This window comes from Schistocerca gregaria, chromosome 10 (assembly GCF_023897955.1).
Source record: "Schistocerca gregaria isolate iqSchGreg1 chromosome 10, iqSchGreg1.2, whole genome shotgun sequence".
Lineage (NCBI taxonomy): Eukaryota > Metazoa > Arthropoda > Insecta > Orthoptera > Acrididae > Schistocerca > Schistocerca gregaria.
The window spans coordinates 83,547,759-83,619,847 of record NC_064929.1 but is presented as its reverse complement, the minus strand read 5'-3'; the positions used below and the strand labels follow the sequence as shown (position 1 = coordinate 83,619,847).

The 72,089-nt window shown below is 45.5% G+C and overlaps 1 protein-coding gene across 1 annotated transcript; it reads left to right on the top strand.

The window, feature by feature from the left end:
• The first annotated feature begins 20,498 nt into the window (after window positions 1–20,498).
• LOC126293744 (venom allergen 5.02-like) lies at window positions 20,499–70,969 on the top strand. The gene is made up of 8 exons (XM_049987097.1): window positions 20,499–20,689; window positions 38,719–38,867; window positions 43,051–43,172; window positions 49,209–49,290; window positions 56,603–56,766; window positions 59,746–59,846; window positions 62,628–62,722; window positions 70,082–70,969. Exons 2-8 carry the CDS (start codon window positions 38,738–38,740, stop codon window positions 70,156–70,158), a joined length of 771 nt encoding a protein of 256 aa, XP_049843054.1. The 5' UTR covers window positions 20,499–20,689; window positions 38,719–38,737; the 3' UTR covers window positions 70,159–70,969.
• The last annotated feature ends 1,120 nt before the right edge of the window (window positions 70,970–72,089 follow it).

The window sequence follows — 72,089 nt, the reverse complement described above, 5'->3', positions numbered from 1 at the left end:
TCTCACTAGGGGTAAGATAGATACTGCCTACAGTAAAATTAAAGAGACCTTTGGAGAAAAGAGAACCACTTGTATCAATATCAAGATCTCAGATGGAAACCCAGTTCTAAGCAAAGAAGGGAAAGCAGAAAGTTGGAAGGAGTATATAGAGGGTCTATACAAGGGCGATGTGCTTCAGGGCAATATTATGGAAATGGAAGAGGATGTAGATGAAGATGAAATGGGAGATAAGATACTGCGTGAAACGTTTGACAGAGCACTGAAAGACTTGAGTCGAAACAAGACCCACAGAGTAGACAACATTCCATTAGAACTACTGACGGCCTTGGGAGAGCCAGTCCTGACAAAACTCTACCATCTGGTGAGAAAGATGTATGAAACAGGCGAAATACCCTCAGACTTCAAGAAGAATACAATAATTCCAATCCCAAAGAAAGAAGATGTTGACAGATGTGAAAATTACCGAACTATCAGTTTAATAAGTCACAGCTGCAAAATACTAACGCGAATTCCTTAGAGAGTCAGTGGTAATTTCGCTTCTGGTTGTAAATGCTGAACATTAATAGTTGGATGTAATTTCGTTGTTATTGAGACATTATCTACCACTATGCTATACAGCGCCCATTTTGTATTGACAACACGAAAAAAAGGGTAAAAATCGTAGAGGGAGACCAAGAGATGAATACACTAAGCAGATTCAGAAGGATGTAGGTTGCAGTAGGTACTGGGAGATGAAGAAGCTTGCACAGGATAGAATAGCATGGAGAGCTGCATCAAACCAGTCTCAGGACTGAAGACAACAACAACAACAACAACAACAACACGAAACACGTCGGTTGTTTGGTCAATTTGCTTTACTGTGATCGTCGTTCTGCATCTCTATCGGGTTCTATCTTTTTGGCAACTGGCGTCTTAAAACAATTACTTCTACACTGGTTGTATGTGCGCCTTCAACGCTGCCGATATTTGTGTGTCTGTCTTGCCATGGTGTATGCAGAATCGTCCAGATCGCTGGTGATAATGTTTCAGCTTTTTAAGGTGCTGTCTGGAACATATGTAGGATTCAGATCGATAAAGTAGTGTGGAATCTAGTACTGAGCTGTAGATGGGGACCTTTCCAGCAACATGGCATCATGAAACACTCCGCTGCAGAGTGATAATCTCATTCTGGGAACATGGCATCATGTCTGCCAAAGTCTCTTAGTCTGGCAAAGAATGCTCCAGTATGGTATGCGAGGGTCGTTCAATAAGTAATGCCAAGAATTTTTTTAAAAGATCCATTGATAAACATAGACACATTTGATGTTTGTTCTGTGCGCCGGTCAGGTTTCGAACCGTTCTGGCAGATGGCAGAGACGAAGTACAGTGTCAAAAAGGCGTCTACATACGACTCACGTTACAACCAGCGTACTGCTATTGAAATGTGTGCAGAAAAAGAAACCGTGGTGAACATCCATAAACGTATGGGTGCAGTGTAAGGCGATACTGCAGCTGATAGGAGCATAGTTGGGCAATGAATAAAGAAAGTTACAGCCTCATGAAATGTGGAAACAGAGCTCGATAACCAGACACCCTCGGAAGTCCAGTCACAGCCACTGGACATCATTGCCTCGTCCACTCTACAGTTCAGACTTGGCACCCTCGGACTTCCATCTCTTTGGGCCGCTTAAAGATTCTCTACGGGGAACACGCTTTGAAGATGACGGGAGTGTCAATCGTGCTGTGAAAACATCGCTACACCTACAGGACAGGAGCTTTTACTATCAGAGAATATATGTTCTTCCTCAACGTTGGCGTACGGCCATAGAACGTGACGAGGACTAATAGAAAAACAGGACGTGGACAAGACATGTTGATGTATGTTATCACTTAATTCTGACTCTTAACAATAAACATGTTCCGAGAAAAAATATGTGGGCATTACTTGTTGAACGACCCTCGTATTTTTATATGAATCGATGTTTGCTCTTGATGAGAAGATGCTGGCTATCTAAGGGAAAGTGTTTAATTTCGTTTAGTTTGAGACTAATCTTTTTGCACAGTGTGGTGAAGACATTCAGGATTACGTCTAGTTGTTGTTATGACTGAGCTAGAACTGCATTATCATCAGCGCACTGTAGCTCGACAAATGCTCCAGAGTGTAGTATTAATGCACACTTTGCCATGCGTAGTTTAATTTAACCGTACAACTGAAACTATGTCCTACAAATTACGGAAAAAAAACGTTTACCTGAACTTTATTACTCTCAACTCATCTCGTAGGCGAGCTTCAGTAAACAACAAGCTTGCAGTACGAAGTAGCAGTCCAAAGTACGTCAGAGCACGTGGAAGCCATAATCTAATTGACGTCACCGACATAATACGACGAACCGCGAAGCGCGTCCCAACAAATTCTGCGGCCAGAGGTGCGAAAAGCATCTGGCTGTTACGTAGGTAGCAGACAGGTAGCGCAGTAGCATTTCCCGTTGCGTCAAATAAGAAACACACACAAACACACACACACACACACACACACACACACACACACAGAGTGAGGAGTGAGAGAGAGAGGAATAGAGAGAGAGAGAGAGAGAGAGAGGAATTGGAAAGGGAAGGGTAAACAGCATGGTGAATGAGAGACGTACAATTAAATTAGAATTGTAAAAGATACTAGACAATGATAAATAAAAAATTTCTCACTAATACTTTGTTAATTCAACCTGCTACGTTCTTCTCTCATCTCCTCTTTGAACATTTATACTATCTGATCAAAAGTAGCTGGACACTTAGTTAACACTAGTATGGAATGTGTCCACCTTGCGCCTTTACGACGGGTTGATCTGTTCTGAGGACATGAAACTTCGTGACAGATTAAAACTGTGTTCCGGATCGAGACTCGAATTCGGGATCTTTGCAAAGGTCTCGAGTTCGAATCTCAGTGACCACACAGTTTTAATCTGTCAGGAAGTTTCATACCAACGCACACTCCGCTGCAGAGTGAAAAATCTCATTCTGTTCTGAGGACATATTCAGTGAGTTATCTGAATGTTTGTGGAGCAGTGGCAGGATATTGTTCCTCAAGAGCCTAAACCAGAGAAGGTATTGATGCTGGACGCTGGGGCCTCTGCGAACTTTACGTTGCGACTCATGGCAGAGCTGAACCACTGGGTTCAGACCAGGACTCTGCACACGTCACTCCGTTTAAGGAATGTTACAGTTCAGAAACCGTTGCCTCGCAGGAGCTGCTTTATGTCACGGTGCTATGTCATGTTGATATAAGCAAATATCGTCTCCGAACTCTCATCTACTGTACGCAGCACGCAATGCTATAAAATGTGCTGATTTCCTTCCGCATTTGGCACTGTGCCGGCCGCGGTGGCCGAGCGGTTCTAGGCGCTTCAGTCTGGACCCGCGCGACCGCTACGGTTAGGTTAGTTAGGTTTAATTAGTTCTAAGTTCTAGGGGACTGATGACCTCAGCAGTTAAGTCCCATAGTGCTCAGAGCCATTTGAACCATTTAGCACTGTCTTAAGCGCAATAAAGGGCCCGCTGCCTAACCACCAAAAACACCCCAGAAACACACCACAACCTTCGTACTTCACTGTTGTCACTGCCCATGACGACAGGCAATGTTCTCTAGGAATTCGTCAAACCCAAACTCTCCATCGGATTGCCACAGTGTACAACGTGGTTCATCACTCTGAATCGCTCATGTCCAGTCACCCCTTGTCCAGTGTTGGCGCCTGTCACTGACTGTAGAAACACGTGGCTTGTGAGGAGCTACTACACCACTGTACCCCATCCTGTCTGACTTCCAACGCACAGTCATTGCACTAGCAGGACGGCTGGTACCGCTCCAGAACTCAGAGTGATTCCTTCCAATGATCTCATCCGATTTTTTAGAACCACCATCCGCAGTTCTCGACAGTCCCTATCCGGCAGTACATGAGGTGTACTTGGTCTTTTTTAGTTGTGGTTGGCCCTTCACATTTGTCAACGGCCTTGCCGTAGTGATAACACCGTTCCCCGTCAGATCACCGAAGTTAAGCGCTGTCGGGCTGGGCTAGTGCTTGGATGGGTGACCAGATGGTCTGACGAGCGCTGCTGGCAAGTGGGGTGCACACAGCCCTTATGAGGCAAAACTGCGGAGCTACTTGAAACTTCCTCGCAGATTAAAACTGTGTGCCGGAGCGAGACTCGAACTTGGGACCTTTGCCTTTCGCGGGCAAATGCTACCCAAGCACGACCTACGCCCCGTCCTCACAACTTTATTTATGGCAGCAGAAAAGCTGTGAGGGCTGGGCGTGAGTCGTGCTTGGGTAGCTCAGTGATAGAGCACTTGCCCGCGAACTGCAAAGGTCCCGAGTTCGAGTCTCGGTCCGGCACACAGTTTTAATCTGCCAGGAAGCTTCACATCAGCGCACACTCCGCTGCAGAGTGAAAATCTCATTCTGCGGAGCTACTTGATTGAGAAGTAGCGACTCCTGTCTGGCAAAACGGGCGGGAGAGCGGTGTGCTGATCAGCCCCTTCCTATCCGCATCCAGTGACTCCTGTGGTCTGAGGATGGCACGGCGGCCGGTCGGTACCGTTGGGCCTTCAAGGCCTGTTCGGGCGGAGCTCAGCTTTTTAGTTTCTTCACATTTCCACTTCACCAACAATCGACAGCGGAATCTTTAGAAGGGCTGACATTTTCCTTACTCAGCTCACATCCAGCTACTAGCCCACGTTCGAAATCGCTGATCTGACCGACCCATTACTGCAGCTCTGCTGCCTCCCTTTGTCATGACGGTTCCGCTTCTCGCGACGTCTAGTGGTCAACGCTGTATTACGTAGGGGTGTTCGGACACATTTGAGCACATAGTGTACGAGTATCCATGTCAATTATGTTCGTCTAACATTAAAGTTGGTCAGTCCTTATACACGCCCCAGTTACAATAGTGTGACCACCGCCTATGTTGAATGTCAACCTCACAGACGGCATATAGCAGCACTAGCAGTGCAGTGTATATAAGCGCCTCGTCGGGACGCAAATATAGTGCAGTTGTTTTCGTACTACGGAAACACAGCGATTTACCTCACGTGCAAACGACCATCAGGAATGGCTTTCGGGGCAAGGGTGGAAGCATTTCTAAAACGTTTTGTATGTCCATAGTGGTGGTGGTAAGTCTGCATGGGACTGATGTCATCGGTCCTTAGGCTTACACACTACTTAATCTAACCTTAACTAACTTACGCTAAGGATAACATACACATCCATGCCCGAGGGAGGACTCGAAATTCCGAGGGGGGCAGCCGCGGGAACCGTGTCAAGACGCCATAGACCTAGCGGTTACCCCGCGCGCCTATATGTCCATTCTCGTGACTGGAGGTCTGATGGGGAATAGGCCGTTCACTAGATATATATTAAAAAAAAAACCTACAGCCGTCCTTAAGATGTCATTTACAGCTACCTGTTTCGGCGTTTCAATGCACTATCTTCAGGCCTCAGTTGATCCTGAAGGGGTTATCACGATATATGCATACGATGCATCAGTGGCCAACAGAGCTGGTTTACGCACACTACCTCTAACTGTAATGTCGTCTCTTCAACCGACAACTGTCATTTGTGCTGAGATGACTCATGTGGAACGGTTTCCGACGTGATTATGGACGCATGACGGGAATTAACAGACTTTGAACGCGGAATGTTAGTTGGTGCCAGAGGCCTGAGACTTCCGATTGCGGAAATCATTGGGGAATTCAATATTCCGTGGTAGATAGTGTAAAAAGAGTGCCGGGGATGTCAAATTTGAGGCATTACCTCTGACCACGGACAACGCTGTGGTCGAGAGCAGCGGCGTTTGCGTAGAGTTTTCAGTGCTAATAGACAAGAAACTGCGTGAAATAACCGTAGAATTCAATGTGGTACGTACGACGAAGGGATCCGCTCAGACGAATCCCGATTTCAGTTGGTAAGAGCTGACGGTAGGATTCGACTGCGGCGCAGACCCCACGAATCCGTGAACCCAAGTTGTTAACAAGGCACTGCGTAAGGCTCCATTGACGTGTAGGCCGTGTTTACATGAAACGGACTGGGTCCTGTATCCAACTGAAGGGATCGTTGACGTGAAGTAGTTCTGTTCGGCAACTTGCAGACCATCTGCAAGTCGCCAAACACAGCCATTTCCAATAGGAACTTGATTTTCCGAAACAGGGAGAGAATTGTTATGGGTGACAATGCGAATGTCAACCGGCCATAATTTTTCGCGATTGGTTTGAAGGACTTTTTGACAATTCGACCTAATGATTTCGCCACGCAGATCACACGACACGAATGCCATCGAACATTTATGGGACATAACCAAGAGGTCAGTTCATGCACAAAATACTGCACGGGCAACAATTTCATCTACATCTACATCTACATGATTACTCTGCAATTCACATACTATCTCTCTACAATTCCACTCCCGAACAGCGCGCGGGAAAAACGAACACCTAAACCTTTCTGTTCGAGCTCTGATATTTCTTATTTTATTATGGTGATCATTCCTGCCTATGTATGTTGGGCTCAACAAAATACTTTCGCATTTGGAAGAGAAAGTTGGTGACTGAAATTTCGTAAAAAGATCTCGCCGCGACGAAAAACGTCTTTCCTTTAATGACTTCCATCCCAACTCGCTTATCGTATCTGCCACACTCTCTCACCTATGACGTGATAATACAATACGAGCTGCCCTTTTTGGCACCCTTTCGATGTCCTCCGTCAACCCCACCTGGTAAGGATCCCACACCGCGCAGCATTATTCTAACAGAGGACGAACGAGTGTAGTGTAAGCTGTCTCTTTAGTGGACTTGTTGCATCTTCTAAGTGTCCTGCCAATAAACGCAACCTTTGGCTCGCCTTCCCCACAATATTATCTATGTGGTCTTTCCAACTGAAGTTGTTCGTAATTTTAACGCACAGGTACTTAGTTGAATTTTTTGAGAATTTTACTATTTATCGAGTAATCGAATTTCAACGGATTTCTTTTGGAACTCGTGTGGATCACCTCACACTTTTCGTTATTTAGCGTCAACTGCCACCTGCCACACCATACAGCAATCTTTTCTAAATCGCTTTGCAACTGATACTGGTTTTCGGATGACCTTACTAGACGAGAAATTACAGCACCATCTGCGAACTACCTAAGAGAACTCCTCAGATTGTCACCTAGGTCATTTATATAGATCAGGAACAGCAGAGATCCCTGGACGCTTCCCAGGGGAACACCTGATATCACTTCAGTTTTACTCGATGATTTGCCGTCTATTACTACGAACTGCGACCTTCCTGATAGGAAGTCACGAATCCAGTCGCACAACTGACACGATACCCCATAGGCCCGCAGCTTGATTAGAAGTCGCTTGTGAGGAATGGTGTCAAAAGCTTTCCGGAAATCTAGAATACGGAATCAACTTTAGATCCCCTGTCGATAGCGGCCATTACTTCGTGTGAATAAAGAGCTAGCTGCGTTGCACAATAACGATGTTTTCTGAAACCATGCTGATTGCGTATCAATAGATTGTTACCTTCGAGGTGATTCATAATGTTTGAATACAGTATATGCTCCAAAACCCTACTGCAAACCGACGTCAATGATATAGGTCTGTAGCTCGATGGATTACTCCTACTACCCTTCTTAAACACTGGTGCGACCTGCGCAATTTTCCAGTCTGTAGGTACAGATCTATCGGTGAGCGAGCGGTTATATATGATTGCTAAGTAGGGAGCTATTGTATCAGCGTAATCTGAAAGGAACCTAATCGGTATACAATCGGGAGCTGAAGACTTGCCCGTATCCAGCTATTTGACTTGCTTCACAACCCCTAAGGTATCTACTTCTAAGAAACTCATGTTAGCAGCTGTTCGTGTTTCAAATTCTGGAATATTCCATTCGTCTTCCCTGGTGAAGGAATTTCGGAAAACAGCGTTCAATAACTCCGCTTTAGTGGCACAGTCTTCGGTAACAGTACCATCGGCACTGCGCAGCGTAGTTTGTGCATACTGTCACTATGATATTGATTGCAATCTGGATTTTTTGTGAAATAATTTGATCAGGACGTTGCTAGATATTTTTAGAAAACATACTATCACTTGAGGAGCATTTTCTCGAACTTCACTTTATTCATCACTTTCCAAAACAGTTTATTTTTAGTAATGATATAAATTGTGTACCAGTTTTGTAAGGTCAGTCTTAAAATCCTCGCTAAATTTTTTTAAACTTTATGTGTATCACATACAGTAGTTTTTATTTGAAAAAAATTAAATAGATTTGACAGTAACGCAATTTCAAAAATTTCGTACCACTAGACGTTGCATTGTGGTATGTACAAAATCTGTAGCAAATTTAACCTTTTTATCTGCATTTGTTCAGTAGAAGATGTTCCTTACAGACTGAAAAATGAAAGTTAAAAAGAAGGAGAGAGAGATTTTAATAGCATTTATGACAGAAAAAAGGATCTGTTTTTACCATTACCATACACTTGATCTTTCTGGTCTTCATCATGTAGTTCTTTTCTTCTGGTCAGATTTTTCTGGCGTGCGTTTTTAGCAACATCGTTCGCCGACACTTCAGAACAAGGAAGATGCGTATCTTCTGTCTTCTTCAGTAGGTTTTGAGTGAAGCAACCTGCATCAAACTGTAGTGTCATAAGAGTCCTGATTCTTCCAGTGTTGCCATCATTGAAAACCAGACAAGCATTATACGAGGAAATGTTAATGATAGTACACGAGAAACACATTCCCTTTGGGCGTCTCTTGCACATTACGTTATTAAAGCATCCGTTGGTTTTGTGTGTTCCACCACGTGTATACTTCTTTAACAAATCGTCATTAATCCCATCTTAAACGACTAACAACCTTCTACACTTTAAAGCTGTCTCGTGTGATGGCAGGAAATAACAAAATATCGGCAAAAGAACAGAGTCGTGTACAAAAAGGGGGCGTAGCACGGCACATTCGTAGAAACAACTTGGCTTTTACATGGTTTGTTGCACAAATTGAAGTATCAAAATTGGAGACAGAATTTCTAACATGCTACAGAATTATCACGTGGGGAAAAAATTAAATAAAATTTGATGTAAAAAATAACCTTTCTTCACGAATTTTACGTACATCCGCTCTTAATCTCAGTAAAAAAATTAACTATTTATTCAAGAACTCTGTACTTTACGGAATGTGTTCAATCCAGCGATCACCACATTCGGTACTGACATTAACACCTACGTAGAAAATTCTGGATCTTTCCACCACCTACACCAGGTATCGCACAAACGTCATCAGACGCTGCAAGCATCTTTGCGGGAAGCGTTTCTTCTTCGCGAACCAGTGTCACGTGGAAGAGGCTTTCGACAAGCCCCCACAAAAAATAAAATAAAATATTAGGTCAGGGGAACGAGGAACCCACGCGAATCGACCTCTCCTTGCGATCCAAATTGTATGATAGACCACCTTGAAAACGTCCCGATACTGCACAGAAAAGTGTGCAGGTTCTTTGTCTAGTTGCAACCACATCTGACGACGTATGTTAAATGGTACATCCTCTAACAGATCTGGAAGAACATGTTCGTTGAAGACCATGCACTGCTGGACCTTATTGAAGTTTCGAGCTCTTACTGCTTCAGGACTTCTTCCAGGACCACAACTTATCTTCCAAAGATGTCATGTTTCAACGCCTCTATCAGTTTGTGTGCAACCCTCTGTAGAGTTCTGTAGACGCAGTTAATGATCCTCTTTTGTCTGCATAGTTGTAAAACGATGATAATGCAATGTAGTCGAGTTAACTCGAGTGATGCTCGGGGAATTGGATTAGGAAATTAGACACCTAAAGTAGTAAAGAAGTTTTACTATTCGGGGAGCAAAATACACTCCTGGAAATGGAAAAAAGACCCACCATACTTGCTCCGGACACTGCGAGAGGGCTGTACAAGCAATGATCACACGCACGGTACAGCGGACACACCAGGAACCGCGGTGTTGGCCGTCGAATAGCGCTAACTGCGCAGCATTTGTGCACCGCCGCCGTCAGTGTCAGCCAGTTTGCCGTGGCATACGGAGCTCCATCGCAGTCTTTAACACTGGTAACATGCCGCGACAGCGTGGACGTGAACCGTATGTGCAGTTGACGGACTTTCAGCGAGGGCGTATAGTGGGCATGCGGGAGGCCGGGTGGACGTGCCGCCGAATTGCTCAACCCGTGGGGCGTGAGGTCTCCACAGTACATCGATGTTGTCGCCAGTGGTCGGCGGAAGGTGCACGTGCCCGTCGACCTGGGACCGGACCGCAGCGACGCACGGATGCACGCCAAGACCGTAGGATCCTACGCAGTGCCGTAGGGGACCGCACCGCCACTTCCCAGCAAATTGGGGACACTGTTGCTCCTGGGGTATCGGTGAGGACCATTCGCAACCGTCTCCATGAAGCTGGGCTACGGTCCCGCACACCGTTAGGCCGTCTTCCGCTCACGCCCCAACATCGTGCAGCCCGCCTCCAGTGGTGTCGTGACAGGCGTGAATGGAGGGACGAATGGAGACGTGTCGTCTTCAGCGATAAGAGTCGCTTCCGCCTTGGTGCCAATGATGGTCGTATGCGTGTTTGGCGCCGTGCAAGTGAGCGCCACAATCAGGACTGCATACGACCGAGGCACACAGGGCCAACACCCGGCATCATGGTGTTGGGAGCGATCTCCTACACTGACCGTACACCTCTGGTGATCGTCGAGGGGACACTGAATAGTGCACGGTACATCCAAACCGTCATCGAACCCATCGTTCTACCATTCCTAGACCGGCAAGGGAACTTGCTGTTCCAACAGGACAATGCACGTCCGCATGTATCCCGTGCCACCCAACGTGCTCTAGAAGGTGTAAGTCAACTACCCTGGCCAGCAAGATCTCCGGATCTGTCCCCCATTGAGAATGTTTGGGACTGGATGAAGCGTCGTCTCACGCGGTCTGCACGTCCAGCACGAACGCTGGTCCAACTGAGGCGCCAGGTGGAAATGGCATGGCAAGCCGTTTCACAGGACTACATCCAGCATCTCTACGACCGTCTCTATGGGAGAATAGCAGCCTGCATTGCTGCGAAAGGTGGATATACACTGTACTAGTGCCGACATTGTGCATGCTCTGTTGCCTGTGTCTATGTGCCTGTGGTTCTGTCAGTGTGATCATGTGATGTATCTGACCCCAGGAATGTGTCAATAAAGTTTCCCCTTCCTGGGACAATGAATTCACGGTGTTCTTATTTCAATTTCCAGGAGTGTAACTGATGATGGTCGAAGTAGAGAGGATATCAAATGTAGACTGGCAATGGCTAGGAAAGCGTTTTTCAAGAAGAGAAATTTGTTAACATCGAGTATTGATTTAAGTGTCACGAAGTCGTTTCTGAAAGTATTTGTATGGAGTTTAGCCCTGTATGGGAGTGAAACATGTAGGATAAATAGCTTGGACAAGAAGAGACTAGAAGCTTTCGAAATGTGGTGCTACAGAAGAATGCTAAAGATTAGATGGGTAGATGACATAACTAATGAGCAGGTATTGAATAGAACTGGGGAGAAGAGGAGTTTGTGGCACAACTTGACTAGAAGAAGGGATTGGTTGGTAGGACATGTTCTGAGGCATCAAGGGATCACCAATTTAGTATTTGATGGCAGTGTGGAGGGTAAAAATCGTAGAGGGAGACCAAGAGATGAATACACTAAACAGATTCAGAAGGATGTAGGCTGCCGTAGGTACTGGGAGATGAAGCAGCTTGCACAGGATAGAGTAGCATGGAGAGTTGCATCAAACCAGCCTCGGGACTGAGGACCACAACAACTACTTTTGTTAATGATAGTCTACAGTAGTACCGTCCGAAAAAATCTCGCTAAGCGTCCTTCACTCTGCATCACATTTACAGATATGACCACCGATGTGTTCGACGTAAACGTGTAATATCAACTCATAAACGGCAAGTGGCAGCATTTGTCGTAATGCAAAAACTAAGACTCTTGTCTGACGTCCAAAAGGGCGTAATCACTGGTTTTTGGGCCGAGCATGGAATCATTTCTGAGATTGTTAAGCTTGTAAACTGTTTATGTCCCACTATGGTTAAAATATACACCACAGCAAAATGGCACTATCCAAAACCGATCCCGAGGCAACAGCGGTGCACCACAGGCCACAGATGACAGGAGGCGTACGAGCAACTGACTGTCCAGGCGAACCAGCGGGTTACCAACAATGTCTCCTCAACAAGCGTTTAGCTGTCGCTGAACAAGGCCCCTGGTTCATGAACACATCCTCACTGCTGTTGACCGGCAGTAGAGTCTGGAATTTGCAAGCCAGGACAGCCACGGGACGTCCACTGACTGTGACAGACGGCCTTTTAAGATGAATCACTCTTTGTGCTCCATCGGACAGACGGCCTTTTTCACGTCCAAAAATTTCTGAAAGCAAACGCCGTACAGCAATCGTCCGTTGGGTCCAGGTCGAAGTAGGAAGCGTTCTGGCCTACAAAATGTTTTCGTGGCTTTCCCCGGGCGATCTCGTCATTCTGGAAGCCACAGTGGATCAACAGAAATATGCATCTTGAAATCTGGGTTCGCAGGACAGAGCGGATCAGGTAATGGTTGCGGAAAGGGGCCAAGATCAGTTACTGTTTAATTATATTAAAAAACTAAAAACCCGCCTCGATTGAGAAAAAAGCACCTAGTGTTCACCCAGGTTTCGGCGTAAATAACTACACCTTCTTCAGAACAACAATAAAACCCACAAGTGCCTAAGAAGACCTTTGTCAATGATTAAAAGAGCACCATAGCTATACATTTATAAACGAGAAAGAAAAGGAAAACACAAACAGTACATATGCACAAATTCAAAACCACTACTCAATAGTGTACGCTCCACCTCAAACCGACCTATGTTCGGTGGGCCATGACTCGCCATAAACTGCAGCTACAAACGGTCCATGGCGGATCATGGCCCTTAGAACATAGGCCGGTGTGAGGTGGAGTGTACACTATTAAGTTAAGTAGTGGTTTTGAATTTGTACATATCTACTATTTGTGTTTTCCTTTTCTTTCTCGTTTCTAAATGTATAGCTATGGTGCTCTTTTAATCATTGACAAAGGTCTTCTTAGGCACTTGTCGGTTTTATTATTGTTCTGAAGAAGGTGTAATTATCTACGCCGAAATCTGGGTTAACATTACGTTCTGTTTTCGCAATCGAGGCGGGTTTCTAGTTTTTTAATATATTAACCAACGATTGCTGACGCGCTGCGATCTTGAAGGTTCTTCTTCAGTTACTGTTACTTGCACAAAACACACAAACTTTAATTTCCTAAAAACACTTAGACACACATGCCCTTAAAAGGATTCAAAAACAATACGGCTGAAAGCCCGAACACAAGTTATTAAAATTGCTTTAAGGAATACAGGTGGCCGAAGGCCTTACTTTAAAAGAATTACGTAAATACTCGGCTGAAGGCCACACACTAGACATCGAAGAACTGAAGGTTACGCCTTTCAGGTAAAGAAAAATATTTTCAAAGTGATTTTTCAAATTTTATTTTAAGCGGCTGAAAGCCTTATCTTAAAATATTGCTCGTAAAATTCGGTTGAAGGCCACATACTGAACATAGAACAACTCAAGTCTTAAGACCTGCATAATAATAATAATAATAATAATTTCCAGTGTCCAAATCTCCCCTTTAAAAAAAAATAGTCTAAACAAAAATCTTCAAAGTTTTAAGACGGCCGAAGGCCTTATCTTAACCTTAAAAAAACTAAATTAATAGACGGCTGAAGGCTTTGCATATTACTTGAGACTAGAAAAAATCACAATCTAAAACAAGAGAGCAGTGGTGCTCAGAAGTACTCCAAGGGCCGGCCTGAGGAGATGACTTTAACATAAGTTCAGGTGAGACAGGCAGCCAAGCATAATAGTAAATAATCGGATGGCAACCCGACCCAGGGAGGGCAGAAGAACCGACCAAAAACCAAATCAATTGCCTTCTGCCCGACCAATAGCACGACAACGGAAAAATCAACGAAGGCGAAGATACCAGCAGCACCACGTCTTGAAAATGGGCGTCTTAAATACAGCCAAGGCACAATAACCACTCAAAAATATAAACAAACACCAAATGCTGTCGAACTACACGCCGTGCCGGACAGCATCAACACGGCGAGGAAACACACACTCGGTGCTCTGTCCCAGCCTACCGACTGCCTACTGCAGTACGCAGACAGCATCCGTAACTGCTCAGTCGAAATTACGCAAGCTGGACATAGTTCCACGTAAACGCTTGCACCAAGAACTTGCGCAACTGTAAAAGCAATCACTGTGGAACACCCAGGACGACTGCCAGGTCGACAAACATAGAGTTTCCGTAAGCGGTCGGCGTCCAAACACACAGACGCAACACTTGCCCATTGGCCACACGACATCTCTGCTCAAGGAAGGAACCGACCCAAGTCCGGCAAGATGACCAACTGACGAGGCCCAGAAACGGTCAAAAGACCAAATACACGTCGCCCGATGAGACGACCGACCGAACGACAAACCAGCGGTCGTTTCCGCTCCAGTCTCCTTCCGTCGGACAGTGCACGTGTGTCGCCAGCGGTTGGCGAGTCCTGGCTGCCCAGACCTCACTGGAGCTGCGTACCCGACTGAACCGCCGACAGGCCACGACGCAGAAATACTCGAGGTGGCTCCAGAGATAGCACGACAGTGCACATATCGATAAGCGCTGCTGCTGCCACTGACAAGCAAGCAGGCCATCAAGTGTAGCGCTTGACACAGTCACGTCGATTAAACATCTGGGCGTAACATTGCAGAGCGATATGAAGTGGGACAAGCGTGTAATGGCAGTTGTGGGGAAGGCGGATAGTCGCCTTCGGTTCATTGGTAGAATTTTGGGAAGATGTGGTTCATCTGTGAAGGAGACCGCTTATAAAACACTAATACGACCTATTCTTGAGTACTGCTCGAGCGTTTGGGATCCCTATCAGGTCGGATTGAGGGAGGTCATAGAAGCAATTCAGAGGCGGGCTGGTACGTTTGATCATAACGCGAGTGTTACGGAAATGCTTCAGGAACTCTGGTGGGAGTCTCTAGAGGAAAGGAGGCGTTCTTTTCGTGAATCGCTACTGAGTACATTTAGAGAACCACCATTTGAGACTGACTGCAGTACAATTTTACTGCCGCCGACTTACATTTCGCGGAAAGACCACAAAGGTGAGATAAGAGAGATTAGGGCTCGTACAGAGGTATATAGGCAGTCATTTTTCCCTCGTTCTGTTTGGGAGTGGAACAGGGAGAGAAGATGCTAGTTCTGGTACGAGGTACCCTCCGCCACGCACCGTATGGTGGAATGCGGAATATGGATGTAGATGTAGATAAATAACAAAACCATCAGATGCAGGCCTTTGTATTGTGACTACTGTATTGTTATCAACTACCCATCAGTCCTGTTCCGACAGCACAATCTCTGCAAATTCAGAGAGTGTATTTTCTTTTTAAACCAGCCGCGCACCGCTCACATCCATCGTCGGGAACCGTATGCATCCCTACATACAGTTTGTGTTTCCTCGGTACGATGGCATCTACGAGCAAGACAATGCAGCTTGTCATACAGCTCGCACAGTATGTGCGTGGTTCGAAGAACACCAGGAGCAGTTAACCAAACTCCCCGGATTCAAACCCAATAGAGAATCTACGGAACCACTTCGTTCGAGCCGTATGTGCTTGGATCCTCAACCGGTAAACCTATCGGCATGACTCTACATCCCCGTCGGTACCTTCCAGAACCTCACTGTCACTCTTCTTGCGCCGGCCGCTGTGGCCGAGCGGTTCTAGGTGCTTCAGTCTGGAACCGCGCGACCGCTACGGTCGCAGGTTCGAATCCTGCCTCGGGCATGGGTGTGTGTGCTGTCCTTAGGTTAGTTAGGTTTAAGTAGTTCTAAGTTCTAGGGGACTGATGACCTCAGATGTTAAGTCTCATAGTGCTTAAAGCCATTTGAACCATTTGAATTCTTCTTGAACGTCTCACAGCGGTCCGCCCTCCAAAAGTCGGTCATTCGCCTTTTGACAGACGCCAACATTAATGTGTCTGGATTGTCGTGACTGGAAGGGTGATTTACTTTCCTCATCTTCGTGTCCATAGCGTCATCGTGTTTCCTTCGGATCAAAATCAATCTCTCCGCCATGGGCTGTACACTTTAGCGAAACAACCTGAACTTTTACTTTGATTCACTATTAATACGAGGGCTACTCCAAAAGAAATGCACACTATTTTTTTAATCCATTTTTATTCTACATGTTTCAAAGTTTTACAGTGTGTAGATACATCCTTTAGAAACAATATTTTCCTTTCTCCACATAATTTCCATCCCTCTCAACTGCCTTACGCCATCTTGGAACCAGCGCCTGTATACCCGCGCGGTAAAATTCTGGACGAACCTGTTGGAGCCACTGTTTGGCAGTGTGCACTAGGGAGTCACCATCTTCAAACCTTGTTCCACGAAGAGAGTCTTTCAGTTTCCCAAAGAGATGATAGTCACATGGAGCCAGGTCAGGACTGTAAGGCAGGTGTTTCAGTTTTGTCCATCCGAGTTTTGTGATCGTTTCCATGGTTCTTTGACTGACATGTGGTAGTGCATTGTCGTGCAACAGCAAAACGTCCTGCTTTGGCCGATGTTGGAACACGACTCAGTCGAGCTTGAAGTTTCTTCAGTGTCGTCACAAATGCATCAAAATTTATTCTGGTTCCACTTGGCATGATGCCCACAAGCAAGAGTCCTTCGGAATCGAAAACACTGTAGCCGTAACTTTTCCAGCAGAGGGTGTGGTTTTGAATTTTTTTTCTTGGGTGAATTTGCATGATGCCACTCCATTGATTGCCTCTTCGTCTCTGGTGAAAAAATGATGGAGCCATCTTTCATCACCTGTCACAATTCTTCCAAGAAATTCATCTCCACCATTCTCGTACTGTTCCAAAAGTTCGCTGCATACCGTTTTTCGTGTTTCTTTGTGAGCCACTGTCAACATCCTGGGAACCCACCTGGCACGAACCTTTTTTAACGCCAAACACTTCCTTCGCCTATCCAAACGTAGCGTGACAATTTGTTCACTGTGATGCGTCTGTCAGCAGCCAACAGTTCGTTAACTCTCTGCACATTGCCTGGAGTGTGTGCAGTACGAGGCCTGCCGCTGCGAGGACAATGCTCAATATTGCCGTCCCCGCTTTCATCACGTAACCTGCTTGCCCCCCCCCCCCCCTCTCCCCCGACTATCTGTACTGCGATCGACAGCGGAATCTCCATACACCTTTTGCAACCTCTTGTGTATGTTTCCCACTGTCTCGTTTTCACAGCACAGGAATTCTATGACAGCACGTTGCTTCTGACGAACGTCACGTGTAGCAGCCATCTTGAAGACGTGCTGTGACGGCGCCACTCACGGGAACGGGTTGAGCTAAGTTTGAAAACAATCGGGAAGGATGTATCTACACACTGTAAAACTTTCACACGTGCAGAATGAAAACTGTATTTTACAAAAATAGTGTGCATTTCTTTTGGAGTGACCCTCGTACAACATAAATGCTGAAGTGAAAGATTTAGCTTCACACAGAATATTCGGTTGTGAACTAGTGAGAAAACCTCGAAATGTACAAAACCTACTCTACAAATTTACATTATTTGCACAAAGAAGCGAAGGACCCAGTAGGAACGGGTCCACGTTAACGTAACATCGGCGAGCATGTAAAGTCTGTGTAACAGGTACATCAGCCGTCAGTGTCGTATGTGTACGACTTTTGTGTTCCCGCCAGCCCTGAAAGGGGCGTGGACTACTGTCAGATGTTGCATGGTCATTGTGGATGGCTCGGAGATTCCGCGTACTCGTGTGGGTGAGCGTCATCAGCGCCTGACAGAGCTTGATAGGGGCCTCATTGTGGGTCTACATTTGGCCAGCTGGTCGAATCCGGATTTGTGAGCCATTCGGATGGGTCTCGATATTGGACTGCGTGGGAACGTGAGTGCAGGGGTATTCGTCGTGAAGATTCCGGTCGCCCGTATCTGACCACTAGCCCCGTATCATCGTAGTTCCTTCACATCCGTGGGGTGCCATACCAGAACAAGTAACGGACTCCGTGCAACGGTCTGTATCATCCCGGTCCATTGGTCCTAGGCTAGCAGCAGCCGGACTAGGGAATTACCGCCCCATGCACGGGCTTCCATTAACACCGCAACACAAACTGCTGCGTCTGAAGTCGAGACGATGATGAATGGCATCGAACTGTGTGCAGAGACGAATCGTAGTACTGTACTACGCCGGATGGCGATCGTCGGCTAGTCTAACGGCGACCTGGAGAGGTTCCAGTCTTCCAGCGTTTTGGAGAGGCACAGCAGTGTTATTCCTGTCGTCATGGTACGACGTCAGGTCACTGATGGAGGCTGTTGAGAGAACTGTGATGGCACAACGAAACGTCACGGACTAGCTCATGTGTTACTTCTCATGCGACAGTGTCGGGCTGCCATTTTTCAGCAGAACAATGCTCGCTCTACACGCCATATGTATCTCTCTGCACTGACTGCGCGATGCTGATGAGCTCCTGTGGCCAGCAAGATTTCCAGATCTGTCTCCGACAGAAGATCTAAGGGACCAGCTAGGATGCCAATTTCGTCGCAGTACCAGTATCCGGAACATCGTGGTCCAATTACAACAGCTGAGGGTCAGGCGACTCCGGAAGGATACAGCGGCTTTATGCCACCATTCCCAACCGTATCAGCGCCAGGTACAATGTCAACTGACAAGTGGCTTCATACTGTCAAGTTCTTTGCAAATGTGACTCGATGTTAATATCAGAATTAGATTTAAGTCACAAAGGAACTGCAGATATTGGCTACGAGTGGACAAAATCAATGGGGAAACTTGGGAAATTGTGTCGGACCACTATCCCAACCCAAGTCTCCTACTTGCTAGACAGACTTTCTGATCACTCAGCCCTCGGGACACAGTGGTCACCGCAAATGCACGGACCACCCTAGCACGCCTCTCGTCAGACGCAAATTCTTAGTTTACCCACACATCAGTAACATACTGCCCCTTGCCCATTATCCTCATTACTCGCAGCATTTCGCCTATTCCAGTTCGAGCCTGGTGTGAAGCCGTACTGAAGAGGTCATTGGCTGTCTTCGCCATGACTATATACACACATGTGGTCTCCAAAGGAACAGACACCACATGTATATAGATTTCAGTGTTAGGAAGTAATTTCTAGACGTATTTGTCTAGAACAGTGGTTCCCAACAGGGGGTTAGCGAGCGATGCCAGAGGGGTCCGCAAGATGCTATCAGAATTATTAGAATAAAAAATATATTAAATATATTTCGTATGATAACGGATTTTTTTTGTTCTGGCCGCTCTATATTTTTCAATAATGAATGTGTCAATGTTTTTTTTTCTAAGTACCAAAAATAGAAAACGTATAAAAAAACTATTATTTTGGCTCTTTTAGGTACTTGATACTGTGATATGACAAGGTATCAATCAAGCTCTATGAGGGGGTCCTCGAGAAAATTTTGTTGGGAACCCCTGGTGTAGAGTATAACCTTGTATGAAAGTGAAAAGTGGACGATTAAAGGTTCAGGCAATGTGGTGCTACAAAAGAATGCTGAAGATTAGATGGGGAGATCACATAACTAATATGGAGGTACTGAATAGAATCGGGGAGACAAGAAATTTGTGACACAGCGTGACTAGAAGAAAGGATCGGTTGATGGGACACATTGTGAGACATCAAGGGATCACCAATTTAGTGTTGGAGGGAAGTGTGAGGGGTAAGAGTCGTAGAGGGAAGCCACGAGTAAATACACTAAGCAGATTCAGAAGGAAGTTGGTGCTGCAGTTGGGCGGGGATAAAGATTATCGCACAGGAGAGCTGCATCAAACCAACTTTCGGACTCAAGACCGCAACAGCAGACAAGAGAACATTAGTCCCTAATGTTGCAAGAAAACGCCCTCTGCTATGCGCTGGACACTCGATTGTGCAGTGGAAGCGTAGGTTTAGACAATCTCTACGTCGACGACGTGTTGATGTTCGAAACTAGGTCAAAGAACGGTTCTCGCGAGATGTTGACAATGCTACCGCGCAGTCGCGGCCGTAAACAGGAGTAACGATCAAACAGTGATTAGCTGATTCGTCAGTGTGGTTGCGCTGCGTCCTGTTCCGAAATATTCCCGCCGGCCCTGCGCGCCGATTTCTCGACCATTACTGCGCCCGCGGCAGTGTACAAAGTTACGGCGTTTGTGTTTGCGCCGGTCGGGTCGTGTGGTTTGCGCCCGCGGCGAATCGCCCAGCCAGTACACGGCGGCGAAATCGCCACACCGACGCGCCGGATCACGTGACCCGAGGGTCCAGTCCTGCGATCGTGTGTGTGTGAGTGTGTGCGTGTCTGAGAGAGAGGGAGACAGCCGGTGGCAGTATATAAGTGGATGCGGCGCTCAGCAGTCGTCAGCTAAGAGGTTAGCGTCCACTTCCCGACATCCGCCGCCGCCGCCGCTGACATTCCGAACAGTGCCGGAGAAAGCCGATCGCGCCCGATATACGACGGTGTCCCGCGGGAAAGCGCTCCAGCCGGCAATTGACGGCCACAGCGATTCTCGAAAGCAGTGCAGCAGTTCAGAACGCTTCCGTACACCAGGTATGGATTTTATTTAGTTTCTAGCATCCACAAGATACAGGCAGAGTCGTTACTCTGATCGCCACTGAACATCAAGCTTTTATGCTTATTCGGAATAAAATTAGTATCGATATTTTCGCTATCTCCCGCCCTCGTTACCATATCAATATAACATTGAAGGAAGTACCAGATTAAAATGTTTCGAAAGTATCTAAAAATCTCGAAATGATGCAATCAAGCTGTACATATGTACCGATTATAAATATTGACAGTGATCGTAGTGATATAGTCGTTGACTTTTCGGTATTTTCTTCAGATACTTGGTTGAAAAACAATGACTAGAATAACAATTAGTCTAAGACTACAATTAGTCTAAGACTACAATTAGTCTAAGACTACAATTAGTCTGAATTGTGTCAATTGTTGCGGTTGGGCTGGCCCGGGTGGCCCAGCGGTTCTAGGCGCTACAGTCTGGAACTGCGCGACTGCTACGGTCGCAGGTTCGAATCCTGCCTCGGGCATGGATGTGTGTGACGTCCTTAGGTTAGTTAGGTTTAAGTGCTTCCAAGTTCTAGGGGATTGATGACCTCAGCAGTTAAGTCCCATAGTGCTCAGAGCCATTTGAACCATTTTTTTGTTGCGGTTGATCTAAATTGTTATATTATTCTTAAGAACCAGGTTCGTCGAGATCGCTTGTAAATCTTTTTATTGATTTCCAATTTCCACAGATCTCTGCTGTCCTCATCGGATCTTGTGAGCTATTAACTGAAGTTTATGATCTTTACAAACTTTCAGGCCACATACTGGGGTAGCGTCATTTTACAATAACATGGTTTGCATGTTTGTAACGATCATGTGTTGCAAAACCCGATGAAATGATGACAGCACACATCTGTCGTAACCGGTGATCAATAGAAAGAATTACATGCGGTTTTGGCGAATCTGATTTTTAAGAATAATGTAGTCTCTGAAGACACAGAACATTACTTCATATGTTCGCGAAACGTACAAAATACCGTGTCTGGTGGGAATCTCTCTATGCGCAAATTTACGATCGCAGCTATTCTCAACAGAGTTTTTACAGTTCAGAAGGCTTCGATATGCGACGTAAGAGTTTTGTTTTACGTCTAGTATCTGCAGTATGCGGTTAAATTCGTTATAAATTCTGATCACTGTTGGACACTATGCTTCAATGGTTATTCTCATTAAAAAGAAGTCTTACTGGTTTGGTTGTATCTCGCCCTTGATAACAATATTGATGATAGTTCTTGGAAAGATTTTTAATGGAGATATCTGAATAAAGTCTTCGGCGTTAAGTCATATGGACAGAGAAATGAATCTTTCAGATTGTATATTTGTACCGAACACAAACACTGGCAGTGATTCTAAGGATTTACTTATTTTTCGTAATTTCGAGCTCAGCTTTAGAACGAGATAGGACCGGAAATCTGCCCTCCCTTTTAGAAGGAACCATCATGATATTTGCCTGAAGCGATTTAGGGAAATCATCCGAAATCAGTGTTTATATGTACAGCGAAGTTTCGCTTGACTGCATTGTACATTCCAACAAAGTATCAAAATATCTGACTGGAAGTCTATGCGGGACACTATTAAATATCAAAGAGAATCTTAGCAGAAGTTCCACAACTTGGAATACTTCCTTACATACAATAACATTCTTCTTTACCTTTTAGCATATGCATACAAATCCAAAGTCGTTAATAACCCTGGAGACATTCGAATACCAAGTTTATTTGCGCTACAGATCTCACGTCCTTGTTAACAAATCGGCGTTTGTGCTTACAAGTACTTTAATATAAGTGTCTGTTAAAGTCTTTGACGACGATTTCAGAAAATAGCAAAATGATCTCAATATGTCCATACCGTAAGGAACGTAAATATTGTCAGAAATCGTAAGGACTGATTAGCTGCCTTGTCTTACGTGTTTCGTTATGACAATCGCTTAAACTGGGGTGAACAACACCACACAATAATTGAATCTGGCGTTAGTGTTTATTAGTGATATTTTTCCTGACTCTATAGTAGAATCCGGCAATATATCTAATGAGACAGACAGTGGTCCCCAAATCTTTGGTTCAGGATACCAATGAAAACACGAAATGAAGAAAGCTTAGTAATATCTAAAAATTTTAGTAGCCGTCTGACTCACAGACTAAATGATCCACCTTTAGAGCCTTCGTTTCTCAGAAATAAACTGGAAGTCATCCTTGTTTTTACAAAGCAAATATTTGAATTTAGTATTCACATTTATACACTCAAACGAATACTTTTTTTGTGATTTATTGTTATTGTTTTCTCACTTTAACCGAATCATGTGGCTTTTTTTTCACGACTATTTTTTTCCCGATACAATATTCTATTCTGCATGTATAATACGATTTTGTTACGACTCTGCAAACTTTCAAGGGCGACGGAGAAGGGCAATTGTATCACTTTGAGGAAACTGACCTCGGTCTAGAAACGACCTAGTCGAATGTTATAGCTAAAATCCTTGTGGTACCCCTACCAGTAGAATACATGTACCGGTACTGTTGCTGCTGAGTTTGTACAGCAGTTAATTTCCACGTGGTACTGTCGACCAAAACATAAAAGAAGTCCAGTAAATACAGGCTCTAAAATGCGTACCTTAAGAACCGTGAACATTCGTTCAACTGCGCTGTTGTGAAACACATCTTTTCTAGTGAACAAGTGCCGACAGCTTTTAAGGAAGGCAGTGTAGGGCCTATGTTTACTGGACATTTTTGTCTTGTTTTGATCCGAAAGTTGCGTACCATACAATCTTAACAATAACAGTACCGGGTCATATATATTCCACTATCAGGTGGTTCAAAAATGGCTCTGAGCACTATGGGACTCAACTGCTGTGGTCATTAGTCCCCTAGAACTTAGAACTACTTAAACCTAACTAACCTAAGGACATCACACACATCCATGCCCGAGGCAGGATTCGAACCTGCGACCGTAGCAGTCGCACGGTTCCGGACTGCGCGCCTAGAACCGCGAGACCACCGCTGCCGGCCACTATCAGATGTGTGAGAACGATTTTCACTCGTAACTGTTAACTCCGTCGTTTCCGGACCAGGGTCCATTCTAACTGAAACATTTACCCTTCTCCAACGTTCCTGAAAGTTTGTAACAACATGGAATGACCCTTAATATCCACACCCTACAAACAACAGTCCATGGCAGAGAGTGTGTCCCATGTACCGGTTAGTAGAGTTTCTTCCTCCTCCATTCAGGTACGGGGCGCGGGAAGAACGATTTTTTGAAAGCCTCCGTGCGTGCCGCAATTATTCTTTCTTATCTTCACGACCCTTATGTGAGCGACGCGTAGGGGGTTGTAGTATATTCCTCGAGTGAAACATTGTAAGGTCGAATATTCACTATTAAAAACAGTCTTGATCACAATTCATTTATTACGGTGACGGGTTTCGGCCACTACTCTGGTCATCTACAGACCAATGAGAAAGAACCTGCTTCTGCTAGAGTAGTGATTCTCCAGCAGAAGGAGGTTCTTACTCAATGGTCTGAAGATGACCACGGTAGTGGCCGAAACCCGTCACCGTAATAAGTAACTTGTGATAATGACTGTTTTTAATAGTACATATTTGGAACACATTGACCACTGTCACACCCATAATGTATTCAAGAATTGTAAGGTCGGCTTCTCGGTCAGTTTGCGTCCTTCTTCAAGGGTCTGCCAGTACAATTCTTTCAGCATCTCTGTGACATTATTCCGTGGGGCAAAGAGACCTGCGACTATTAGCGCTGTCTATACGTTCAGTACCTGCCGATAGTACTATTTGGCGCGAGTCAGACACACTTGAGCAATATTCGAGGACAGGTCGCACGACTATTTTGTAAGCAGTCTGATATGCAAACGGATCTCAGCAAGGAACCGAAGTAGACCACCTGCTTTGCCCATGACTTAGCCTGTGTGATCCGTGCATAAGTGGTACACGCAGGTATTGGTATGAGTTGACCGATCCGAATTGTGACTGATGTTTTAGCCATATGATGCTTCGTTGGATCGTTTCGTGAAAGGCACAGTTTTCTATTTTTAAACATTAAAAACAAACTGCCAATCCTGACACGACCTTATCAGTACGTAACAGAATATTTCTGCAGCTTTTTTTCAGGCAGCAGTCCGATGTAGATACGCTAGCTACAATACACGCGAAAAGTCTGACGTTACAATGAAATCAGTCTATAAAACATTATTGTACAACACGCCGGTCAGGGTGGCCGAGCGGTTCTAGGCGCTACAGTCTGGAACCGCACGACCGCTACGGTCGCAGGTTCGAATCCAGCCTCGGGGATGGATGTGTGTGATGTCCTTAGGTTAGTTAGGTTTAAGTAGTTCTAGGGGACTGATGGCCTCAGAAGTTAAGTTCCGTAGTCCTCAGAGCCATTTGAACCATTAATGTACAACATAAACAGCGAGGTACCGAACACGCGACCGTGGGGAACACGTACAGTCACATTTACATCTGTCCAGGACCCATGACTCACTACTCGTATCAAACCTGCCTCGCTGCGTCTTCTCTGCGCTTGGGACAAAATACATAGACGCAACAAGTGGAACACCTTACGTTTACTAGAAGTATATCACATCCACCATCTTTGTGAACTGTGAACGTCATGAACAAACATAGCCTGATTGCTTTTGAAGTGGTCTGGTCTCCTGTCTTCGACGCGTGAGGTGGTACATCTCATTAGCGACAGTAGGTTATTTGCCAGTGCCGTTGCTGTTGTCCTGTTGCAGGCTCTTACTCTTACTCTTCCCTACCTCTTTTGCTCCCCTCCCTCCTCCTTATTCTTACTCTTCCCTTCCTCTTTTGCTCCCCTCCCTCCTCCTTATTCTTACTCTTCCCTACCTCTTTTGCTCCCCTCCCTCCTGCTTATTCTTACTCTTCCCTTCCTCTTTTGCTCCCCTCCCTCCTCCTTATTCTTACTCTTCCCTACCTCTTTTGCTCCCCTCCCTCCTCCTTATTCTTACTCTTCCCTACCTCTTTTGCTCCCTCCTTATTCTTACTCTTGCCTACCTCTTTTGCTCCCCTCCCTCCTCCTTATTCTTGCTCTTCCCTACCTCTTTCGCTCCCCTCCCTCCTGCTTATTCTTACTCTTCCCTTCCTCTTTTGCTCCCCTCCCTCCTCCTTATTCTTACTCTTCCCTACCTCTTTCGCTCCCCTCCCTCCTCCTCCTCCTCCTCCTCCTCCTCCACGTCCCGTTAGACCGTTTGTTGCCCGCCTTGACGCCCATGGTTCTTTGGTCTGTCACCAGTTCTTTTCACTTCTGACGTGAGATGTTTTAACTCAACCTCTGCAGTCGTTTACTCCTTTCGTACCGTTTTCTCCTTGCTTTTCTTGTGCAATACCTGTCTAAGGTTCTGTACCAATGCATCCACTTTGATACTCTCAGTCCTTTAATATCCTCCAGTAGCTCTTATAATCTTCATTTTAGCTCTTTGAATATATATTTCGTGTTTCATATTTAAAGCTCATGGATCTGTCAATAACCATCTTATAGTATTTCTCTATAAGTATTTCGTTGTGCTGAAGCTCCTTTAAAGTTCCTGTTAATCCTTACAGATGCAATGTTTAACTTGTTCACTTTATTACTCATATCGTATTCATGAGCATTAAAAAATTTTCGAGCAATGTAACTGAAATGGTTTACCTGGGTTCGTAGCTGTCCAGTCATAGTAGGACAGGGGTCATAATTGCCCGCCAGAAGCCGATACGAGTTGTAATCTCGACCTGAAACATAGTTTCGTTTATCAGAAAATTTCTTTGTGCAAGGGTTTAAGGTTGGAAGTGTTCTGAAAAACCTCCAGCAAAGTCCGAAAAGCAAAGCTTAGAGGGGAAAATGCTGCGAAACAGCCTCTGTAGCGAATAAGAAACAGCGAGTATCCGAAAAATGTTGTAACACCAGTAAAGGAAAGCCTCTAACGAAGTCCGACGAAATTTCAAGGCCGTTTATCTGTAAGAAAGATAATTAAAAGAACGTAGCGTCGAAAAGAACTTGCACATGGATCCATCCAAATTTACTGTTGTGCGTGAGCTACAGCGCCCAGATGAACATCCGTTTTCTGACTTCTGCCCATGGCATGTGTGTTAAATGCGATCAGGACCTCTGCGTCCTACTTCAGTCTCTCATCGTACGTGAACTGACGCACCATGTTTCACTACCCAACAGAAAATCCCCATCAGTAGTTTCAATGTCCTTTAAACAGTCTCAATGTTGATGTTTGGTGCGCTGTGTCTAATGTCTGCATCGTAACAGGATTCTTTCACCAAACTGTTGACGCTAAAAAAAAATTTAAGTGGATCAGTAAACAGCAGTTGAATGGCTACACGGATATTTTCAGTAAGACGAAGCAACAGCACACACAACCTCGTCAGCAGTGTGTGAGAACTTCCTGGACACCTCGATCGACTGACGTGTCTCCCTGGGGGACAAACTGAAGAGCCAGGTATGCTCACACAATCCTCACACACTCGAACAGCTACAGTAAAACAATAAAAACGCTACCGCTGCTATCCGACGGGCAGAGCTGCTACGCGTGTCTCACACTTTGACAAATCGAGCATAGTGTTTTATCGATGTCAACGATGGCCATTTCCACTTTCATTAGCAACAGTAAATCCCGAGTCACTCTAACGGTAAATATTTTCTGGGGCACGTGAAGAGGAATAAATAAAATTCTAATAAAATTCTCCACCCCCCCCCCCCACCCCCCACAATTCGTCTAATATATCTCGTACACTTGGAAGGGTGACCATCTGGTTAGCTGTGCCCTTTTTCCAGGCGGGATGCACTCAACTCTTGAGAGGCAAACTGAGGAGCTGCTTGACTGAGAAGTAGCGGCTCCGGTCTCGTAAACTGACATACGGCAGGGAGAGCGGTGTGCTGACCACATACGCCTCCATGTCCGCATCCGACGACGCCTATGCGCCGAGGATGACACGGCGGCCGGTCGGTACCTTGGGCCTTCATGGCCTGTTCGGGAAGAGTTAAGTTTTAGTCACATTAACGTCACCACCTTTCAATAGCCTAAATAGCCACTTTTTTCAGGGCGAGACGTGTAAGAAGAGTGTCAATGAGGTTTTGGGAAGTATCGACAGGTATGTGGAGCCACACCGACTCCAGCTGCGCTAGGCTCTGAGGACTATGGGACTTAACATCTCAGGTCATCATTCGCCTAGAACTTACTTAAACCTAAGTAACCTAAGGACATCACACACATCCATGCCCGAGGTCGTTAGGTTTCTCGGTTGAGGGTCCTAATCGAGGTGATCCCACATACTCTGGATTTCGTCCAAATCCGGGGAGTTTGGTGTTCACGGGTGTACGAGAAAAACTCATCCGGTACTCTTCGAACCACGCACTTATGCTGCGAGCTGTGTGACACGTTGCATTGTTCTGCTGGTAGATGCCATTGTGGAGAGGAAACACAAGCTGTATGTATGGGCGTACATCGTGCTAAGAACGGATGCACATTTTGACGATCCATTCTGCTTTCCTGGATAATGAGATGACTTAGGGAATGCCACAAACAGATTCTCCGGAGCATAACCCTCCCTCCTCCGGCCTATGCCTTTCCGACAATTGTTGCAGAGTGTTTGCTTTCAGACAGGGCATGAAACATGATTCACCTTAAATGGCCACCTGTGGACATTCAGCGGACGTCCAGCTGGCGTCCGAATTCACGCCTAGGTCGCCGATGAACACCACACGGCAAGCGCGCATGAACCAAGCGTCTTTTGCGGAGGCACATACGCAACAGCTTTGGATGAGCAGTCGTCCAGAAGACACTGTTGTTAGCCACTTGCTTCATCTTGGTGATCAGTTGCTCAACAGCTGCACATTAATTCGCCCGTACACATCTCCGTAGCCGTCGTTCACGTCATCTATGGCCTGTGATACGCCACAGTTTCCTCGGCGCTTGTTTTGGATACCGTCATTTTGCGATCCACAACACACTTCAACCACTCTGGCACGCGAAATGTTTACAAACGCCTGCCTGTGTGGCCGAGCGGTCCTAGGCAGTTCAGTCCAGAACCGTGCGACTGCTACGGTCGCAGGTTCGAATCCTGCCTCGGGCATGGCTGTGTGTGATGTCCTTAGGTTAGTTAGGTTTAAGTAAGTCTAAGTTCTATGGGACCGATGACCTCAGATGTTAAGTCCCATAGTGCTCAGAGCTATTTGAGCCATTTGTTTACAAACGAAGCCGTTTCGGAAATGCTTCCAGCTTTGGCCCAAAGCCAATGATCACGCCCTTTTGGACGTCAGATAACACGCCTCCGTATCACTACAAAAACTTGACTGTCGTCCGCACTCTCGCAGCACGAGATATATACTCTCCACTGCGTGGGTGGTGTACATGTTGACGTGAAACGTGGGCGACGGTCACGTTAATGTTACTGTTTGAGTACAAAGAGCAGCAGTTGATTTTAATTCCTTTTATTCTGCAAAAGTAACACTTTTTTCTGTGTACGCCTTTTGGTTTTATTATGAGTAGATGTGGGAGTTACACGAGCGAGTGGTCTGTTTATATCAGGCATTACAAAAACATCAGCAGTGTACTGATTTTCTCTCTGTTGTTGATGTTTTCCTAGCTGAGCGGTCTGAGACGTATTTTCGAACAATTTTTTACTCTTCAGCCAAGGCAGAATCACTAACGACTAGGTCTTTATGCCCCGCAGCAAGAGCCCCATTGTCAGCATATCCGCCGGCCGGGGTGGCCGACCGGTTCTAGGCGCTACAGTCTGGAACCGCGCGACCGCTACGGTCGCAGGTTCCAATCCTGCCTCGCGCATGGATGTGTGTGTGATGTGCTTAGGTTAGTTAGGTTTAAGTAGTTCTAAGTTCTAGGGGACTGATGACCTCAGAAGTTAAGTCCCATAGTGCTCAGAGCCATTTGAACCATTTAGTCAGTATATCCAATTTTTTTTTATGTTGTACATATCTGAAATACACAGGGAAATATTTTGCTTTCTGGTGTCATGCGAACTTGGTAAGGACTCCAAATATGCAGACCGAGCGAGGTGGCGCAGTGGTTAGCACACTGGACTCGCATTCGGGAGGACGACGGTTCAATCCCGTCTCCGGCCATCCTGATTTAGGTTTTCCGTGATTTCCCTAAATCATTTCAGGCAAATGCCGGGATGGTTCCTTTGAAAGGGCACGGCCGATTTCCTTCCCCATCCTTCCCTAACCCGAGCTTGCGCTCCGTCTCGTTGTCGACGGGACGTTAAACAACACTAACCCTAACACAGGGAAAACAGAAGAGGGTCTACCACTGATCTTTGTGGTATGGTAGGCCATTTTTAAACTTCAGTAAAGGACTCATCTTAATAGTCTACGTATATTAGAGCTACAAGTTCCTGTTTATAGACTTCCGTGCCCTCTTTTTTTTAGTGTCCCTCACATATTACGCCGCGTACTGGAGGTGAGCTCCCGACGAAGTTGTGAGTAGGGAGTCCTCGCAGAATACTAATGCACTCGCCATATTTGCGTCGCATCGCAGGTCCTTCGGAGCGGCTCTCTCGAATCACGACAGCACACACTACCCGTCCGCTACAAGGCCGCACTCCGCTTCTCGCAAACGAGACACGCACTCCGCAGTCACTTGTGGCGCACGTGTCGCGGCTACTTTTACACAGAGGAGATGCAGCGTGTTCGAGACCCAGCAACTAGTCAAACATACTCCATTACCGCCACGACAACTTTCAGCAGACGACATGCCGTACACACTCTCAGTTGAGTAAATGAACAGCAAAGGCATCGAGCGAGCAAAACCACAAGGAATACAGCGGTGACTACAGCAGCAGTTGGCTGTGTAGGAATAGAAAATGTGGGGAAACGAATGACGCAATGGTCTCTGTGCTATCTATGTCACGCAACAGATGAAAAAACTTTGCAGGATGCCTATCGAATAGTCCGCAGCTCGTGATCGTGCGGTAGCGTTCTCGCTTCCCGCGCCCGGGATCCCGGGTTCGATTCCCGGGGGTCAGGGATTTTCTCTGCCTCGTGATGACTGGGTGTTGTGTGATGTCCTTAGGTTACTTAGGTTTAAGTAGTTCTACGTTCTGGTGACCATAGATGTTAAGTCCCATAGTGCTCAGAGCCATTTGAACCATTTTTTGAACCTATCGAACAGCTTCTAGGGGCAACGAAAATGTGATTTTCATTATTTCATACAATTATTGACAGAATTTAAAAATTTAAAATACTGGAATATCCTATTCTTTAACAGGTACAATCGTACGTTAAACGTCTAACACAAAAAGTCACTAATTAAAATTCGGGACTGTTTATGTGGTGCCACCGCCAGACACCACACTTGTTAGGTGGTAACCTTTAAATCGGCCGCGGTCCGTTAGTATACGTCGGACCCGCGTGTCGCCACTATCAGTGATTGCAGACCGAGCGCCGCCACACGGCAGGTCTAGTCTAGAGAGACTCCCTAGCACTCGCCCCAGTTGTACAGCCGACTTTGCTAGCGATGGTTCACTGTGTGCATACGCTCTCATTTGCACAGACGACAGTTTAGCATAGCCTTCAGCGACGTCATTTGCTACGACCTAGCAAGGCGCCATATTCAGTTACTAACAGATAATATTGTGAATCATGTACCGTCAAGAGCGACGTTCATCATTAATGGATTAAAGTTAAGTATCAAACTAATTACGTCCGCGTTCTGAATTCTCATTCCTTGTCATGTTCCAGACCTCACGTCAGTATCGTTCTTCCCCCCTCACGCCAGCCTGCGTGAGCTAAAACGCGTGCATTTCGGTCTCCTCTAGTAACACGGTGTTGGCTCTTCAGCCAACACAACAGTTTATATGCCTTGAGGCGCCGTAATCATACGGCGTGCAAAGTATTCAGAACATATTCATCGAGTATCTGAGAATGGCAGCAGTTAGTGACTAGCAAAAACTTTACACACAGCTTCAAACATTCTCAAGACTTACTCTCATTGACACCGTACCACAAAGTAACAAAAGAAAAAAATTTCATCGGTACTATATTTTCACGGTTCATGTTCAGAATCGCTCTGAGCACTATGGGACTTAACATCTAAGGTCATCAGCCCCTAGAAGTCAGAACTACTTAAACCTAACTAACCTAAGGACATCACACACATGCATGCCCAAGACAGGATTCGAACCTGCGACCGTAGCGGTTGCAAGGTTCCAGACTGCAGCGCCTAGAACCGATCGGCCACCCCGGCCGGCACGGTACTTGTAGTAATACTATGGTATCTGGTATGACGTTTTAATATATCACTTTTATGTTTCGAACCCTATTTGCGACACATTTTGCAGAGGGTATTCACATAAATGACTAATGCACCTCCAAAATTGTATGACATGCAGTTCAGGAGATATGATGTCATACATACTGAGTAGCTTTTTCCTAAAATGGAACACCAATTTCCCAAAGTATAATGAGAAAATTTAGAGACTTCCATCAAATCTTAATCACGCTGTTTGGTGCATGGGAGTTTGAATCTTTAAAAAATCTTGTGTCTGAGGCTGACTTCCACGCATAAACAATCGGTTGCGTATGTGACATGCCGGCCTTTGTGGCCGAGCGGTTCTAGGCGCTACAGTCTGGAACCGCGCGACCGCTACGGTCGCAGGTTCGAATCCTGCCTCGGGCATGGATGTGTGTGATGCCCTTACGTTAGTTAGGTTTAAGTAGTTCTAAGTTCTAGGGGACTGATGACTTCAGGAGTTAAGTTCCATGGCGCTCAGAGCCATTTGAACCAATTCCCCAAAAGACATTTACTGATTGTTAAACAGTTTGTAAGTTATAACACTTTTAAGCACGTCTGCTGGTGACAAAGCTTCTGAAATGGTGAAACGGAGCATGGAAAATTTTTACGTGCTTGTTAATTAATTTGCATTCAGCCATGCAACGTTAGATTCACATCAAACCGACCAGAAAGTTGACCGACGGCATTGTCAGTGACCGATCTCAAAATTACGCAGTTTGTGTAACTACGTTGCGCGGATATAGAAAAGATCGGTAAAAGAGATCTCAGGGACACTGAAAGAAAGGTTTTATGAATTATATGCCGGTTAAACACTAGTAGCGTACGCCTGTAGCCACCAAATAATTCGTCGGCAACTTTGGTGCAGCCTGAAAAAGATCTAAAATGCAACATAATAAACTGAGATGTGGTATTAATGAAAGAGGGCAGTAGGTTTCTTGATTCAAACACGGCTGTTACCGATAACGTAATTGTTTAACCAAAAGTTTCAGATATGAGAGCGACACATCTTATGAGACAACAACCAACAACAAACGAGAGAGAGAGAGAGAGAGAGAGAGAGAGAGAGAGAGAGAGAACAAGATCGCAAAAAAAAATGGTTCAAATGGCTGTGAACACTATGGGACTTAACTTCCTAGGTCATCAGTCCCCTAGACTTAGAACCAGTTAAACCTAACCAACCTAAGGACGTCACATCACACACATCCATGCCAGAGGCAGGAGTCTAACCTGCGACCGTAGCGGTCGCGCGGATCCAGGCTAAGGCGCCTAGAACCGCTCGGCCACCAGAGGCCGGCAACAGGAATGCAGCTCCTGCTTTTATACAGTCAAAACAAATTACGGCGACTGCCTTGAAGTTGCCTTACAGAATGACTGTTACCAAGTTTTGGTATATAAACATTTATCTGCAACGTTCTTTGTATGAACAGTAAAAAATACATTTTTATATTAAATTATGACCTTTTCTTCATAATTTACAGATTTATTTACACAGAGGAACTTTATTCTTGATGTCTTTTAACACTGATTAAATGTTTGGAGCATATTTTATTAATTATTCAAAATGTAACATTTCACACGGTTCATTTCCTGTTTCTGTTTTTAAGAAAATTGGCAAGATGAATACCCGGGCAATGCCGGGTTTGTAAGACAGTATGTTTATATAGTGCAGCATCATGTGTTACGAGTTGCGTCATCATTATGCTGGGCAGTCATCGTGCACGAAGCAGAAAACTCTGCAGCAAAACGGCTGTGGCGCGGTACCGCGGTGGACAGCCGAAAATGATGATGTCCTGTCGGCGCCACAATCGCACGATAGTGAACCAATCAGTTGTAGCCGATAGAGGCGCAGTCGGAAGCGTCAGTGGTTTAAGTTGAACATAGTGGCCAGAAAGTTACTGTAGTAACCACCGACAGACTACCATGGTGATGCAGGTACGCTTGGTAATATGGCTGCGTAATATCTTCCCTCTTGTTGGTACGACAGGCGCCATTTACTGTTCCTGCAAGGTCCTGATGTGCCACGGCTGGTCTTGAAGGAGGTCCGCGCGTAAGGAACACGTGCGCCTCTCTGTTCCATGGTGAGAACATCGAGAGTTTCATCCCCCCTGTGAGCACGGTTCTTCCCGTTAATCAAAGCTCTGTGATTTTCTTGTTAGGGCGCTGCAGTTCATCCATCCGGTCTGTTATCTGGTATTATTGACAACATGATTCTGTGTAAGCAGCAATACCGATTGCGGGTTTTTCAGAGTACAGGCACTTCGGTTACTATTAGTTCTTTAAAGGTAAAGGCACCAGAGAGGCAATTCTGACATTGCGGTTTACAATGGGAGAGAGACTTAAGAAAAACCAAGACACGTTACAGGATTTGTCGACGTGGAAAAAGCGTTCGACAATGTAAAATGGTGCAAGATGTTCTAAATTCTGACAAAATAGGTCACACTTCAGGGAAAAACGGGTAATGTCCAATATGTACATGAACCAAGAGGGAAAAATAAGACTGGGACACGAAGGATTAAAAAAGGCATAAGAAAGGGATATAGTCTTTCGTTCCTACTGTTCAGTCTGTGCATCGAAGAAGTAATGAAGCAAATAAATAAAAGTTTCAACAGTGGAATTAGAATTTAAAGTTAAAGGATATCAATCATAAAATTCATTGATGACATTTGCTGCCCTCAGTGATAGGAAGAATTACAGGATCTACTGAGTGAAATGAGAAGTCTAAGGCGGGCAAAATATGGATTGAGAAAAGATCGAAGGAAGACGAAAATAATGAGAAGTAGCAGAAATGAGAACGGCGAGAAACTTAAAATCGGGATTGGTAATCACGAAGTAAACGAAGTTATGGGATTCTCCTACCTAGGCAGCAAAATAATCCATTACGGTCGGAGCAAGGGGGATATATAAAAACAGACTAACAATGGCAGAAAGGGAATTCCTTGTCGAGAGGAGTGCACTAGAATCAAACATAGACCTTAATAATTTGAGCAAGAAATTTCTGATAATGTCCGTTTGGAGTACAGCATTGCGTGATAGTGAAACACGAACTGTGGGAAAACCGCAACAGAAGAGAATCGAACCATTTGACATGTGGTGCTACAGAAGAACGTTGAAAATTATGTGGACTGATAAGGGAAGCAATGAGCTGGTTCTTCGTAGAATTAGTGACGAAAGAATTGGTGAGGGAAGAACTATACGAAAACCACTGAGAAGAAGAAGGGACGTTATGACTGAATATGTGTTGAGACATCTTGGAATTACTTCCTTGGTACTAGACTGTAGAGGGAACTCAGCACGACCAACCATACCTCTGAGGATGTCCAATACTGGACGAAACGTTAGGAACAGAAGAATTCCATGGACCACGGCCATATAATCCGGAAGAATTATCAACAACAGAGGTTGGAATAAATCCAGCAAATAATTGAGGACGTAGGTTGCAAGTGCAACTCTGAAATGAAGAGGTTGGCACAGGAATTCGTGGCGGGCCGCATCAAACCAGTCAAAAAAACTTTCTAAGTTCGCTCTCGTAGCACGTGGGCAACTATCTTCAGTGGTCTGCCAGTTCAATTTCTTCAGCGTCTCTATGACCCTCTCCCACTAGTGAAACGAACCTTTCACCATTCCTGCTTCCCCTCTCTGTGTTCGGCCAGAGCCACCTGTTGGTTCTATTTGCTACAGATCCCATACACACCTGAAGAGTATTGTAGCACGGGACTCAGGAGTGATTCGTGGGCAGTCTCTTTTGTAGACTGACTGCATTCTCCCAGTATTCTGATCATGAATCGAAGTCTAGAACTTGCCTTGCTTACGACTCAGCCTATGTGACCATTCCACTCCATATTTACACAAATACTTGCGCCCAGGTGTTTGTATGACTTGCGTGATTCCAACTGTCACTCATTGACATCCTACTCATAATCTTAAGTGTTAACTGTTATTTCTTAGGTAACTACGTCATAGAAAAATATGCTTTTTGTGTCAGGTCCCGGTCTGCTGTAAGAGAGGGCCTGGTGCCCATAATCAGATCAGGTTAAATAAACAAATAAAGTAAATTTACGCATTATTCCTATTAAATTTCGACTGCTCGCAACATACAGTTCTCAAGACGCCTTACCTCTGCGTAATTTTCTGATTTCCTTGACACTATGAGTGAATCGAATTCTGTGTTTTCTGTACACAATAAATTAGACAGACATTTATTGGAAAACAGAAGTGCACGTAGTTAATAATGACACAATAGAATCTTTAGTGTACTGTTTGATTCAGCTTATGTGTAGTGATTCACATAGGCCGTATTACATCAGTTTGATTAAATGTCGTAGGAGAGCTATTGTGCTACTAAAGACTACATAGGGCGTGAATATATCTCGGTACAGGCAATAGAATACATATAAAAAATAAAATTTTAACTGTAGCCGCAGACAAACATTGTCATTGTTTATTAATTCTTAAGTATTTCATGTTGTTGTTGTGGTCTTCAGTCCTGAGACTGGTCTGATGCAGTTCTCCATGCTACTCTATCCTGTGCAAGCTTCTTCATCTCCCAGTACCTGCTGCAACCTACATCCTTCTGAATCTGCTTAGTGTATTCATCTCTTGGTCTCCCTCTACGATTTTTACCCTCCACGCTGCCCTCCAATGCTAAATTGGTGATCCCTTGATGCCTCAGAACAAGTCCTACCAACCGATCCCTGCTTCTCGTCGAGTTGTGCCACAAACTCCTCTTCTCCCCAATTCTATTCAATACCTCCTCATTAGTTATGTGATCTACCCATCTAATCTTCAGCATTCTTCTGTAGCACCACATTTCGAAAGCTTCTATTCTCTTCTTGTCTAAACCATTTATCGTCCATGTTTTGCTTCCATACATGGCTACACTCCAAACAAATACTTTCAGAAACGACTTCCAGACCCCTAAGTATTTCATGAGCAGTGATATTGTTGGTGTCTGTGAACACATTTTGAGAGTCTTTCAACGCGCAAACCAGAAAACTGTATGGAAATATCTGTCGTACTGTAAATGTCAGACAGGTACCTCTGTAACACTACGTGCCGAGAAAGAAAAGCTCCTCACTGGTAACTCCGTGCTGCATTGTTTGGAAACTTCATCATCCAAGAGAAACGGATGGCTTCGTGTTCTCAACTGGACTTTGTTCCTTTCGGGAAACAATGCTTGCTTCGAAGTACGCGAGTGAGAACGGTAAGTTTATTACCCCATCAGACGCCTGTGGAGAGGCCGCTCGCAGTCCACACATCAAGATTGTACTGCGGGGCTGCCGACCATTCAGGGGCATCAGCGCTCGCCGTACACTTCTCGATCTTTATTCTTTCTCATTTACAATCAGTTTTTCAGCGCTATCCCTTCCTACTGTCCCCACCACAACCTCCAAGAGATAATATTAACAACATGTTATCAAGATGTCAGTCTGAACGTAATGAACGTTTTAGACAGATTGGTGTCCCAGTTGGAGAAACACAGTGACCATCTCTTAAACGACTTTTTAAAATTATTTTAATTGTTTGTACCGTAGGTATTGCAACCAACCCCTTGCATTTAAAGATATTAAAAACTATTAGCCGAAAACGTACCTAAAACTAGTGACTACTTTTTTCTCTATGCAGTTATCGTCTCATCTGATCTGGCGCTCTAGACGTATATTAAACTCGGCAGTGACCCCTGCGTTAGTCGTTTTCATATTCGATACGAGGAAATCTTTCTAGTATACGTTTGGCTCTGTCTGAGGGTTTGTTTGCTCTTTGAGTACCATTATTGGCAGACGAACTTTTCGCACACACTACGTAAGTTTTTATCAAAGTAAATGCATCTGGACGGGTCAAGTTGACAGACTCACCACTTCTACCTTTCGGAAACATTGCCCTGCTTAAGCATTATGAACCGAAAGTGGAAAGAATATTTTCCCGATTGGGTCACAGCAGAAAATGTTGCGTAAACGTGAGCCTGCATTGCTCAGTTTTCTAAAAATAACTTGAGTGACGCAACACAGTCCGGCGAATAAATGTTTCGTGTTCACTGGCTTCGGTTTCGATGTCTCAAGAGCAAACAGTAGTGTATCAGTATCAGTAAGCAATCTCGATTACCTACAGCATAATTCGGTGGTATTCGCTCCCGTCAGTGCACTTTGTAGGAATTTCAGAACGATAGATTCTCTTGTAGTATCATGTAACGTGGATTCGGATGTAATTGTGACGAACGTGAGGACCCAAAGTGAGACAATAAAAACACTCGCCGCAGTATAAGTGAAAATCGGTAATAAATTGAGAATTACAAAATAATGACAGATGTCGTTTCATATCGCTCGTAAACATCCTCTAAATTCTAGAAGACACCAATCAGAGAAAAGCTCGCTTCGAAAGTAATACATAAAGCGCAAAAAGTGAAGTGCCGGCGAATATGAGAGCTACCGCAGCGTCGAAAACGAAATGAAAAACCGAAGCAAAGGCATTCCGTATCTGATCCATCGGGTATACAGTAGCCATCGAAAGTCCAAGCTTGGGATTCATCAGTCCTCTAACCATTAAACTATTTTGTGTGTAACCTCTGTATTAAAAAGAACGCTAAATAAATTACATATAAGCATGAAACAATTATGATTTTATCCCGGAGTTTTCTCGAAAAATGTACGTCGTGGACCCGGACGGCACAGACAGAAATCTTTTCCATTAGCTTTGCACTCTCAGTTATCAGATGATACATTGTTTTGTGGTTACATTTATGTTTCAGTACAGCGGAGACCATCGAGATGTATCTCGCCGTGAACTGCAGGAGCTTGCTGCTGTGCGCCGCCGTGGTGCTGCTGCTGCCATGTAGCGGGGACGGCTTCAGCGCGGCAGGCTACAGCGGAGCCACCTGCCGGGGAAGCTCGCTACTGCGTGAGTACCTCTCTCTGATGTCTGTTTCCGAACCCGTCACGCGTCGAAATGGGCGCGCATCAGAGAATGCGTAGGCGAGTGGACAAATGAGTGGGAGTGTGTAGGCGTGCGAGGAGTGGGTGGCAGTGGGCGTCCTCGGGCTCGCGGAACAGTCTCCCTCATGGGTCATAGGGCCCGCCTCAACGGCACTGCCACGGCCCGAGTACGGCGCGCGTTGAAACTGGACTCTCAATGGACCTTACACCCGTCAAAGTGAAGGTCAGTCGTGCTGTGAGCACCAGTCCGCGATACGTCTTCGCACGAAGGAATCTAACTAGGTGCTCAGTACAAATGTCAGTTTGTGTGATTTTTGACGATGCTTTAAGCCGAAACGGTCACTAAGCAAGTATGGTCTATGAAAATGAAAAACAATTCAGATGGAACATTTTATTTGCGTACATTACCTGGTAAAGCGAACTAAAAATGTGGCCACGGTGGCAGCAACTGAGAAAGAGGGAACAGACGAAGTAACAGAGTACATTCTGGCGTTCTTACAAGTGGAGTGTCACGCATAGCTGAATTACTTGCCAAACAGGAACCGAAGCAACGCGTAAATTATATCCCCGGTGCTCACAACGCTTGCATGGTTGTTTCTGTAATTTCACAGTGATGTTCATTAGCACCCCTGGAGAGGTCAATGGTTGGTTGGTTGGTTGGTTTTGGGGAAGAGGACCAAACAGCAAAGTCCTCTGCCACTTTCGATTAGGGAAGGATGGGGAAGGAAGGAACCATCACGCCTGAAGCGATTTAAGGAAATCACGGAAAACCTAAATCAGGACGGCCAGAGACGGGTTTGAACCGTCGTCCAGAGAGATCATTACAAGCATCATGTAATACCGTGCAATTCCGCACCTGGGCTTGACAATCGCCTGGATTGGGTTAGGATGTGATGCTATAAGGTTGTGTAGGCACGCCGCATCCAGTTTAAGCCATTCGCTGATAATTCGATCTTGCAGTTCCATAGAATTGCGGAGAAGCTGATATCGGCGTTTCAGCCGGCGTTGCAACGTGTGTCAAGGATTTACGACGTGGTCACGTGATTTTATAGGCCAACAGAAATGTATATGGGGCTTGTCAGTAAACCTGTGACATATTCTTTCAGCGCGATGAACTTTGCTTCTATTGTTCTGAAAAATAAGGGGATCATGCAGATGTTGACTGGAAGGCAACACCTGATCATTCAGAAAGTTTAAACAAACACCCTACTTCACGTTAGTGGTCAGATATTGTCCACGTTCGATGATTTCTACCCCAGTGAAGACACGAGCCTTCTCGCCTAACATTACGCCATAACACTCGCCAACGAGAAACAACTCCATGTGGGAGTGTACATGGTCCCCAAGGATAGGCGCATGGTTGTGTAGAGCGCCTGTGCGTTCCAGAATTACGAGATCACCCAGGGAACGCAACGAAAACATTCTTCAGAGCGTAACGCTCCCTCCTCCGCGTCTGGATCCTTATCTGATGGACCATAAAATATGATTCATCTCAAGTGGCTCGCACGCACACGTCTCCGCAGCCACCGTTCTCCCTTCTCACCTGTGGCCCGCGGTGCACAACAGTTCACTTCGCTAGCGTCATTTTGCCACGCACGGTATACTTTAACCACTACCACACTTGTGCAGTTTACGAAGACAGCCGTTTCGGAAATGCTTCCACCCCTTGCGCCGAAAGCCAACGACGATGCACCTCGGAGCGCCAGACATATCGCACTGTTTCTGCATTACCGCAACGACCACACTGTTGTCCCCGTTTCGCCGCCGCGCTTTGTGTACCACGCACTGCCATCTCCCGGTGACTATTGCCAGGTGACGTCGGTCACATTAAAGGTCGGGACACACATGGCCGGACCGTGTCTGTGCCCAGACACGTCCGAGTACCGGCCGTCACCCCGGCAACGAAATACATCATCAAAACGAATGTAGCCTATGGGGCCCCACTTGACTGGGCCGTGCACGGGGAACTTAAACGGGCCGGGCGGGATTCGCCGTGTTTGATTTTCCACGTGACGGACACGGCCTGACGGTGGAGTTGTCTTGTGAGCTGTGCAACTGTTCTGTGTACAAAACACGGATGTGGAACGATTAACAGAAGAAGTTCGCAAGTTTCCTGTTCTTTACGATCAGGGAAGTGAAAACTACAGGAATATCGAGTACAAAGACAGAGTTTTTCATCAAGCTAAAAGAGGATTTTTTCAGTTGTACAAGACTTTGAACTGAATCAACTCATGAATGAGGTATCTGTCCATCAATTCACTCCATCATCCTCCAATTCCTCAGCAAAACGTGTTTCAACACTGTATCCTTCACCTGTGGAAAACGAGTCAACAGAACGTACACAGCAGCTTTTGGATCTGCAAAGGGATTCCCACAATTCGTATATAAATAACCAAAGCCATCGTCCTCCAAGTTCCGCTGCATCCTCATCAGCTACAGAAGCTAGTTCACTCAATAGTCCTCATTTGTTTTTCTTAGGATACTAGAAATTTAACTGTGTTATTTACTAACTTATGTATTTATCTTTCAATTACTAAAGCATTAAAATAAAAATGCTGTCCTTAAAACTTCATATTTATTTGTGTTGTGTACTTTTCTTTAACCTACCTTAAAAAAACATCCAGTCATTCCTTGGGTGAAACTGATGCTCTCCAGAAAGTGTCCTATTTTCTCAGTCTTGGTTCTAGTTCCTTTAAAAGTTCACAGAAGGCGTACTGCGTCATTCTAAAATATTCATAAAACTTAGTCTCATCATCTATGAAATGATATAATAATGTTCGATACTCTCCCTGTACTGGTCTTGTTGTCCAGGCACTGTGGATCCACAATTTTCTTCTTACTGTTTGCCTTGCCGACCTTAAAAGGTCGGGCCACACACGTCCGAGGCGTGTCAGGGCCGAGCGTCGGACAAGTGACTGCCGTGCTCCGGTCCGTCCCTGCAGGGGTCACACGTGACCGGGGCATGTCCGTGTCTCTGTTGTTCCTTGTACTGATCTGTGTTCCTGTTTGTGAAAGCTGTAAAACATGTTCACTAATTTTCGTAATGGTGAATTAGGACTTATAGCAATTGCTTTAAACGAAGAGAAGAAGAACGAAGGCAAACAAGAAGAAGAAAATTATGGATCCTCAGTGCCTGGAAAACAAGACCAGTACAGGGAGAGTTTCGAACATTATTTTCTCATCGCATAGATGATGAGACTAAGTTTTATGAATATTTTAGAATGACGCAGTACATCTTCGAAACCTATCTCGAATTCGTGGGAGATCATTAGATGCTGCATTTACTGTACGAGAACAACTCAAAAAATTCCTGAATTCTCCACAGGAGACTGTGGAATAACGATGACATGTTTGTAAAATAAACTTTCGGGTATTAAAACTTGTATAGTGTCAATGTTACCTTTGGCTTGTAGATCTCTTGCAATTGTCTTCCAAACTCGATATATAATTTTTTTTTCGTGTGAATATTCATCATTTTTTCACTTACTGTTGTCTGCATTTGTTGCTATAGGTACACTTTTCTTCACAAGTAAGCGAGATTCTTAGATGAATTTTGCACAGCATACAAACCATACTTACAGGTGTATGAAACTCTAGAATTTATTTAATTAATGAAAAAATGAATAAGCTGTTACATTTCAATCTTCATGTTTAGAAAAAACTCAAATTTTATGGTTAATTACCTCAATTTTTATCACAGATTTTAGTAGATTTGGAAAATTCTGTAGTTTCATACACCTGTAAGTATCGTTTGTATGCTGTGCAAATTCATCGAAGAATCACCCTTACTTATGAAGAAATGGGTACCTATAGCAACGAATGCAGCCAATAGTAAGTGAAAAAATGATGCCATTTCACGTGTAAAAAAAAATATATTTTGTTATATTTTTGAATTTCCACCGTATGAGCGCGAATCCTGAACCCTTCCTGGCCATGCTGACAAAGTTTTATGAATTTATTTGTAAAAGTATAGACAGTGGAATTTGAAGTGTCCTGTGGTGCCTCTCCCGCTCCAAGTCGGCCAGTTTGACGTCCTACCCTTGTTAAGGGGACTGCACAGTGTATTATGATTGTTCATTTGTCACGAGATATCCACTGACTTGTTGAGACGGCAGACGATGACAGCAGGTACTCCATCTCGGTTGCAGAGAGCGGAGGCCTGTCCTGCGACGTGAAGAAGTCCATCCTGGACGCGCACAACAAGTACCGACAGTCCATCGCGCTGGGTTACGTCGCTGGACAGCCTGGAGCCGCCAGGATGCTGGAAATGGTAAGTCGTTTCTACATCTACATCTGCATGATTACTCTGCAATTCACATTTAAGTGCTTGCCAGAGGGTTCATCGAACCACAATCATACTATCTCTCTACCATTCCACTCCCGAACAGCGTGCGGGAAAAACGAACACCTAAACCTTTCTGTTCGAGCTCTGATTTCTCTTATTTTATTTTGATGATCATTCCTACCGATGTAGGTTGGGCTTAACAAAATATTTTCGCATTCGGAAGAGAAAGTTGGTGACTGAAATTTCACAAATAGATCTAGCCGCGACGAAAAACGTCTTTGCTTTAATGACTTCCATCCCAATGTCGCGTATCATATCTGCCACACTCTCTCCCCTATAACGCGATAATACAAAACGAGCTGCCCTTCTTTGCACCCTCTCGATGTCCTCCGTCAATCCCACCTGGTAAGGATCCCACACCGCGCAGCAATATTCTAACAGAGGACAAAGGAGTGTAGTGTAAGCTCTCTCTTTAGTGGACTTGTTGGATCTTCTAAGTGTCCTGCCAATGAAACGCAGCCTTTGGCTCGCCTTCCACACAATATTATCTATGTGATCTTTCCAACTGAAGTTGTTCGTAATTTTAACACCCGGGTACTTAGTTGAATTGACAGCATTGAGAATTGTACTATTTATCGAGTAATCGAATTCCAACTGATTTCTTTTGGAACTCGTGTGGATCACCTCACACTTTTCGTTATTTAGCGTCAACTGCCACCTGTCACACCATACAGCAATCTTTTCTAAATCGCTTTGCAACTGATACTGGTCTTCGGATGACCTTACTAGACGGTAAATTACAGCATCATCTGCGAACAACCTAAGAGAACTGCTCAGATTGTCACCCAGGTCATTTATATAGATCAGGAACAGCAGAGGTCCCAGGACGCTTCCCTGGGGAACACCCGATATCACTTCAGTTTTACTCGATGATTTGCTGTCTTTTACTACGAACTTCTTCTTCTGTCATCTAGTGCTGCGGTACCAGTATGATCACTGGGCGACTCCATGTAAGATTTTGTTAGTTCTAAAAATTGCTCTGTAGAAATTTACGTGACTATGATAAACAAATGGTTCAGCTCATTACTGCCACAGCGGTATGTAGCAGTACATCTGTCAGGTGAACAGCTATTTACCAATCACAGTGGTTAACTATACGTGGTGACCTCAGAAAGTAAGATACACAAAACCGGGTTCACACGGTTCTGCTACGGTAGGGATACCAGGTGCGTTACAGCGTGCGAGTGAAATGGGGGCGCAAATTGAAACGTACTTCAAAACTAAAGTACGCGGGAAGCAGGATTCTCGTTTAATCTAAATCGCACACAGACTCAACGAGTAATTTCGGCGGTATGTGGATCAAACTCAGTGTCGCTTCCAGTCGTAGAAAAATGGTGGCAAAAATTTTGACCAAAGCCGCAGACACGCGAGTGATGGTGATCGAGGAGGAAGGCAGCCGACAACGATCACAGAAGACGATGTCCAGGCAGTCGCAGAAATCGCGGATTTTCCAACGAGCGCGGTTCTCGAATGGGCCCTTGACCAAAGGGCGGATTTCTATCGTTAATGAACTGAACTATTGGTAAAGCGTTCCGAACGTTGTCTATCAAGACTTAGCGATTATATTCAGCAATACCATAAATCATCTGTGTGTTTTGGTCGGCCGTAATAACGTATACTTATTTTTTGAAATCCACTCGCACGGCACAACGTTTCTACTCTCCTGTGCCCAATCAGACAGTTCCATAAAAATTTAGCCGCCTGTCTACTCCGTGGCGTTTTATTTTCAAAAATTCTGCTTCTAGAGTCTATTACAATATCCCCACCTCTTACTTGCCCGCGAAAGGCTAAAGTCTCGAGTTCGAGTCTCGATCCGGCACACAGTTCTAATCTGCCTAGTTTCATATCAGCGCACACTCGGCTGGAGAGTGAAAATTTCAGAGTGCAAATTTCATTCTGAAAAGTCTACTTGCTTATTTTCATTTCACGTTGCTACATGCTTAAAAAATGTCTCGTTTTTTCAGCTACTCGGCAGATGCACATCCCTATAAGTGTGATTTTAAGCACAGATGTTTCAACTCGCCCCAAGAAATGTGTTGGTTCTAGTGGTGGAAGTGAGAAAAAAGTTGTCCTTTTCTCCTCTCATGCAACTGTGCTAAATGCACGTGGCGTATATGTAACCCAAGCGGCAGTGCTGCGTTGCGGGTAGCATGCGCGTCGGGCGCCAGCGCCTGCCAGCGTACGCAAACAGGCAGAGGAGGACCTGTGTATTGAATGCTTTATGTCTGCTGTGCGTGACGTCATTGCACATCGACCCAGCCGTACGCAACACGTGTGATGCTGCCGAACTTGCGGCGGAGAGATGCCTTTTATCACGGCCCGTATCGCAGAGTTATATACACGCCTTTCAAACGGCACAATACATTCTCCCTTCGACAGGTTTTCTTTCTCGCTCCCTTCATTTGGCGATGTTTGCTATAGGCAGTATTTTAGAATCTCGCCTTGCCATTTTTTATTCTATATGTTCCTATACAATATAGATTTCCACTAGTAATTTTGAGCTAGGCTATTTCCGGATATGTGTCTTTACCATTGAGTATTGTGACTGTGTAATTTATTGTAATGATCTAGAGTGCACATTTTTTATCAGTTTGTTAGTCGCCACAGTACAACTGCAAGTACTTACCACAATCAGTTTATTTTGACGTTTGTAGTTAGCCTCCAGTAAGTATGACAACTATTAGGAAAGTAAGGTCCGATCAGTTGTGAAATGGAAACCACAGGTAAAATCAAAAATATTCTATTTGCGACAGTCAGCTATACCTTCCAGCTACTTCTCTACATAGTCTCCGCTCCGACTTAAGACATCTGTAGTATCGTTGTACCGACAATCCGATACCTCCATCATAGCTGGCAGCCACCTGGTCTTTCCGCCAATTTTCTACACTGTTCTGCAGCTCTTCGTTCCAAAATGTTGTCTCTGTAGCCAGCGGTTCATGTGAACAGAGATGAAAATTGGAGGGAGGCAAGTCCGGGATGTGTGGTAGGTGATCAAACACTTCCCATCGAAAACGTCTCAGCATCATCATTGTAGCCCCTGCAGAGTACGGCCAAGAATTGTTATGAAGAAGGAAGTGCGTGATAGGTTTGTTATGTCGGGTTGCATGGAATCAGGCGAAACCTCGCAACTTGCCAGGGGACACTATTGTTGTAGGCATCTTTACGTGGTCACTGACCGCTGAGAACTGAAAAGAGCGACGTGACGCGATCGACGAGCATACTAGAGAAATTGCCCAACACTTATGTGCCAAGTTGCCCCTGGTTTCCACTGTGGTTTCCATTTCGCGCCTGATCGGGCCTTACTTTCTGAATAGCCCTTATATTTAAAGTATCCATTAACCACAGGATATCAGCTGATAGCGCCACTGTTATCACGTTTTAAATGCACCACACAGACGAGCATCTCAGTATATGGTAAACTTGTCACTCCAGAAAATTTCAGAACCCCAGCGACACACTCTGCGATACGATTCGTCATACAAAATGGATTACACTGCTTGACAACGAAAAAGATAAACATCTAGAAGAACGAAAATAGACGTCACAGGTTGAGTCAATTTTATAAGGAGCTTGGCGATATGAGCCCACTTATCGATATGACATAGCAGCCGCTGTGGCCTTCGTATATGCACTGATTCAATTGGGTAGGGTGTCAGAAAGGCGTTGTATTCTCTCCTAAATTGTCCTTGATATCCTGGATAGTGGCAGTGGGACGTACTGATGTCCAAACTTGTCCTATACACGATCTATCGCGAACGTATGTGGGGATCTCGCTGGTCACAAGAATACCTCACCAAGACGAAGGCAGTTCATAGAGACTACTGCCATGTCTGGATGAGCATTGTCCTACTGAAAAATAGTTCTTCGATACTGTCACACGAGAGGTAACGCATGAGGATCCAGGACGTCCGTGACGTACCGTTTACATTTGTCCTGCAAAAACAAACATATAGAGTTTGGCAGAGGGTGTATGCGTAGCTTGTCCTGCAACTGTTATTACCTACTATTTTGACTTACAATGAATATCCATGACTGTCAATCGTGGTCAAGAAGAGATAAAAGTACACTGTCTGACAGAATAAGTGAAGCTCTCAGAAGACATGATCGGATGTGAATGTAGCTTTGTGAACTTACACACCACTGGTGGGTATGTAAATCATTAGTACTGAAATACAATATGACAGGCAGAATGGCCACCAGACTATCATAGTGCTGTTTGTGTCTGCTGCTGTTACCAGGCTTGGTGGAGTATGTAAGGGACGTGAACAGCCTCACACGTTGAGTAAGCACTGTGTTGGATACGGAGGCGCCTCGCACTCGTATAAGAAAGCATTATGAGCACTCGAGAGAGTTTCAAAGGAGCCTCGTGATTGGCCTCCATTAGGCGGGCTGCTCGAATCCTGCAATTTCCAGATTTGTGGGGCATTCGGATGTAAGACTGGCCTGATGACTGGGCATACTCATCATCAGGGGTGATGACAAGTGGAGGATCGCCCTACCTAGCAGCAAGTACGTCTGCGTCCGCCACGTGAGGATAACTAACGGAGTCTCCGCAACATCCTGTGTCACCCTACAGCGGTGATCGGGAAGCAGATACTGCTGATGAATGGCGTCGCGTGGTATTCAGCGATAAATCGCGAATCTGCTCTACGCCGGATGACCACACTCGTTGAGCATAGTGGCGATCTGGGGAGAGGTCGCATTCTTCCAATGATTTGAAGAGGCACAGCGGCGTAATAGGATGGGGAGCAGCTGAGTGACCCAGTGAACTCTGGCGGAGCAACGGCGCCTCCCGGACGTTCGGTCCTCACGTATTATCCCTCATGCGACAGTATCGGGGTGCCATTTTTCAACATGACAATGCTCATCCAGACAACTATCTGCATGATGATGGTGTACTCTGGTGGCCAGAGAGTTACCCACCTCAAAGAACATGTGCCGCACCTGTTCGGTCGTCAAATCATCCCAGTGACAGTATCCAGGATATGCAGGACCAGTTACAATAGTTGTGGGCCAGATTGTCTCAGGAGAGGATTCACTTTCTGACAGCCCTCGAAATTGTATCAGTGTGTGTGTGTCAAAGCGACAGACAGTGCAATATCACACTGTTCAAATGGTTCAAATGGCTCTGAGCACTATGGGACTTAACTTCTGAGGTGACCAGTCCCCTAGAACTTAGAACTACTTAAACCTAACTAACCTAAGGATATCACACACATCCATATCCATGCCCGAGGCAGGAATCGAATCTCCGACCGTAGCGGTCGCGCGGTTCTAGACCGTAGCGCCTAGAACGCTCGGCCACTCCGGCCGGCAATATCACACTGTTAAGTGGGCTCATACTGCTAAGTTCTTTGTAAATTTGACTCAATTTTGTAATCACTAACATAACATCTCATACTCTCGTCCCCTTATAGATGTTTCTCTCTCTTTCTCTCTCTCTCTCTCTCTCTCTCTCTCTCCTGCTCTTTTTTTTAAGCAGTGTAATCCGTTTTGTATGATCTGTCGTATCGCATAGTGTGTCACTGGGATTCTGAAATTTCCTGGAGTGACAGGTTTACCAATGTACTGAGATGTTCTTCTCAGTACAGTTCGTGGTACATTTAAAAATGATAGCCGCCCGCGGTGGCCGAGAGGTTCTAGGCACTTCAGTCCGAAACAGCGCTGCTACTACTACGGTCGCAGGTTCGAATCCTGCCTCGGGCATGGATGTGTGTGATTTCCTTAGGTTAGTTAGGTTTAAGAGGTTCTAAGTTCTAGAGGATTAATGACCTCCAATGTTAAGTCCTATAGTGCTCAGAGCCATTTGAAAAATGATAACAGGGGCGTTATCAGCTGGAAGTTTGTATGTAACGGATACTCGAAATCCCAGTCACATCAGCGTTGCACCAGTGACAGCAATAGTAAACACTGAAAACTTACCTGCCTGTCGCGACTCACAGTTGTGTTGGTATGTTGCAGGTGTGGGACGAGGAGCTGGCGTCGATCGCACAGCGCTGGGCCGACCAGTGCACCATGGGACACGACCACAACCGCGATGTCTGTGAGTACCACTACCGCACTACCCATCTCTCCTTCACATTCAAACTCTACAAAGACTGAAACTTCGCGGCAGGATAAAACTGTGTGTCTGACAGGTTACTCGAACCCACAACCTTACCTTTCTTAGGGTCTGAGCTATTATGTATGACTAACGACTCGCCTTCACACTTTTTCGTCTGCCATTAACCCACTCCCATTTTTTTCAAAATTCAGAGAAGCTCTCCTACACATCTCGCTCGACTCGCGTAGCTACCATAAAGGAGAAATGAGTTAGCCACAATCTACGAGATTCTTTCTAGAATGGAACTTTAACTTTCCAGGGGAGTGTCAGCTGTCTTTAAAAACTTTCTCGCTGATGTATGCTGGACCGTGACTCCAATCTTAAATCTTGTATTTCGGTAACTGTACTGCTCAGGGAACCAGTAGAGGTAATTAATGAGAATTGAAGTTGTGAAATACCCCGTAGTACAGAGAGGTATGTACATATATTCTAGATTACATATTAATGCCTTATTTACTATATACTTGTCGAAAATATTGTCCCACAAGGCTATGATCAAGATAACATACCGTAATACTGGTTTTATTCAGTAAATAATTTACAATAAATGAATAATGGGACGTATCTTACGAAATGGCCCATAGCCCAAAACTACATGGTTGCCTCGTAAAACTTTACCTTACTGCTTCTTTTGTTCCATAACCAAACTGTAATGAATGAGTACTGCACGGAAACTTGTTAGGCCTAGCGGACAACCCCCGATCTGGATGGCCAACGGTCAAGGTCGTGGAACGGCTTGATGACATCATAGTCAGCAACCCACGAATGACAGCGCGGGTGTGGCATTGGAGCTCAGTGTCAGCCGGGCCACAGTAGCCAGGAACTCGAGGAAGCTGGGATACGCAAATTTCGCGATGTATGGGTTCTTCATGAACTGAGTGAGGCTAATTTGATTCAGCACGTGTCCCTCTGCGTCTCCTTACTGAGTCGCAATCAAAATGCTCCTTTTCTCGAACGGATGGTAACTAGATAGTATGTGGTTCGTGTACACGACAGCCGGAAGAGTAAAGCGCGGCGAAAGACGGAGCAGCCACCAGTGACCGTTCCTAAACAAGGGCTTTATCCGAGAAAGGTTCTGATACTCATCTGATAGAGCTGCAAAGCCGTGCTGTACTACGAACTTCTTCCGAATGAGATTCTCACTTCCGAGACATATTGTTTGCAGCTGGATAGTCTCAAGGCTAGTATCGATGAGAAATGGCTGATGTCATCTTTCACCACGACAACGCCAGACCACATACCTCTATGCTAACCCATCAAAAGCTGCAATCATCTGAGTGGGATGTGTTACCCTAACCGTTGTATTCGCCAAACAGTCCCCCTTTCGACTTCCAGCTATTCTATTCCCTGCAAAATTTCCTGGATGGCAAACGATTTTCATCGCCTTGGAGGACTGCAGTTGTGGTTGTTGTTATTGTTGTCTTCAGTTCTGAGACTGGTTTGATGCATCTCTCCATGCTACTCTATCCTGTGTTTTATATCTCCTGATAACGACGTCCTCTTGAGTAGTCCCCGCCCGGAGATCCGAATGGGGGACTATTTTACCTCCGGAATATTTTACCCAAGAGGACGCCATCAGCATTTAACCATGCAGTAAATCTGCATGCCCTCGGGAAAAATTACGGCAGAAGTTTCCCCTTGCTTTCAGCCGTTCGCAGTACCCGCACAGCAACGCCGTTTTGGTTAGTGTGACAAGGCCAGATCAGTCAACCATCCAGACTGTTGCCCCTGCAACTACTGAAAAGGCTGCTGCCCCTCTTCAGGAACCACACGTTTGTCTGGCCTCTCAAAAGATACCCCTCCGTTGTGGTTGCATCAACGGTACGGCCATCTATATCGCTGAGGCACGCAAGCCTCCCCACCAACGGCAAGGTCCATGGTTCATGGGGGTAGGATCTGATAGACAGCAAAGTAAAATTTGAAAACGGACTGTGGAGGTTCTCCTTGACAACAGCATCTCTTCAACACAAGAATTTCTTTAACTGAAAAAGGTGGTACAATACGACGAGTACCTGTAGTGCAACGCGTTGTAGCACCTTCTCATCAAAATCACGTGTGCGAGCAGTCTTCATGTTGCCAGGTCCCTCTTTCCAATGAACCAGTCTCCCGCATTCGTCGATCGAGAGAAATAAACACTCGTCGTGACGGATGATGCCTGTTAGAAGATGTTTCGCTGTACAGCCTTTTAACAGCGCGAGCACTGCAGCGTACTTCCCCATACACAAGCTGCATGCCAGAGAGCTCTACGAAACTGCACCGCTACTACTCCATCGTACTGTACTGTACGTCTCTGAATAGCGCTGAGTTATGAATGGGTCTCTCGTGGCACGTTCTGTCATGGGACAATATAAATACGATACAACAGGGCCACGTTATGGACAACTAAAGTAAACAAAACCTGCATAATGACTTCCTGACTTCCCAGTAATCGCGCTTGTCTTCTTTACTTGATTGCAAGTAATGTGGATGGATTCACTTTCAAAACAGTTGGCCGCTTCAAGTACTTAGGGAGTCTGCTTAGTAACAATAATGGAGTAGATACAGAAGTAGATGCCCGTCTAGCAACAGCGAACAAAACACTCTTTAGTTTTATCAAAATCTTACAGGAAAGATGACATAGTACTAACTTCAAAATCCGCTAGTGTGAGTCGACTATTATACCAGTAACATGTGAAGCATTAATATTTAGAAAGAAAGATGAAGAAAAACTATTAATATTTGGAAGAATAATACTAAGAAAATTTTTGGCCCAGTATATGATGAACATAACATGGAATGGAGGATAATAAAAAATGAAGAATTAAGAAAGCTGTACAAACACCGTAACATCGTAGATGTTAGGAGGACTGCAGATTGACCCGAAAAGTGCGTCAACCTGAACCACCCACCCCCCCCCCCCCCACCCCCCCCCCCGTCCTCCATCTTGTAAGAATGCCATCCATTTATAAGCTTCCAGAGAAAATGAAATATATGTTGGCGACCATAATGCACCAAATAATGAGTTTGTTTACAAAACCGATACGCCTTCTTTAGTTAAGTTGTGCACGATGTTGTGAGTGAAGTGTGTAAGCAGACAAGCCGGCAACCACCCTGTCGTAGCTGTACTGCGGGCAGGTGTGTTCCCAGGCGACTGCACTGTAACGAAAGGCGATCTCATGGGACCGTCCAGTACTTCCACAATCAAAAAATCGTTTTGCGGGCATAACCTATACATTTCTGGGTATCGACTAGAAGCCCGTTCTTCATTCAGGAGCTACAAGATGCCATCAACGATTTGAAAAACAATAAGGCCGCTGGCCTCGACTATCTGAGATCTGAGCAAATTAAACATTTTGGACCGGGAGTACAAGCATGGATCCTAGAGCTAATGAATAACTGTGTTACCACAATGCAAATTCCTAAACTGTGGAGGAAAGCTCGGGTTATTGCGTTATTAAAACCGGGGAAAGACCCAGCTGAAGCTGAAAATTTCCGGCCTGTCTCACTGCTTTGTCATTTATTTAAAGTGCTGGAGCGAATGATCCTCAAACGCATAGCTGATTATGTGGACAAAGCCCTCATTAACGAACAAGCTGGATTTCGACGAGGAAAATCGTGCTGTGGCCAAATCCTTAATCTCACACAGTACATCGAAGACGGCTACCAGAGAGGAGAAGTAACTGGGGTCGCATTCCTGGATCTCAGTGCTGCATATGACACATAAGTTGCTTACCCAGAAAGTGTATAATGTCACTAAGGACTATACCCTTTCTATGTTCGTGCTACAGAACAGACGCTACTATGTAACCTACAATCTAAAAACAGCCGATGGAGGACACAGAAAAATGGACTTGCACAGGGTAGTGTCTTGACTCCAATATTATTTAACATCAATACCAATGATCTTCCCATCAGCCACCAGACACGAATGATCATATACGCTGATGATGCAGCAGTGGACGCTCAAGGTAAAACCTTTGAACAAGTGCAGGAGAATCTCACAGGAGCCTTAACAGAGCTTGCTAGCTATTACGACGGCAATAATCTCAAACCGAACCGTAGTAAATCTCAAGTATCCGCCTTCCATCTTAGGAACAAACAAGCCAAACGGAAACTCCGAGTCATGTGGCAAGGGGAAGAGTTGAAACATAGAAATAGCCCAAAATAACTGGGAGTAACATTGGACTGAGCACTTACTTTTAAGCAGCACTGTCACAACACTAAAAAAATGGTCTGTGCCAGGAACAACATACTGCGGAAGCTAACAGGCTCATCGTGGGGAGCTCAACCACATGTTTTGCGCACCACGGGTCTGGTGGTATCTCAGCAGCGGAATTTGCGGCGCCAGTTTGGAGGATCTCTGCTCACACTAAGCAAGTTGACGTCGCCGTAAACGAAAACTGTACGTATTGCCACAGGATGCCTCAAACTAACTCCCACTCACATCATTTATCCCATCATAGGCATAGCACCATCCACTATCCGCAGACAAGTAGCCGCCGAGATCGAAAGATCAAAACAAATGAACGATCCTCGACACCCGATGCATATGCACCGAAAACAACGTGTCCGGCTGAAATAACGCAGGAGTTTCATGGAAACTACTGAAGAACTCGCCACCGAGCCCGTGGCAAGGCGGCTATCTCTTTGGGAAGAAATGGTGCCACACTGCACAATGGAACTACCTGAGGAGTGATCTGCAGGATTTCAACTACCTTTTACAACTTGGAGGTCATTAAACCGGCTGCGTACTGGAGTAACTGGGTGCAAATCAAACCTATTTAAATGGGGTTACAGTGGTAGCCATAGGTGTGAATGCGGAGCAGTACAGGACTGATTTGCCCAGATATGTCTATAACATGCACTAAAGATGATATTTTGAAAGTCAATGACAAAGCAAACTGTTGTTGTTGTTGTTGTGGTCTTCAGTGCTGAGACTGGTTTGATGCAGCACTCCATGCTACTCTATCCTGTGCAAGCTTCTTCGTTTCCCAGTACCTACTGCAACCTACATCCTTCTGAATCTGCTTAGTGTATTCATCTCTTGGTCTCCCTCTACGATTTTTACCCTCCACGCCGCCCTCCAATACTAAATTGGTAATCCCTTGATGCCTCAGAACATGTCCTACCAACCGATCCCTTCTTCTCGTCAAGTTGTGCCACAAACTTCTCTTCTCCCCAATCCTATTCAACACCTCCTCAGCCGGCCGCGGTGGTCTCGCGATTTTAGGCGCGCAGTCCGGAACCGTGCGACTGCTACGGTCGCAGGTTCGAATCCTGCCTCGGTCATGGATGTGTGTGATGTCCTTAGGCTTCGATTTTACACAGAGTACGCGAAGGAACTTGCCCCCCTTCTTGCAGCGGTGTACCGTAGGTCTCTAGAAGAGCGAAGCGTTCCAAAGGATTGGAAAAGGGCACAGGTCATCCCCGTTCTCAAGAAGGGACGTCGAACAGATGTGCAGAACTATAGACCTATATCTCTAACGTCGATCAGTTGTAGAATTTTGGAACACATATTATGTTCGAGTATAATGTCTTTTCTGGAGACTAGAAATCTACTCTGTAGGAATCAGCATGGGTTTCGAAAAAGACGATCGTGTGAAACCCAGCTCGCGCTATTCGTCCACGAGACTCAGAGGGCCTTAGACACGGGTTCACAGGTGGATGCCGTGTTTCTTGACTTCCGCAAGGCGTTTGACACAGTTCCCCACAGTCGTTTAATGAACAAAGTAAGAGCATACGGACTATCAGATCAATTGTGTGATTGGATTGAGGAGTTCCTAGATAACAGAACGCAGCACGTCATTCTCAATGGAGAGAAGTCTTCCTAAGTAAGAGTGATTTCAGGTGTGCCGCAGGGGAGTGTCATAGGACCGTTGCTGTTCACAATATACATAAATGACCTGGTGGATGACATCGGAAGTTCACTGAGGCTTTTTGCAGATGATGCTGTGGTGTATCGAGAGGTTGCAACAATGGAAAATTGTACTGAAATGCAGGAGGATCTGCAGCGAAATGACGCATGGTGCACGGAATGGCAATTGAATCTCAATGTAGACAAGTGTAATGTGCTGCGAATACACAGAAGGAAAGATCACTTATCATTTAGCTGAAATATAGCAGGTTAGCAAATGGAAACAGTTAATTCCATAAATTATCTGAGTGTAGGCATTAGGAGTGATTTAAAACGGAATGATCATATAAAGTTGATCGTCGGTAAAGCAGATGCCAGACTGAGATTCATTGGAAGAATCCTAAGGAAATGCAATCCGACAACAAAGGAAGTAGGTTACAGTACACTTGTTCGCCCAATGCTTGAATACTGCTCAGCAGTGTGGGATCCGCACCAGGTAGGGTTGATAGAAGAGATAGAGAAGATCCAACGGAGAGCAGCGCGCTTCGTTACAGGATCATTTAGTAATTGCGAAAGCGTTACGGAGATGATAGATAAACTCCAGTGGAAGACTCTGCAGGAGAGACGCTCAGTAGCTCGGTACGGGCTTTTGTTAAAGTTTCGAGAACATACCTTCACCGAAGAGTCAAGCAGTATATTGCTCCCTCCTACGTATATCTCGCGAAGAGACCATGAGGATAAAATCAGAGAGATTAGAGCCCACACAGAAGCATACCGACAATCCTTCTATCCACGTACAATACGAGACTGGAATAGAAGGGAGAACCGATAGAGGTACTCAGGGTACCCTCCGCCACACACCGTCAGGTGGCTTGCGGAGTACGGATGTAGATGTAGATGTAGATGTAGTTAGGTTTAAGTAGTTCTAAGTTCTAGGGGACTAATGACCACAGCAGTTGAGTCCCATAGTGCTCAGAGCCATTTGAACCATTTTTTGAACACCTCCTCATTAGTTATGTGATCTACCCATCTAATCTTCAGCATTCTTCTGTAGCACCACATTTCGAAAGCTTCTATTCTATTCTTGTCCAAACTATTTATCGTCCACGTTTCATTTCCATACATGGCTACACTCCATACAAATACTTTCATTAATGACTTCCTGACACTTAAATCTATACTCGTTTCTCTTCTTCAGAAACGCTTTCCTTGCCATTGCCAGTCTACATTTTATATCCTCTCTACTTCGCCCATCTTCAGTTATTTTGCTCCCCAAATAGCAAAGCTCCTTTACTACTTCAAGTGTCTCATTTCCGAACTACGTTGCTAATTACTGGGAGGGGAAGATATCCGGGTACGGAAGAAGAAGCACACATGTGGTGTGGGTCGGCGCTGACGCGGCGCGCACGTGTGTTGCAGCGCGCTTCCCCGTGGGCCAGAACGTGGCGGCCACGTGGACGACGCGCCGGCAGGTTAGCCTGGAGCCGGACTTCGCGCGGCAGATCGCCGCCTGGTACGGCGAGGTGGCCGCCTACCGCTACCAGGACGGCAGCCTCGGCGCCGCCACCGGTCACTACACGCAGGTACGTCACGCCCACCTCCCCCTCCTAGTGCCGCCCTACCCACACCCGGCCATGCGCTTCACGCGTACACTTTACGTTCCTCACTTTTACCGTGCATATACGAGGGCTGTCCAGAAAGTAACTTACGATTGATCGCGAAATGAAAATCACAGTGAAAACAGAGATGTTTCATTTGTAACAGTTAGCTACACCTTTCAGCTACTTCTCTACGTCGTCGCCGTTCTGACTCAGACATTCCCAATACCCTCGTCATAGAAGGCAGCCGCCAGTGCTTTCCGCCAATTCTCTACACTGGCCTAAAGCTCGTTGTCTGTGCCAAAATGTTCTCCTCATAGCCAGCGGTTCGTTTGAGCAGAGATGAAACTCAGTGGGAGACAATTACGGGTTGTATTGTGGGTAATCAAACATTTCCAATTGAAACGATGCAGGAGCATCCTCATTGCCCCTGCAGAATGAGGCTGAGAATTGTCTTGAAGAAGAAACCGCACGACAGTTATGTAATGTTGGTTGCATAGCTTCAGGGGATAACTGTCACCAGGCCCTCGTACTTGCGGGAGACACTATTTTCTATAACAACTTTACGCGTTCACTAATAGCTCAGATATGGAAAGGGCGACATAATTCTACCTAGAGTCATACTAGAGACACTGCCCAAAACATCTTTGCAAAGCTTTATCGGATTTTCATAGTCGTTTCCATTTCGCGACCGATCGTAACTTACTTTCTGGACAGCCCTCGTAATACTAGTTTAGCACGATCTGCTTCGCTTGCATACGCAGTATTGCAACATCATCTAAACTTTTCACGTTAATTAACGCCAAGCCGGCAGCTGTGGCCGAGCGCTTCTAAGCTCTTCAGTCCGGAAGCGCGCGACCGGTACCGTCGCAGGTTCGAATCCTGCCTCGGGCATGGATGTGTGTGATGTCCTTAGGTTAGTTAGGTTTAAGTAGTTCTCTAGGGGACTGCTCAGATGTTAAGTCCCATAGCGCTCAGAGCCATTTGAACTATTTTTGAATTAAGTCCATAGCAGCAAGGTCTTTTCTGAATGTTCTCATCACTAGCTGGTAGCTGGGGTTGGAAGTCTTTGTTAACACTTCCTTTTCAATATTGTGATAACATTTCTGTACAAACTATCATGTCCTAACATATATTTCTAGAGGAGCCAAACACCATATCTGATATACACTACTCGCCATTAAAATTGGTACGCCAAGAAGAAATGCAGATGATAAACGGGTATTCATTGGACAAACATATAATACTAGAACTGACACATGATTACATTTTCACGCGATTTCGGTGCATACATCATGAAAAATCAGTACCCACAACAACCACCTATGCCCGTAATAACGGCCTTGATACACCTAGGCATTGAGTCAAACAGAGCTTGGATGGCGTGTATAGGTACAGCTGCCCACGCAGCTTCAACACGATACCACAGTTCATCGAGAGTAGTGACTGGCGTATTGTGACGAGCCAGTTGCTGGGCCACCATTGACCAGACGTTTTCAATTGGTGAGAGATCTGTAGAATGTGCTGTCCAGGGCAGCAGTCGAACATTTTATATATCCAGAAAGACCCGTATAGGACCTGCACCATGAGGTCGTGCATTATCCTGCTGAAATATAGGGTTTCGCAGGCATCGAATGAAGGGCAGAGCCACGGGTCGAAACACATCTGAAATGTAACGTCCACTGTTCAAAGTGCCGTCAATGCGAGCTAGAGGTGACCGAGACGTGTAACCAATGGCACCCCATACCATCACGCCGGGTGATACGCCAGTATGGCGATGACGAATAAACGCTTCCAATGTGCGTTCACCGCGATGTCGCCAAACACGGATGCGACCATCATGATGCTGTAAACAAACCTGGATTCATCCGAAAAAAATGACGTTTTGCCATTCGTGCACCCAGGTTCGTCGTTGAGTACACCATCCCAGGCGCTCCTGTTTGTGGTGCAGCGTCAAGGGTAACCGGAGGCACGGTCTCCGAGCTGATAGTCCGTGCTGCTGCAAACGTCGTCGAACTGTTCGTGCAGATGTTTGTTTTCTTGCAAACGTCCCCATCTGTTGACTGAGGGATCGAGACGTGGCTGTACGATCCGTTACAGCCATGAGGATTAGATGCCTGTCATCTCGACTGCTGGTGATACGAGGCCGTTGGTATCCAGCAGCGCGTTCCGTATTACACTCCTGAACCCACGGATTCCATATTCTGCTAACAGTCATTGGATCTCGACCAACGCGAGCAGCAATATCGCGATACGATAAACCGCAATCGTGATAGGCTACAATCCGATCTTTATCAACGTCGGAAACGTATTGGTACGCATTTCTCCTCCTTACACAAGGCATCACAACAACGTTACACCAGAGCAACGCCGGTCAACTGCTGTTTGTGTATGAGAAATCGATTGGAAACTTTCCTCATGTCAGCACGTCGTAGGTGTTGCCACCGGCGCCAACCTTGTGTGAATGCTCTGAGAAGCTAATCATTTGCATATCACAGCATCTTCTACCTGTCGGTTTCGCGTCTGTAGCACGTGATCTTCGTGGTGTGGCAATTGTAATGGCCAGTAGTGTATTTAGCTCTAAAATTGTTGTAATATAACGAAGCATTTTCATAAAAACCTCCATGCCCTCTTTCACGCCTTTGGGATTGAATTTCCAAAAACACTGGAACATGCCCATCGTTATCCGCATCTGGTGACGCCTCTCCCCTGAGGATGACACGGCAGTCAGTCTGTACCTTTGGGCCTTCCGAGGCCTGTACCGACATAGAGGGGAGGAATTTCGAAAAATCACTTCTTCAGCGATACCTACAGTATAAAATTAACACCCTCTCCAAATTTCCTGTCGTGTCCGTAAAGTTTTGGGACATCCAGCGCGTGATGTGCAGCGTCATAGTGTGTCGGTGAATTTGCCGCTCCCGGTTACACCGGCTGCTCCCTCACGGCCCCCGTGTTGTGTTGCAGCTGGTGTGGGGAGACACGTACCTGGTGGGCTGCGGCTACAGCTTCTTCTACGACCGCAGCCGCGGATACACCAAGCTCTACGTCTGCAACTACGGGCCTGGGTAAGTCTCCCTGTTATTAGGGAATTTTGCATTTACCTAACACTAACATCTGCTAATTAATCACAAGTTTTAATCGCTACCCGCTTTCTTAGAAACGATCATCTGACAACATAAGGCTGGTGTTGTGATCGTCATTCCGACGATATTCTACCCTGTGCAACCGCAAAGCTCTTGCAGCCTACATATACCTGAACCAGCTTACTGTATTCCAGCCTTCGTCTCCTTCTGCAATTCCCTTCCCCCCCCCCCCCCCCCCGTCTCTCTCTCTCTCTCTCTCTCTCTCACACACACACACACACACACACACACACACACACACTTCCTTTACTGGCAATCCCTTCTTTCAGTCACACTGCGCCATAATTTTCCTTTTTCCCTAGTTCGGTTCTTTACCTAATAGTTATTCATTTGATCTACTCTGCACAATTCTTCCGTAGTACAATATCCCAAACGCTTCTGTTCTCTTGTCCACGTTTCACCTCCGTACAGGGCTACACTCCAGGCAAACATCATCAGAAAAAACTTTCTACCAATTTCATACATGACTAGCGACCCGCATCGGCTTAACACGGATAGCACTAACTACACACAGCCAGCCTAAAAACACTTGTTAAAACTAAACGACTAGTCTTAAGTGTTTGCGATGTAAACTGTTGTAATGGAGTTTAAATGCAATATGTATTTTGACAAATATTCGTATTTCGTAATCCACATGACTCACCTACGTTGAAGCTTTTCACGTATATCTTACATGCTAATCACTAATTTCTCTTAACAGATAAACATACGATATCGTGGACTTTTATTTAGCTTTTTTTTGGGGAACAATTCCTCCATATCGACTTTCATACAACTTAAACGATGTAAGCAGAGTACGCCGGAAAATTTCTCATGAGGCACGACCAAATGGAAAACCATTATCAATCATACTTCAGCCAATTTGTACGAAATCTGTGAAAATTATACACACAAATCTTCCAAGTGAATCAATCTAACATAGTAAAAACCTTATGAAAATAGCTACAGAAGTTCCTGAGAATATCGTTTACATACAGACAGAAAAGCGTGGCGGGGTACTTTAATTTATAATACGTACAGACATTAGCAGATTTCTATTTTTCTGAAATGCTTTTCTTCCCACTGCCAGTCTTCATTTTAAATTTACTCTTTTTCGGCCAACAGCGCTCACTTTCCTGCCCAAATAGAATTCGCTTACTCCTTTTTGCGTCTCATTTCCTAATATAATTCCGCCAGTATCTCCCGGTGTAATTCGACAGCACCATATTTCCTATGTTTCACTTCTGCTAATGATCATCTTGTACCATCGTTCCAAGACGTTGTCCTTTCCGTTCAACTCCCGTCCTTGCTCCTTTTTCGTTTCTGGCAGGGTTGCTATGTCACTGACGAGCATAAAAGGTTTTATTTTTTCTCCCTGAACTTTTAATTCCGTCTCCAAATTTCTTCGTAGTTTCCTTCACAGCTTACCCAGTGTGCAGACTAAATAACATCGAGGACAGATGCCTCATTACGTTCTCGTCTACTGCTTCACTTTCATGTCCTTTGCCTTTTAATAACCGCAGTCTTGCTTCTGTATTTTACTACTGTAGCTTATCCCCAAAATTCTTCAACGAGCCTGCTTCGGAATCGCGCTTGCTGTACCGTCAACAACAAACACAGAAGTTTAAAAAGCAATGTCTTGACGCTTCAGTGAACCTGATGCTTTACAAGCTACTGTATGAACTGAAGAGATTGGTGCAAGTACGTACTAACCCATAACAGCGTATTTTGAGTTTTTGCAATTGTTAAATTGAAAGACAAGAACGTACAACGGCACAAAACAGTGACGAGAGCCACTTCTCGAAAAAATCAGATACTAGCAAGCGGTTTTTTGGAAAACACAATACGCAACGAGATAAAATTAACTCCTTCTGACTATTTAAAAATCAGCCGTAGGTTGCAAAAAGTTCTTTATTAACTTACGAACGATGTGTTCTGCCCCGACAGGGCATCATCACATTATCTGAAAATACGACACTTGTCCAGAAAGAAAGTTCCGATCAGTCGCGAAATGAAAACCACAGTGAAAACCAGAAACGTTTTATTTGCAACAGTTAGGTACACCTTCCACCTATTTCTCTACATAGTCGCCGCTCAAACTTCGAGTTCTGTCGTAGTGTTGTCTCAACTTTCCAATATCCTCGTCATAGAAAGCAGCCACCTGTGCTTTCGGCCAGTTATCTGCACTGGTCTGCAGCTCGTTGTCCGTGCAAAAATTTTGTCTTCATAGTCAGCGCTTCTTGTGAGCAGAGATGAGACTCAGGAGGAGCCAATTACGGACTGTATTGTGGGTGATCAAACACTTCTCAGCGCTGCAGGAGCGTCTTCATTGCCCCTCTGAAGAAGGAACTGCTCGACAGTTGTGTTATGTGGGCTGCATGACACAGGCGAAATCTCTAGCCAGGCCCTCATACTTGACGGGAGACGCTATTCCCTGCGCATCTTTACGAGCTCATTGTTCACTCAAAACTGAAAATAGCGACGCGACACTATCGACGGACGTGCTAGAGACCTAATTGTGTGTGTGAATTCAACAATGTCTTGCAGCTGCTTCATTAAATAACTGGATATGCTAAGTACCGTTTATCATCACATTCAATCATTTACGAAATTTGTCGTAGGTCTGTGTGTGTACGGGGGGGGGTTGTTGTTTTGAGACATGTTATTGTTGAGGTGAGTTGTGTTTAGCGTTGTATTATGTTGTATATGTTGTTGCTGTTGCAGAGGTAACGTCGTTGGAGCAGCCCCTTACGAGAAGGGCAGCCCATCCTGTTCGTCTCAAGGCATCTCCCCGTCCAAGCGGTACCCTGGACTCTGTGGTAAGTTTCTCTCTTTCAACTAACATTTTTGTGACTTTTCTCCTCCCTATTAGTTTTCATCACATATCTCTATCGTCCTTCTACCTCCCCCCCCCCCCTCTCTCTCTCTCTCTCTCTCTCTCTCTCTCTCTCTCTCTCTCTGTGTGTGTGTGTGTGTGTGTGTGTGTGTGTGTGTGTGTGTGTGTGTGTGTGGTTATCTATTTTTTATCTACCTATCTACCCATCCATCCATCCCTGTACCTCTTTATTCCACTTGACTGCTTTCAAAATCTGCTCGACGAAAGATGCCATTTATCTCGTAAGAACCTTCCTAAATAGTTCAGTAACGGTCTTTCGGGGTACAAAACAGGAAAGATTCAGGTTTAACGTCGACTTGAAGGTCTTCACAAAGGCAGCGTGAGATCACTGAGGGAACAGCAGGCAAGTAAACTGACCGTGTCGTTACAAAACAATCAACTCTTAAACGATCTAGGAAAACAGCAGAAAACGTATATCTGGATGGCGAGACGGGGATCTCAGCTGCCTTACTGGCGAATGTGAGTCCAGTGGGCTGAATAGCAAGTGTGAAACTACCTACATTATCAATTTTCCGACCGTGGCACGAGGTCTTGCGGTAGCGTTCTCGCTTCCCGCGCACGGTGTCCTGGGTTCGATTCCCTGCAGGGTCTGCCTCGAGATGACTGGGTGTTGTGTGTCTTTTATCATCATTTAATCCTCATTCACTCGCAAGTCGCTTTAGTGGCGTTAGAAAACTTGTGGAGCGGCGGCCGAACCGCTCCGACAGGGGTCTCCCGGCCACCAATGGCATATGCTCATTTTGCCATATACACTCCTGGAAACTGAAATAAGAACACCGTGAATTCATTGTCCCAGGAAGGGGAAACTTTATTGACACATTTCTGGCGTCAGATACATCACATGATCACACTGACAGAACCACAGGCACATAGACACAGGCAACAGAGCATGCACAATGTCGGCACTAGTACAGTGTATATCCACCTTTCGCAGCAATGCAGGCTGCTATTCTCCTATGGAGACGACCGTAGAGATGCTGGATGTAGTCCTGTGGAACGGCTTGCCATGCCATTTCCACCTGGCGCCTCAGTTGGATCAGCGTTCGTGCTGGACGTGCAGACCGCGTGGGACGACGCTTCATCCAGTCCCAAACATGCTCAATGGGGGACAGATCCGGAGATCTTGCTGGCCAGGGTAGTTGACTTACACCTTCTAGAGCACGTTGGGTGGCACGGGATACATGCGGACGTGCATTGTCCTGTTGGAACAGCAAGTTCCCTTGCCGGTCTAGGAATGGTAGAACGATGGCTTCGATGACGGTTTGGATGTACCGTGCACTATTCAGTGTCCCCTCGACGATCACCAGAGGTGTACGGCCAGTGTAGGAGATCGCTCCCCACGCCAAGATGCCGGGTGTTGGCCCTGTGTGCGTCGGTCGTATGCAGTCCTGATTGTGGCGCTCACCTGCAAGGCACCAAACACGCATACGACCATCATTGGCACCAAGGCAGAAGCGACTCTCATCGCTGAAGACGACACGTCTCCATTCGTCCCTCCATTCACGCCTGTCGCGACACCACTGGAGGCGGGCTGCACGATGTTGGGGCGTGAGCGGAAGACGGCCTAACGGTGTGCGGGACCGTAGCCCAGCTTCATGGAGACGATTGCGAATGGTCCTCGCCGATACCCCAGGAGTAACAGTGTCCCTAATTTGCTGGGAAGTGGCGGTGTGGTCCCCAACGGCACTGCGTAGGATCCTACAGTCTTGGCGTCCATCCGTGCGTCGCTGCGGTCCGGTCCTAGGTCAACGGGCACGTGCACCTTCCGCCGACCACTGGCGACAACATCGATGTACTGTGGAGACCTCACGCCCCACGTGTTGAGCAATTCGGCGGTACGTCCACCCGGCCTCCCGCATGCCCACTATACGCCCTCGCTCAAAGTCCTTCAACTGCACCTACGGTTCACGTCCACGCTGTCGCGGCATGCTACCAGTGTTAAAGACTGCGATGGAGCTCCGTATGCCACGGCAAACTGGCTGACACTGACGGCGGCGGTGCACAAATGCTGCGCAGCTAGCGCCATTCGACGGCCAACACCGCGGTTCCTGGTGTGTCCGCTGCGCCGTGCGTGTGATCATTGCTTGTACAGCCCTCTCGCAGTGTCCGGAGCAAGTATGGTGGGTCTGACACACCGGTGTCAATGTGTTCTTTTTTCCATTTCCAGGAGTGTATATGCATTGCCGACCGCAGCGCCGTTTTCTGCCTGTTTACATATCTCTCTGTATTTGAATACGCATGCCTGTCCCAGTTTCTTTGGATCTTTAGTGTATGACAGCTACTAAAGCTGGACCTAAAACGGCATTCATAGGCGTCTACACGTTCGAAGTTCCCAAGAGACCAAAGCGAGATCCTGCGTCCGATAGGAGGGGAGGCCAGGGCCAGCGGTGGGGGCCGGGAACGCTGATTGGTCGTCGGAGCACGCCTCGGCGACGCTTGGAAATTACTCGGGGCGGACTGCCGGGGAAATTAGCCGCCTCGCAATTTCCTCCGCCGTCAGCCTGTGGCAGGTGCGCTGAGCGGCGGCGGAGTAAGGAGCAGCCGGCACGGGACAGCCACTCTCGTCGCAGACGCGTCCCTCCCCGAAGCAGATACGGCATTTGTCTTCGCGAGGTACCGCAAAATAACAATTCAAAGTACGTCCAATAATTTCACTCCTTTTTATGGAGCCTGCCGTCTCGGTGAGAGGATGTGAGGGCTACTGTTCAAATTGACGGTATCATGATTCTAGTGCTGAGAATAAAGTGCCAAAACGGGTCTGAGTCACATTAATGTGAACATCAGCTTCGTTTGTCGTCAGCTTACACTACTGGCCATTAAAATTGCTACACTACGAAGATGACGTGCTACAGACGCGAAATTTAACCGACAGAAAGAAGACGCCGTGATATGCTCTACAGAGCATTCACACAAGGTTGGCGCCGGTGGCGACACCTGCAACGTGCTAACTTGAGGAGAGTTTCCAACCGATTTCTCATACACAAACAGCAGTTGACCGGCGTTGCTCTGGTGAAACGTTGTTGTGATGCCTCGTGTAAGGAGGAGAAATGGGTACCACCACGTTTCTGACATAAAGGTCGGATTGTATCCTGTCACGATTGCGGTTTATCGTATTGCGACATTAATGTTCGCGTTGGTCGAGATCCAATGACTTTTAGCATAATATGGACCAGGTGGGTTCAGGAGGGTAATACGGAACGCCGTGCTGGATCCCAACGGCCTCGTATCACTAGCAGTCGAGATGACAGGCATCTTATCCGCACGGCTGTAACGGATCGTGCAGCCATGTCTCGAACCCTAACATATGAGGACGTTGGAAAGACAACAACCTTCTGCACGAACAGTTCGACGACGTTTGCAGCAGCACGGACTATCAGCTCGGAGACCGTGCCTCCGGTTACCCTTGACGCCGCATCACAGACAGGAACGCCTGCGATGGCGTACTCGACGACGAACGGTGCACGAATGGCAAGGCGTCATTTTTTTTTTTTTTTTTTTGGTATGAATCCAGGTACCGTTGACAGAATCATGATGGGCGCATCCGTGTTTGGCGACATCGCGGTGAACGCACATTGGAAGCGTGTATTCTTCATCGTCGTACTGGCGTATCACCCGGCGTGATGCTATGGGGTGCCATTGGTTACACGTCTCGGTCACCTCTTGTTCGCATTGACGGCAGTTTCAACAGTGGTCGTTAGACTTTAGATGTGTTACGACCCGTGGCTCTACTCTTCATTCGATCCCTACGAAACCTACATTTCAGCAGGATAATGGACGACCGCATGTTGCAGGTCCTGTACGGGCCTTTCTGGATACAGAAAATGTTGGACTGCTGCCCTGGCCAGCACATTCTCCGGATCTGTCACCAATTGAAAGCGTCTGGTCAATGGTGGCCGAGCAACAGGCTCGTCACAATACGCCAGTCACTACTCTTGATGAACTGTGGTATCGTATTGAAGCTGCATGGGCAGCTGTACCTGTACACGCCATCCGTGCTTTGTTTGACTCAATGCTCAGGCGTGTCAAGGCCGTTATTACGGGCAGAGGTGGTTGTTCTGGGTACTGATTTCTCAGGATCTATGCACCCAAATTGCGTGAAAATGTAATCACATGCCAGTTCTAGTATAATATATTTGTCCAATAAATACCCGTTTAGTATCTGAATTTCTTCTTGGTGTAGCAATTTTAATGGCCAGTAGTGTATAATAACCACGTACAGGCAGCAGTTGGCAGAAGTAGCAATGGAGGGTATATAGAGCGAGTCGGAGGGATGCGCAAAACAGTGCAGTCGCCGTAAGGCAAACACGGAGCGACTTATCTGACGTGCAAAAGCCGCAGCGAGGGTGCAAACGATTTTGACATGATTAAGTTTGTAAATAGTTGGTGTGTCGTCGTAGTTGAAGTATACCGCGCTTGGAAAAGTGGCACTATCCAAAACTGGAGCCAAGGCAACTGTGGTCCACCGCGGGCACAGATAACAGGCGTGCGAAGACGCGTATGGGCGAAAGGTTGAGCAACCGGCAGCCCAGATATACCGAGCGGCTACCGACAGTATCTGCTCAGCGGATGTTCACCAAACGATGCAGTAGGTCGCTGGTGCTGACTCCCGTTCATCGCCGAGGAAGAGTGGAATTTGCACTCTAGTAGAGCCAGTGGACGTCCTCGGAGTGTCCACAGATGGCCTTTTCAGATGAATCGCTTTTTATGCTCCACTTGGCGTGAAACGTCTGAAAGCAAACTCACGAAAAATATGTTTTTCGACGTTTATTATCAGACTGTATGTTCGTCCATCTGGTTGGACCTCTTTTTTTTCGGGATCGAGTAGAGGTATCAAGTTCACATTTATGTTACATAATGAAACCTACAGCGATGTATTAAATGCAAGCTTCTATGTCAGTGCAATGAAAGGATACGGCCATTTATATCATATATTTTGATGCTCGCAAACTCACTCGTGAAAAATTTAAGGGTGTTTACAGTTCGTCTACAACAATAAAATTTGACCAGTAACAAGGTTTCCCGGGACAAGTAAATAAAAAAATTGTCGATTGTAATTATATCACAAGAAAAAGATATTTCTTTTGCCGTTTTTTATCCGATTTCGAAATTAAAATTAAAATATCCTCGAAAATCTTGAAATTTCCGGCGCCAACATCTTCTCAGTATCAGTGTTGTTGTTGTGGTCTTCAGTCCTGAGACTGGTTTGGTGCAGCTCTCCTTGCTACTCTATCCTGTGCAAGCCTCTTCATCTCCCAGTACCTACTGCAACCTACATCCTTCTGAATCTGCTTAGTGGATTCATCTCTTGGTCTCTCTCTACAATTTTTACCCTCCACGCTAACCTCCAGTACTAACTTGGTGATCCCTTGATGCCTCAGAACATGTCCTACCAACCGATCCCTGCTTCTCGTCGAGTTGTGCCACAAACTCCTCTTCTCCCCAATTCTATTCAATACCTCCTCATTAGTTATGTGATCTACCCATCTAATCTTCAGCATTCTTCCGTAGCACCTCATTTCGAAAGCTTCTATTCTCTTCTTGTCTAAACTATTTATCATCCATGTTTCACTTCCATACAAGGCTACACTCCATACAAATACTTTCAGAAACGACCTCCTGACACTTAAATCAATACTCGATGTTAACAAACTTCCTTGCCATTGCCAGTCTACATTTTATATCCTCTCTACTTCGACCATCATCAGTTATTTTGCTCCCCAAATAGCAAAACTCCTTTACTACTTTAAATGTCTCATTTCCTAGTCTAATTCCCGCAGCATCACCCGACTTAATTCGATTACATTCCACTATCCTCGTTTTGTTTTTGTTGATGTTCTTCTCATACCCTCCTATCAAGACACTGTCTATTTCGTTCAACTGCTCTTCCAAGTCCTTTGCTGTCTCTGACAGAATTACAATGTCATCGGCGAACGTCAAAGTTTTTATTTCTTCTCCGCGGATTTCAATACCTACTCCGAATTTTTCTTTCGTTTCCTTTACTGCTTGCTCAATATACAGATTGAAAAGCATCGGGGAGAGGCTACAACCCTGTCTCACTCCCTTCCCAACCACTGCTTCCCTTTCATACCCCTCGACTCTCTCTGTACAAATTTTAAATAGCGTTTCGCTCCCTGTATTTTGTCCCTGCCATCTTCAAAATTTGAAAGAGAGTATCCCAGTCAACATTGTCAAAAGCTTTCTCTGAGTCTACAAATGCTAAAAACGTAGGTTTGCCTTTCCTTAATCTTTCTTCTAAGGTAGGTCGTAGGGTCAGTATTGCCTCACGTGTTCCAAACTGATCCTCCCCAAGGCCAGCTTCTACCAGTTTTTCCATTCGTCTGCAAAGAATTCGTTTTAGTATTTTCCAGATGTGTCTTTTTAAACTGATAGTTCGGTTTTTTTTACACCTGTCAGCGCCCTGTTTCTTTGGGATTGGAATTATTATATTCTTCTTGAAGTTTGGGGGTATTTCGCCTGTCTCATACATCTTGCTCACCAGATGGTAGCGTTTTGTAAGGACTGGCTCTCCCAAGGCTGTCAGTAGTTCCAATGGAATGTTGTCTACTCCGGGGGCCTTGTTTCGACTCAGGTCTTTGAGTGCTCTGTCAAACTCTTCACGCAGTGTCGTATCTTCCATTTCATCTTCATCTACCTCCTCTTCCATTTCCATAATATTGTCCCCAAGAACATTGCCCCTGTATAGACCCTCTATACTCCTTCTGCTTTCACTTCTTTGCTTAATATCAATATGAGGCAAAAATGGTCGATATTCTCGATTCGTGGGACGGATGAGCTGTCTGTATACAGAAGTTAAGTTTGTACGGAATCCTCGGAATCCGCGCGGGGTTAGCCGATCGGTCTGGGGCGCTGCAGTCATGGACTGTGCGGCTGATCCCGGCGGAGGTTCGAGTCCTCCCTCGGGCATGGGTGTGTGTGTTTGTCCTAAGGATAATTTAGGTTATGTAGTGTGTAAGCTTAGGGATTGATGACCTTAGCTGTTACGACCCATAAGATTTCACACACATTTGAACAATCTTCGGATTCTCACACCTGACCAGTTTTTTTAAACTACTTGTGTGACATCAGTACTGCTTTATCCTGATGAAACTTCCATACAGTTTTCAGTCCAGCACACGTTTAACTTCTGCATAAGCTATAAAAACTTGGTAGTGGCATCGGTCTAGTATAGCCTTTCTGAGGCGTCCACACATGACGTTCATTCTACTGGTAAATGACATTACTAGGCAGTGTTGCCAACCTGGTCTCTTCGTGTCTGTTGCAGAGGTGCGCGGCTACTCACAGCTGGGGTCGCAGTGCAGCTACTCGACCTTCGGCGGCTTCTCCGCCTTCTGGGGATGAACACGCCGCCGTCGAAGGCGCACGCTCTCCGCTGGTCACCGGTTCGACACTCTACGGCCTAGCCAGCTGACACCGCCTGTCCACAGCAGAGCTGGAGTGGGCTGCGAGGAACTGGAGATTTTCCAGCAACTTCTCCATACGGAAACGACGCTGCGTCACCGTGGGGAGGACCGATTCACCTCCCACGCCGCCCCACCGCGGTCTCTAAACGCTTCCCTCAAGGCACGCCGCCTCTGTTCTCAGAAGAAATTCTGCTCTTTGTTCGCAGTAATCGTTCTGCTTCTACTGCCTTTGTACAAAAGCGACATTGTGTGAAAAAAAAAACAACCAGAATTGTGGATCAAATCGCGCTACATCACCAGGAGCATTTACCTCACGTCATCATTCCATTACTTCAACCCATTTGCTACGCAATTTCTTCCTCTGCTCCTATGTAAACATTAAGAACTACTGTACCTAAACGCAGTCTTAAACTGCCCTTATCATAGCGCTATCGATAAACATCATATTCTAAAATTGTCAGGCCTGGTTTTCCTCGTACTTTTCTTTAGCAGATTACCCATCACTTCTGTCATCTTCAGAGAGGTCTGTAGCTTGTACCAACACTTCTTGTTGCCAACCAACAGCTGAGGAGAACAACCATGACAAACGTATAACACAAATACTATTATCTCTCTTCATAATAGGATGCACGTCACGTCTTTCACGAGTGCTCTCTATATCTCCAGTATACTATGTTTGGACTTGTCGTTTTCGAATTACAGGAGACTCATTTCACACCAGTTATGTACAAAAAGACAATAAGCTGTCGCGCCTTAGAATCAAAAAATAACCTGCATAATATTACTTACTCGATCACGTCACCCCGTACCCCCTTTTAGCAGGCCTTTCATTTTGATCTTCTTAATGTTGTTTTCACCAGAACATTCATAAACCTTTCCTTGTCGGCATTAAATCAACAATGCCGATCAGGAGTCGAACTGTTACTAAAAACGTAACGTTCTGTGCTTCAAACGTCTCCCCTATTGTTCACCTCCCATTGCATCTTCGGTCGAAAGCATATCATTTCAGAGTTTAAGAACTCTGGAAAGTACACGCCGTGTCTTATTTTTCCGTCCCATATTGGGATCTGATATTAAAGTATATATCCCTATTCTTCATGTGTCAATGCTACGAGTACATGAAATAAAATATTCTACTCTTGTAACCTGAAATATGTCACGCTTAGCGATATTCTAAATAAATACCAAAATATTTATGTACGTACTTACATAGTTACAAAACATATATGGTTTTGGTTGTGCGCTTATTTAAGGTCTTGTATTAACTGTGATCATTTGATACTTTTGTGAAACATAATAAATGATAATTAAAATATTAAAGTGTCCTCACTTTTGACTATTTTCCATTGTATAATTATCCTATTTAAATCTCCGATTGACAATGCAGTCTTGGCGATCTACCTAGTCATTATTGGTAATTAGCAACTTGTTTCGAGCCCCCATGAAGGTAAATCCACAAATATACGCATTTCGTGGTTATCAAGCTCATCTTTAAATACTTCTTCTCATCCTGTGTTCGAATGATGCAACCAGATTTTTTTAGTTGTTGTTGATATGGCCCATTTTTAAAATAAATGACGAACATTACGGCGGGCAAAAACACACACATCTGTTACAAATCAGAAGTAATTGAGTAGTTACAGTTTCCTCAATAATAAGTTATAATTTATCCACCGGCCTGTTGATTCAGTCACAGCTACAAGTCACAAGTAGCACAATCGCATTCAACGCCGTAACAACAGGGCCTACATTTTTATGACCTAAAATACCAGGAAAATTATCACTTAAATTACATGAATATATCAAGAAAACTACGCACAATTGACGTACAGCGTATGTAAAAAGAGTTATAAAATTAACTAGAGAACA

What these genes read in the sequence shown, in the direction of transcription:
- LOC126293744 (XM_049987097.1), top strand. Translation starts at nt 38,738, where the DNA reads ATGTATCTCGCCGTGAACTGCAGGAGCTTGCTGCTGTGCGCCGCCGTG. An exon ending in CGACCACAACCGCGATGTCT is followed by an intron (nt 49,291 to 56,602) that starts GTGAGTACCACT and finishes CGTGTGTTGCAG; the next exon opens with CGCGCTTCCCCGTGGGCCAG. An exon ending in CCACCGGTCACTACACGCAG is followed by an intron (nt 56,767 to 59,745) that starts GTACGTCACGCC and finishes GTTGTGTTGCAG; the next exon opens with CTGGTGTGGGGAGACACGTA.